This window comes from Salvia hispanica, chromosome 4 (assembly GCF_029641045.1).
Source record: "Salvia hispanica isolate PSC_SH4W2 chromosome 4, Shi_PSC_v1, whole genome shotgun sequence".
NCBI lineage: Eukaryota > Viridiplantae > Streptophyta > Magnoliopsida > Lamiales > Lamiaceae > Salvia > Salvia hispanica.
Window position 1 is genome coordinate 14084447 of NC_142695.1, and position 72089 is coordinate 14156535.

The 72089-nt window shown below is 37.7% G+C and overlaps 3 protein-coding genes and 3 long non-coding RNA genes across 6 annotated transcripts; 3 read left to right on the plus strand and 3 right to left on the minus strand.

The window, feature by feature from the left end:
• Nucleotides 1-27001: 27001 nt before the first annotated feature.
• LOC125196123 (factor of DNA methylation 1-like) lies at nucleotides 27002-31651 on the minus strand. Its single transcript, XM_048094502.2, has 7 exons — nucleotides 31499-31651; nucleotides 29756-30653; nucleotides 29213-29394; nucleotides 28560-28649; nucleotides 28173-28460; nucleotides 27644-27862; nucleotides 27002-27434 (listed from the first exon to the last, which is right to left on the minus strand). The coding sequence occupies exons 2-7, from the start codon at nucleotides 30651-30653 to the stop codon at nucleotides 27207-27209; spliced, it is 1905 nt and encodes a 634-aa protein (XP_047950459.1). The 5' UTR covers nucleotides 31499-31651; the 3' UTR covers nucleotides 27002-27206.
• Nucleotides 31652-32518: 867 nt separating this feature from the next.
• LOC125196893 (putative sulfate transporter 3.4) lies at nucleotides 32519-35973 on the minus strand. The gene is made up of 13 exons (XM_048095553.2): nucleotides 35647-35973; nucleotides 35464-35512; nucleotides 35180-35387; nucleotides 34747-34918; nucleotides 34437-34502; nucleotides 34241-34354; nucleotides 34038-34154; nucleotides 33830-33956; nucleotides 33466-33752; nucleotides 33199-33389; nucleotides 33041-33126; nucleotides 32868-32944; nucleotides 32519-32780 (listed from the first exon to the last, which is right to left on the minus strand). The coding sequence occupies exons 1-13, from the start codon at nucleotides 35947-35949 to the stop codon at nucleotides 32637-32639; spliced, it is 1941 nt and encodes a 646-aa protein (XP_047951510.2). The 5' UTR covers nucleotides 35950-35973; the 3' UTR covers nucleotides 32519-32636.
• Nucleotides 35974-45559: 9586 nt separating this feature from the next.
• Nucleotides 45560-55059, plus strand: LOC125196284 (coatomer subunit beta'-1). Its single transcript, XM_089056370.1, has 26 exons — nucleotides 45560-45712; nucleotides 45992-46012; nucleotides 46115-46176; nucleotides 46552-46606; nucleotides 47114-47150; nucleotides 47253-47578; nucleotides 47674-47805; nucleotides 47891-48039; nucleotides 48210-48278; nucleotides 48617-48767; nucleotides 48835-48900; nucleotides 49253-49441; nucleotides 49778-49918; nucleotides 50016-50090; nucleotides 50158-50334; nucleotides 50435-50526; nucleotides 50705-50821; nucleotides 51696-51810; nucleotides 51989-52060; nucleotides 52297-52493; nucleotides 52570-52663; nucleotides 52839-52945; nucleotides 53173-53299; nucleotides 53869-54025; nucleotides 54578-54643; nucleotides 54771-55059. Exons 1-25 carry the CDS (start codon nucleotides 45710-45712, stop codon nucleotides 54595-54597), a joined length of 2751 nt encoding a protein of 916 aa, XP_088912496.1. The 5' UTR covers nucleotides 45560-45709; the 3' UTR covers nucleotides 54598-54643; nucleotides 54771-55059.
• A 1063-nt stretch (nucleotides 55060-56122) lies between these two features.
• LOC148927298 (uncharacterized) lies at nucleotides 56123-57166 on the plus strand. Its single transcript, XR_016137782.1, has 2 exons — nucleotides 56123-56320; nucleotides 56927-57166. It is a non-coding gene; the product is annotated as an uncharacterized LOC148927298 (long non-coding RNA).
• Nucleotides 57167-57841: 675 nt separating this feature from the next.
• On the minus strand, nucleotides 57842-58706 carry LOC125186000 (uncharacterized). The gene is made up of 2 exons (XR_007170344.2): nucleotides 58132-58706; nucleotides 57842-58015 (listed from the first exon to the last, which is right to left on the minus strand). It is a non-coding gene; the product is annotated as an uncharacterized LOC125186000 (long non-coding RNA).
• On the plus strand, nucleotides 57907-60270 carry LOC148927299 (uncharacterized). Its single transcript, XR_016129119.1, has 3 exons — nucleotides 57907-58027; nucleotides 58098-58165; nucleotides 59691-60270. It is a non-coding gene; the product is annotated as an uncharacterized LOC148927299 (long non-coding RNA).
• The last annotated feature ends 11819 nt before the right edge of the window (nucleotides 60271-72089 follow it).

Below are 72089 nucleotides of genomic sequence, written 5' to 3' on the forward strand. Positions count from 1 at the left end.
GTCATTTTGCATAGATCTCTCTGCTGTTAGCTTATTTCTTCAATTGTTATGTCGATCTCTGTTTATTTTGATGTTGAGGTGTTTGTTGTGGAAGTTGCTGACAGATCTGTGGTTGTTTGAGTATTCGGAGTTTTTTTTTTAAAAAAATCTGACGTGATGGAGAGTTTCTGCTGTTTGGAGTTCATGTCGGACGCTTGGATCCGGAGTGGATTTAGCGTCTGAGGTTGGATTTGGCGTGACAGTAGTTCGATAGATTTGTTATGAATGGGGTTTACTCACAATTAAAACACATATTCTATTAAATAGGCTAAGTGTTATGAATGGGGTTTACTCACAATTAAAACACATATTCTATTTAATAAAAGTACGAAAACATAAACAAAAGAAAAAAAAAACTTAAAAATTAAAAAGAAAACTAACTGGTCATTTGGGGGTGGTCCGATCAGATGTTCCTCCTGCTCCTTCTTGGTGCAGGGTTCTGTGCAGGTGGGTCCGTTGGTTCTTCTTCAGTAGGTCCGGGTTGGTTGTCATCATCCTCCTGTTGTCCATTGCCTTCTTCTTCCTAGGTCCGGTGGGTTCTTCTTCCTGTCCTCCATGTCCGCTTGTTCCAGCTCCAATGCTTGCTTTGCCTCTTGCCAACTCCTTTAGGATGCTCTCCATTAGGGCTGTCAGCTTCGCCATCTCTGCCCGCGATTTTCTATTCTCCTCAGCCAGCTCAGTCGCTGCCCGCTCCAGGTTTTCTTGCCTCAGCCTCTGTGCTTAGTCGAGCTGGATAGCTTGCACCTCCTAGCCTTGTTGTGCCCTTCCTCCAGGGGCTTCTCCCATTTGGTAGAACTGGGGTACTCCTTCTCTGTAGTATACCAAGTTGGTGCGGACGAAGAAGGGTATATCAAACAGGCCAGGAGCGTCGACCATGTACATTGGAGACAGGTCTTCTGCCTCTGTTATGATGATGTTGTTGCGCACGAAGGCTCCTAGTATGTGGCAGAGCGACAAGTTTCTGGCTGGGTAGGTGGCTATCAGGTGGCATTGGTAGGCTGTCCAAAATTCCAAGTGCAGTTTTCTTCCACGCTTAACGCACCATACCAAGTACAATTAGGTCATGGACGTTCTTGCAGCGGAGTTGCTCTGCCCCAGTAAGTTATAGCCTAAGTAGAGTTGCACTAATCTTAGCATGGAGTTGTTGAAGTGGGTGGATCTGGATTTAGTGGAGGCAAACTGGCCAGCATCCGGGTGGGTTAGCTCCTCCCAGGCTTCCTGGGGCTCAAATTCTATATGTCGCCTCGGTACCCCCCTCTCACGGCTTCTCCAGTCTGGTCCTATAGCCTCCTCCAGGCTACACATACCCAGTCGCACAGTCCACTCTATCAGACTCATGGACAGTTCTCCACCGGATATCCTAAAGGAAATTGACACCTCGTCTAGGTCCGTAGTGAGTTGGAACCTTAACGTGGTGAAGAACTCCTTTGCTAATCTCACGGATATCTCTGGGTCCCTATTCTCTAACAGCCATTCAAAACCCAATGCTTCCATACTGGCCAGGAAGGAATCACGAACAGACAACTCATCCAAAGAGGGTATATGGAGTACCTTTCCGCATTTGACTTGCTTGCTACTGTCATCCTTGTCGTCAAATGCATCTTGAAGCTTTTTGGTGTCGTAGTGCTTTATGTCCTCCATAAGCTCATCAGTGAGCGTTACCCTCCACCGCCGGTACACGATCCTCTCTACCGGAGGATGGACTAGTTCAAGGTGGTTGTCGGGGAGCTGCTGCTCATGATATTCTTCTCCTTCCAGAGAGATATCACTCTCCGAGTCAGACTCCTCGCTGGAAGTGTAGTCGGTGTCGCTTGATCTCTCTTTCTCTTCCGGCTCTCTGATCACTATGCTTGCATTGGCAGTGCGCTGTTTCTTCATGACTTGTTTCTTCTTGACAGGGGTCTTCTCCTTTCTCTTCCTTTCTTGAATGTACTTGGTGTCTTCGGTTTCCATTGCCTCTGTGTCTCCGTCGGCTTGTGTTGAAACGTCCTCCTGGGTGGTAGGCTTGGTCACCACGCGGGTACTAGTATCACTTCTTGCTGCCTCCTCCCGACCTACTGACTCTGATGCGAGGTCCAGACCCTCAGCCACCTTGTCAGTATTCTCCTCCTGGTCAGTCGGCGTTGCTGATACTGTCCCTGTTGCCATTTGGGTGTCCTCCTGGCTAGCATTCGAGGGCTCCTCCCCAGGTTTTGTAGGAGTAGTCTTCTCGTCTTCACTCGAAACCTCCACTGCATCTGCTGCAGTGTTTGCTCCTGCCTTGTTGGACGTCCACTTTCCTAAGCATCGCTATGACACTCTTTGGGGTTTCTGCCTTTCTGCCTTGGGGTTATTTTTCAACACTAGCCTCCTCTTTACTGGTTCCGGTTTAGTTACCACTGAGGCTTCCTCTTGATGTGTTTCTGGCTCTTGCCTCTCCTCCTCAAGTTGTTCGGCTGTCTTCTCCTCTACTGATTGGTGGACTACCCCTTCCGACCTTTCTGCTTCCTTAGTTGCTTCCCCCTTCCCTACTGCCTGGGATGCGAGGTCCAGTACCTCAGCCACCCCTTCAGGGTTTACCACGATCCTATCCCACTTGCCCAAAACCGCTTGGAATTCATCTTCTGTCATTAACCCTTACTTCTTGTCCATTTCGTTCAGATCTATCCCCTCCCTCTCTGCTTCATCGATTTTGGCCTCAGTGGCCATTATCCCCTCTGTTTCCTCTTTTTCGCTCGCGCTTGCTCTCTCTCCACTCTCTTTTTCTTTTGTTTCTCCCCAGTTGGGATCTTGATAGGCGGAAAGAGGGCTGACGTCGAGCGGCTCTGTTTGTTGGTGCATGGGAGAAGGGTGGGAGGGTTCTGATTGTGCGGTTACTGTTGTGGAAATCTGTTCGGATGTCGGAATTGAGGTTTTTGGGGTGGCGGTGGGTAGGTTTTCTGTGGTTGCAGTTGGGGTAGGGTTTGATGTCGCCGGCATTCCTCCGGTTACGCTAAATCCGGCTAGGGTTGTTGTCCAGTCTCTGTTGGGGTCTTGTTGCCTTAGAAACGCCGCCAGTGCGTCTAAAGGAACCATCGCCGGAATTTTTGTCGTCGGCGGTGGCTGTGACTTGGCTGTTGCTTGGACTTCTGACGGGGCTTCGCCGGTGGTAGCTGCTGGGTTGTTTGTTGCCTTTCGCTTTGCCATGACTGTACCGGTGGTGGTTTGCGGTAGTTTCTGTAGTGGGTGGTGGTTTTCGGAGTGGGGTGGGTAGTTGAGGGTGAGAGAATGCAGGTAAGGGTTTGTAAAGTGAAGGGGAGTAGGCGGTGGGGTGTTTTATAGAGGGGTAGGTAGTTGAGGGTTTTGACCGGTTATAAACGGTCGCCCGGTCGAGACGCTTCGTGTGGAAGGCGGTTGCGCTTGCTGGCAGTTGATTGGACATTGCTTGTCACGTCCTTGCTTCACACGCCTCCCAGCCTCTGCACTCGCCTGCAAAGCTGCAACACCCCAAAATTTCAAACTTTACTCATCCCCCTTTTACTAAATATTTACAATATTTACATCATTGCTAAGGGTATTTGAAATTTTACCAGGTCAGTAAGTTCAGATCATATGATGTTGACCAAGTGAAACTCCAAACCCCTATTCTACTGGTCATTTAGATGCCATTAGAGTGTAGTGGAATTTCTTCCACTACACACATCTCTTCATTTTCCCTATATATTTTTAATCTATGTCCATTAACGACAAAAGGTTTGGAGTTAGGGATACTCCCTGAAATCTCGACCGCTCCATTAGCACGTAATGCAGTGATAATGTAAGGTCCTGCCCATTTGGATTTGAGCTTCCCAGGCATTAGCTTCAATCTTGACTGGAAGAGTAGTACTTTCTGACCAACTTGGAGATCCTTGGTTCTCAGATTTTTGTCGTGCCACATCTTTGTTTTCTCCTTGTACCACATGGCTGAGTCGAATGATTCCAATCTGAGTTCTTCCAGCTCCTGTAGTTGTAGCTTCCTTTCCTCTTCACAGGCCTTAGCATCCACATTAACCTGTTGTACTGCCCAGTATGCTCGGTGTTCAATTCCTACTGGCAAGTGACACATTTTCCCAAAGACGATGCGATAGGGGGACATCCCGATAGGAGTTTTGTATGCTGTGCGATATGCCCACAGAGCATCTTCTAACCTTGTGCTCCAATCTTTCCTGGAGAGGTTGACCGTCTTCTCTAAAATGCTCTTTATTTCCCTGTTTGAGATCTCTGCTTGCCTGTTGGCTTGAGGGTGGTAAGGACTGGATAGGCGGTGATGAACTCCGTACTTCTTCATCAATGCTTCGACCGTTCGGTTGCAGAAGTGAGTGCCTTGATCGGAGATGATTGCTCTTGGTATTCCAAATCGGCTGAATATATGACTCTTGAGGAACTTGGTGACTTCCTTAGATTCACAAGTGCTTGTGGCTTTGGCTTCTATCCATTTTGATACGTAGTCAACCGCCACCAGGATGTAGGAGTTCCCATAAGATGAGGGAAAAGGACCCATGAAGTCCATACCCCAGATGTCGAACACCTCACAAACTATTACTAGAACTTGCGGCATTTCGTCCCTCGTGGAGATCCCACCGGTCAGTTGGCAACGGTCACAGCCCTTGCAGAACTCGTATGCATCTCTATTCAGGGTCGGCCAGTAGAATCCGTTATCTAGCACTTTCCTGGCAGTCTTTCTTGGCCCGAAATGTCCTCCACATGCCAAGGAGTGGCAGTGCGTCAGTACATCCCGTTGCTCCTAGTCAGGAACACATCTTCTAATGACCTGGTCTGTTCCTGCCTTCCACAAGTATGGGTCGTTCCAGAAATAGTGCTTTGCTTCGCTCTTGATCTTCATCCTCTGAGCCTTTGTCACGTTTGGTACCATTGGTAACTCTCCTGTCACTAGGTAGTTTGCCAAGTCCGCATACCAGGGTTCCTGTCCTACTTTCTCCTTGCCCTTGGTTGTTGCGTCCTGACCAGTAAGTCTCATCACTTCTTCCCAATCGATCTTCCTTGCGGAGAAAATCACTTCACATAAATGCTCTTTCGGGAATCGATCCCTCACATCTTCACTGTTCCCTTCTTGTATTATTCTGCTCAAGTGGTCCGCTACCTTGTTTTCAACTCCCTTTTTGTCTTCTACCTCCCAGTCGAATTCTTGTAAAAGCAGCACCCATCTAATCAGTCGGGGCTTTGACTCCTTCTTCGCAATGAGATACTTGATCGCCGCATGATCAGTATAGACGATGACTCTGGATCCCAGTAGGTACTGCCTGAACTTTTCGAAGGAATAGACAACCGCTAATATCTCCTTTTCGGTGGTGTCATAATTCCGTTGGGCTTGATTCAAGGTCTTGGATGCATAGAATATCACGTACCTTTTCCCTTCAATCTTCTGTCCCAGTACGGCCCCCACTGCATAGTCGCTAGCATCGCACATCACCTCGAAGGGGTGATCCCAGTCAGGAGCCTGAATGATCGGTGCATAAATCAATTTTTCCTTAAGGAGGTTGAAGGCAGCCTTGCAATGCTCATCGAAGACGAACTCCTAAGCCAGGTGTGTGAAGCAGTTTGATAAGGCTAATTTCATGCATCGGTAATGTACGAAAAATGTTATAAATTGCTGGGTCTAACACGTTTCCTAAGCCAGGTGTGTGAAGAAAATCGCTAGATCAAGGAAGTACTGAAAGAAATGGTCTAGCGAAAGAAAAAGCGAAGTGAGTGAGATTTACAAGGGGATTGGCGTGACAAAGGAGTCAAAAGCTGAGGGCATTAAAGTCTTATCTATACCTCACTGGGCCCCACTCAAACGCCTATAAATAGAAGAGCATGCAACGCAGGGATTATCACTTTTTTTTCACTCTTCTTAGCTCACACACTTACACACACTTGGGAATGGATCTGGGGTAGTTGGAAACGGAAGGTTACTTTCTTAGAAATTTCGTGGTTGGCAACACCGTCCGAGTGAGGGCGAAGATACAATTACTTTTAATTTCAGTTGTTCTGCTTGTTTTCACCGTCGAACTTCACTTTTGGGAGTCGACCTTGATGTTGATGATGTTTATTTGTCTTTCCGTTTGTTGATCTGCGTTTAGCAGTTAAATTTCAAGTAAATTTGCATAGATCTATCTGCTGTTAGTTTATTTCTTCAAATGTTATGTCGATCTCTGTTTATTTTGATGTTGTGGTGTTTGATGTGGAATTTGGTGACAGATCTGTGGTTATTTGAGTATTCGGAGTTCCTTGTTTAAATCTGACGAGATGAAGTGTTTCTGTTGGTTGGAGTTTGAGTCGGACGCTTGGATCCGGAGTGGATTTAGCGTCTGAGGTTGGATTCGACGTGTGGAAGGATAGTTGTTAGAAGGATTTTGATTCTCTTTGTTTTTTTTTCTGATTGCTTCGTCTAGAGTATGCAGATCCGTTAGGTTCTTTGTTGTTTATGCATTAATTTGATTTAAAGGTCAGTTCCTCTGTTTTAAATTTCGCTCATGATTGAATTTCTCGAGAAGTTTTACGCAATTTGGTTGTAGAAGACGATGTCGCTGTAGTTAGTACGAGAGTTAGTTATTCTGCCAACTTTTCATTCGTACCTCGCTTTTTCAGACATGGTCCCCACAGTAGGTTTATTTCCTAGGCCTAGTAGTGTAGTGGTTTTCTTAGATCAAGTGTCGGACAGTTAAATTTCCTTTACTACGCTCTTTCATGATTTTTCCTAGGTCTAGCTGTTAGCTAAAGAATTGTAAAGGTTCCCAAGTCAAGTTAATTTTGATTTTTTCCTCAACCCAAGAAAATGTGTGGCAGCAGCCAACACCAAAAACACACCCAAATCCTTGAACATGAGTATTACGCGTCCTTCTCTGTGGGATCGATCCCTACTTCCCTATACTAGGTTTAGTATAGTGGTTGAGGGTTTTTGAAAAGAAGTGCTTTGTGTGTCTGACGACCGGGATTCCTCGCGTTCAACGAGTTCCTAGACCACGTGATCTAGTGGATTTGCTGGATCTAGGGAACCTGTTATTCCCTATTTTTGAATACACGCACACACACAACAAGAGGGCTTTTTTCTCTTTGAATCCTCCTCTTGCTCTTCTTTGAATCCTCCTCTTGCTCTTGTTCAGCATCTGATTTTTCCTCCATACTGGCCGGTACCACGGCCCCTACGGATCCTGCTAGTTCTGACTTCTGACAGAATTCCGTAATTGCTTCTTCGATCTCTTCGTCAGTCAACCCCCGGCTACTGATCAGATCACACCATGCAGCTGCTTCCACATCAACCTGGGCATACACATCCAAGGCTTGGAGCTTTTCCTGCAATAATTCGGTCTCAAGAAATTCTTGGACTAAGGGGTCAATTACATCAACATAACATAGATTTTCAGAATCTATTGGTTTTTTCATGGCTTCATTGATGTCAAAGACAAATTTCTCACCATTAAAGTCAATGCATATTGTCCCCTCGGCCATATCCACAATTGTTTTAGCCGTTCTTAAAAATGGTCTTCCTAACAAAATCCCGCTAGACTCCCTAGCTTCTGGTTCACTCATTTTAATGACATAAAAATCAGCGGGATAAGTAAAGTTCTGTATCCTGACCAACACATTTTCTAACACACCCTCAGAATTGATACATGACCTATCAGCCAGTTGGATCAACACCCTAGTATTCGACAATTTTACCCCTTTTAACCGATTATAAATGGATAACGGCATAACATTCATAGATGCTCCTAAATCACACATTGCATGCTCGATTTTCACATCTCCAATTGTTATGGGTAGGGTAAACATACCTGGGTCGGCTCTCTTGGGTGGTAGCTTCTCCTGTACAATGGCTGACGCTATTCCCTCCACCATGATCTTTCCATCCTCCTGGGCCTTCCCGGCTATGAACTCCTTTATAAACTTCCCCAGAGGGGGCAGTCTCATGGCTTGGAGGAATGGTATGGTGACATCCAGCTTCCCAAAGATCAACATGAAATCCATAGGGTTTTCTTTCTTCCTCTTCGTCACAAACCGATATGGAAACGGTTTTTCTCCCTTAGCCTCTCCAGTCAGTCCTTGTGGAATTTCCTTTGGCTCCTCCTGGGTTTGAGGTTCCGATGTGGGCATTACTCCTCCCGGTTGCTCATTTCCAGGTTGTGTTTCTCCCTCCTTTTCTTCCACGGTAGGCTCCTCGTTTAGAAAAAACGGATCCTCCATATGAGGCAAAGGCCTCTTGAGCTCTTGAGATCACAAGAGCTAGGCGAAGGTTCAATTCAATTAAATCAAAACATATTCAAAGTAATCTTCACCCAAAACTCCACAAATGTATCTAGCTACTCATGTTTAACAAGATTTCAACAAAATAATTGGTAGAAAACATGGAAAACACAAGTCAATTGATACTAAATGTCCCGGAGATGAATTGGGGGTTGAGAATCCTTCGTCTTGATGGTTGAACTCTTCTCAATCGCCCTCCTCTTGTTCTTGGATGAAAATTGGTGTATATGGATGTTTGGAGGCGGAAGAATGGCGTAGGAGGCGGATGGGACTCTCCCCCGTGAACCCTAGGCGTTGCACATATATATAAAGCAAAACACCCGCCCGGGCGCCGTGCCCGGGCGTTTTCTTCTCAAAACCGGGCGTTTAGTCTGTCCCCAGGCGTTTTCTTCTCAAACCGGGCGTTTTCTTCCCAAACCGGGCGTTTTCACTGGACTGGGCAGCGTTCATCTAATGGCCATAACTTCTTCTACGGGACTCCGATTGAGGCGTGCAAGATACCCACGTGAAGCTCTTTCGAAGACAAAGAGAATAGTATGAATTAGAGGCTGATTGGACTTCGAAATCTCCAGAAAAACTGCCTCGAACTAAGGCTATTGCACATCCACTTGTTTTGCACATTTTTCTACACATTCTTCACAAAATAGTCAAATACCAAAATTATAGAGAAGTAATCATAATCATATCCGATAATAGACGAAATGTGATCAAAACCATGCAAGATTACTCTCTAAAACCAAGCAAAATCCGAGTATGTCAACTCCCCCAAACTTATATAATTGCTAGTCCTCGAGCAATGAAGAAAAAGAACTAAAAGAAGACTTGGATTTAAAGGGGTTTAGACATCATCATTGTTTCAAAGAGTATGGAATAAAAGAGCATATCAAATTAATACAAATTATATCAAGTCAAGCCGTCGAGTGCACTTTTACTACTAACTTGTATATCACTTTGGATTCATGCTTCTCTCAAGATATGTGTATGTGTATCTCACTCTCAAAAGTGTATGTATAGAAATAATACTCTCAAATCAAAATACAAGTAGTGTTTACCATAGGCTTGCTCCAAATCAAACATCTCCTCTACTAGAATGTGAACGTGAATCTAAAATCAGAAAGGACTTTATTAAGGTTGTAATGTGGCTCTTTGGATGGTAGGGAATATTTTGGCTAAAGTGGCTGAAAAGTAAGAGATGCCCAAGTACTCGCATATTACAAATCCCAACATAAGACCATTTCCCATAACAAATCTCAGAAAAGTAAGACTTTGTCGAACTTCTTCCTCCCATCCGGTCCCCACTTATTGAAATTCCCAAGCAAAAACTCCTCTAGACTTCGTCTAGCTTATACCTCCAAATTTTTTCTTTTTCTCTCTTTTTATATATGTATTTTTTTCTCTAGACTTTGTCTAGCTTATACCTCCATTTTTTTTTTAAGCAACATCAACTCCCTATATGTGTTTCCAAATTTGTAGATTGACACTTTTGAGAGTGAACTTAACAAATCAATAACATTGGAGAACTTTTTAGGCTAAGAGGGTTAACTAGGGATAGAAATATAGCACTTGTGAAGGGAGGAACAAAGATAGCCTAACGTCATCTCCTAAACTCACATTCACTATGTAGACTTAATATGATCGGGAGCAAGTTCTAGAAACAACAACAAGTAAATGATAAAATCACACTGAAATGAATGTTTGGCTCAAATCTCACTCAGGTAATAGCATGAATCAAGGCAAACAAGCAATTCGTTACTTATGCACCGCACCTATTACTCAAACTCTTAAGTCAAAGACTATGATAGCTTAAAAGATGGATGATGTTTTTATCATTAACAACTAGTCTTTACCCCAAGAAACCAAAATTCAAACAAGTTCAAATTCAATTCCAACTCAAAGCATTTAGTCACAAAACAACTAATCAACTAAAACATCAAACTAAAAACCAAAAGCAAAACGAACTACTCAAAATCCACAACAACCTACTCCCCCAAACTTATTCCGAACAAAGCGAAGAATAAGTTCAGAGAAAAGTTGTGAATTTTTAGGGGTTAAAGAAACAAACAAAAACATAGATAGAAAACCTGGTTGGGTTGCCTCCCAACAAGCGCTTTTATTTAACGTCGTTAGCTCGACGTCTCCAAGCTTTGTCTACAAGAACCACTCGATCTCGGGAGCGAGCGACTCTAATGGTCCTCCGAAAACAATGCGTGTGTACTCCTATTCACAAAGAACACAAACACAAATTAAGCTCGAATTAGAAAACGAAATTAAAATAAAATAAACACAAGTAAATAATGTCTAAACTAGCAAATTCAAAATCTTCAAGATATCAAGCTTAGAACTTAATTAGTCCCCGGCAACGGCGCCAAAAACTTGACTCGAATTATTTTAACACGAGAAATACCCGCAAGTGTACGGGGCTATCGTAGTAAAGGCAAGTCAAGAGTATCGTATCCACAGAGACTAATTAAGGGCTTAAGTACCTCAAATCAAGATCATTCGCTATTTAGACAACCGAAGATTGGGTTTTTGTATCTAAATCCTAGGAACAATGACTCAAAACAAAGTAAATAAAATGAAGATGAGTGAATTGAAGAGAAAGTGGAGAAAGAGTAGAGCTTTGGGATCCAACTAAAATGTTATAGTCTTGATTAATCTCACTAAACCTCTAAATCAATCTTCAAGCTATGCCGACTGGGGTCTCAAGAGTTACTAAGCTATCACGAAGGTAAGATCATGCCTTCTCTCGAATGCACATGACCTGTAGGTTGCATGCTAGGCCCAAAGTCTCCTTATAGTGTAAGCACACAACTCCAAAAGGCTCCTAAGATTTATATCCTCACACAAAACCTCACTCCTCTCGGATGATATTAATTAAGGTGTTGTCCACTCCCAAATCACACATTTGTTAATCAACTCTCGTATATTTTAACAATGTAAAGATGCATTCAAACGGGTAGCTAATCCAATGAATGTAAAGGCGCGGGAATGACAAAATAACTACATGAGCCAAGCATAACATTAAAAGATCGATTCACCTATTTGTGTCTCTAGGATTATTAGGAAAGTCGCGATTCTAGAATAAGCCCTCTCTCGAGTGCACCTACCCTGTAGATTAGATTCTAACTATCAAATTCTCCTTCCAATAGATTAGATTCTAACTCCTTAAGTTCCTAAGACTCAAGCCCTCACATAGGGTCCCCTCTCTCGAGTGTAGATAAACCTATGTGTTGTACTCGTTCCTTTTACCACATAAAACTAGCTATCTCTCGATTAATCTAGTTAAACGGACATAGTTCTAATGTTGGCCAAACAAAAGAACAATAAAAGCACAAGAACAAGCAAAATAATCACAAGAGCTAGGCGAAGGTTCAATTCAATTAAATCAAAACATATTCAAAGTAATCTTCACCCAAAGCTCCACAAATGTATCTAGCTACTCATGTTTAACAAGATTTCAACAAAATAATTGGTAGAAAACATGGAAAACACAAGTCAATTGATACTAAATGTCCCGGAGATGAATTGGGGGTTGAGAATCCTTCGTCTTGATGGTTGAACTCTTCTCAATCGCCCTCCTCTTGTTCTTGGATGAAAATTGGTGTATATGGATGTTTGGAGGCGGAAGAATGGCGTAGGAGGCGGATGGGACTCTCCCCCGTGAACCCTAGGCGTTGCACATATATATAAAGCAAAACACCCGCCCGGGCGCCGTGCCCGGGCGTTTTCATCTCAAAACCGGGCGTTTAGTCTGTCCCCAGGCGTTTTCTTCTCAAACCGGGCGTTTTCTTCCCAAACCGGGCGTTTTCACTGGACTGGACAGTGTTCGTCTAATGGCCATAACTTCTTCTACGGGACTCCGATTGAGGCGTGCAAGATACCCACGTGAAGCTCTTTCGAAGACGAAGAGAATGGTATGAATTAGAGGCTGATTGGACTTCGAAATCTCCAGAAAAACTGCCTCGAACTAAGGCTATTGCACATCCACTTGTTTTGCACATTTTTCTACACATTCTTCACAAAATGGTCAAATACCAAAATTATAGAGAAGTAATCATAATCATATCTGATAATAGACGAAATGTGATCAAAACCATGCAAGATTACTCTCTAAAACCAAGCAAAATCCGAGTATGTCATTTCCCCGGAATCCAATTGCCGTTGGAATTGTAGTATCCTGCGGCATTTGCTTGCTCTACATCCAGCGAGTTGTCCGGCTGATCATATGGTAGTGCTGGGTCTTCTTGGCCTCCAGTTGGAGAAGGTGGTGGAGTGTTCTGCTTGATTGCAGTCAGCAACTCCTTCTTTAATTCCTCCATCTTCAAATCCATTCGTTCCTCCTGGTCAGTAGCCAAAGCACTTGCTACCCTTTCTCTGTTGTACCCATCTCTAGCGTTGTCGTACGTCTTCTTTGCATTCAACAGCTTGCGTAATACCTTCTTGGCTTCACTTACTCTCAACTGGGTGAAATCGCCTCCAGATGATGAATTCGCCAAATCCTTGGTTTCCTTGTTCATTCCTTCATAGAAGGTGTGGTGCACCTCTATCTCCTTCATGCGATGGTTGGGGCATGACTCCAAAAGGCTCATGTACTTCTCCCAGTACTCGCTCAGAGTTTCATCATTCTTGCCTTATGCACGATATTTTCCTCTTCAATGCACTTGTCTTTGAAGACGGGAAAAACTCGGCTAGGAAAACTGACTTGAAATCAGCCCATGTATTGATAGAGTCGGCTGGCAGGCGCATGAACCAAGTGTTGGCCTATCCCTTCAGGACAAAAGGTAGGGCTTTCAGTCTGTAATCATCCTCGCTCGCTCCTGCTGCCGCCTCTGTGCCTTACAGATTTTGCAGAACTCATTTAAGAATTCGTATGGTCCCTCGTAGCTCTTCCCACAGTACGTCGGTAAGATTGCGATAACGTAGGGTTTCACATCACAGGCGGTTTGGCCTGGGGTAACCACTATGGCTTGTGAAGGATCTCCGTCGGCGTGCGCGGTAAGTGTTGCGAGCTCGGGATCGTCCTCACCCTGGTCAGCCATTCTCATTATTGTTCTTACTGGTTGGGGTGGAAGCTTCGGAAGTTGGTACTCTAGCTCCTCCTTTTCTTCGTCGCTACTCGTGCCTAGGTCGGACAGTGCTGTCGACAGGCCAGAACGAGTGGTAACGAGTATTGTTCCTCGGGGGAGTATCCTTGGTCTCCATTGGCCAGGAGCCGAGCCACTTCTCATAAACTGAAAACAAAAAGAAAAGAAAAAGTATAAACAGTATGTACACCAAAAAGATCACACACAATAACAGGTATGAACGCCATCCATCCCCAGCAACGGCGCCGTTTTGACAGTCCAGGTTTTCCCACTCTTTCGAGTGTTGTGATGGTTTTCGTATGTAATTTGGAGTGTATCCAACTGATCTGGAAGAGATTCCCGACCCAACTGAGTCGTTGGTACGATAACCGGGACCTGGCTTCAAACAAGTTTCCTCAACCCACTTCTACTGATTAGTATAATGGAGGTAAGGGTCAATTCCCACGAGGATGGACACGTTTTGATAACTGCAGTGACTTTCCTGGGTGTTTTGGTTAGCTACCACGCTTGGGTTGAGATTTTACCTAGACAGGATATAAAGGTGGTACTCTACTGACTAGTAGGCGTGAAAATAACAAACATGTGGGAGTGTTCGTGAAAATAGGGGACAATGTGTCTCAGATGCATATGAAAAGTAGACAGTTACTAAAAGGGGAAATTTAGACTACAAGGCATAATTGGTGGCTGGGTGGTTCTCTGACAGGCCCGGGGAGTACATCTGAAAAGTAGGGAACAAAAGCAAAAGTAACTTAAAAGTAAAGTGGTTCAAACTAAAGTTGATTTTGAGGTTTTCTTCTTCACCAAGTATTAACAGAATTCAGATAAACACAAACACCATGACTGAACTTCAGATTCACAAATTCAAACTCAAGATCTATCGATTTAAATGCTCAAACTTAAATTAAACGGTGAAACTGCAACTTTACTTCTACTGACTGACATGCAAGGTGGTAATCACGGCGCAGAAAAGAAACTCATGCACGAAACTTGACTAAACATAGCTACAACTTTGAATCAACAACTCCCGATAAGAAAACACTTAGAAATTGAAAGCAATAACTAAATCTAACTTTCCTAGGCAGAATGAAGCAAACTCGAACCAAAGTGACATTCGAAATAGAAACTTCATAATGTAAATGTTGGAAATAACAAAGTACTTCAAAAGAGCAACAGCGATGAGTGTTTGCAAATAACTAACGATGAAAACAAGTAAACTTTAAACTAAGAAAGCGATTAAGATTGTTTGTGCCACTCCGGGCGATGATACTACTACACTGCTACGATAATTGGCTGGAACGGCGGATTGATGACTTATCCGGCAAACTCTTGGACGTCAAGTGACCATGGCTGTGGCGAGGAACGAGAGGTAGGATAATGCTGAAGGACTGATCTTCTAGAGAGAATTCTACTAAGTGTGTTGAGAACCGAGAACTTCTAACCGAACTCTAAGGAACCAACTCTAAGTGCGATCATCGAACTCTTCTCTCTCTCCAAGTGGCTTCATTTATAGGGAGGCTTGTCCTTGCTTTTAGGGTAGACTTCTCCCGCGTTTTGACCTTTTTGCCCTTGTCAATGATCATCCCAGCTATCCTCCTTCTCCATCTCGTGCCTTTTCTCTGGCATGCATCCTGGTCAGTATCGCACCCTTCTGGCGCCCTTTTCACTTGCGTCACCTGAATCGTCTCCTACTGACTTGGATCCTTTAATCCTGCACACTTAAGCAACTGTTTTGCAAATAATACATGCATTTCACGACATACTGACCAGTAACCAAGGCTTAGAATACGACTTATCAATGATTATATATTATGTTAAAATATAACTGTAGATATTAATAATAAATTTATATAATTAAACTGAAATTATATAATAAAATAAGAATTACACTATATAATCAGTCATTCATATAGTAAATTTAATTTAAATTTGACAAAATTGAAGTTATGATCAGATTTTTTTTTCATTATATATTAAGGCCATCCGCATCGCTGACTCGATGCTGGCCCGGTCTCGTCTCGACGAGACAAGACAGCATCGAGACAACGTTGCGACGCTCGTCTCGTCTCGACGAGACGAGGCATCTCATCGCGCGACGCGTGCCGGCAAGGCCGGCCTCGAGCAGGCGTATGGCGTGACGCCCACTCGCCTGCCCGCGAGTGGGCGTCAGAATTATGACGTAATTTTTTTTAATTATTAAATTTGAATTTTTGAATTTAATAAAAAAAAATTTAACGGTCAGAAGACCGTTAAAGCCAACGGTCGATTTTTTAATTTTTTTTTTCTTTTATTATTCTATAAATATATTCCATACTCCATTCACCATTTTACACAGAAACACTACTCTCATTCCTCTTCCATTCACTACACTCATCTATTCCTTTCTCTCAAATTGTTGGAAAAATGTCCGGTGATGGAAACTCCAGCGGCGGCGGTGGCAGGCGGCGCTCCGGCTGGTTCGACTTGAACTCGTTCGACGATTGGGCGAGCATGTACAACTTTTTGGGTACTCCCGGTTCGTCGTCGGGCACCCAAGCCTCGACCACTCCACCGACGTACCAAACACCACATTTTGATGTGGATGCATACTATCGTCCCTCCCCTCCCCAGAGGTACGGGCAATCGCCAGGATTATCCCAAATTCTGGAGAATTTTTTGGCGCCTGAACGCACTTCGCCCGACTGGCCAATAGGTGGAGGCTCCGGCTCCGGCAGGATCGGCCTCAGGATCGGCGTCAATGCCGAGGAGGAAGAGGGCGACCACGAGGTTGTAGGGGATGGCAGCCGTCATCCATACAGCCAAGCAGAGACGTTGGTTTTGTACGACGCTTGGATCAGCGTCTCGTACGATCCTGTCGTCGGGAATCAACAAACCAACAAGAATTTTTGGAAAAAAATCACCGAAGTTTACAACGCACGAAGGCCGAAGAACACCTTTGCCCGCAACTTGAAGATGCTCCGCGGTCATTGGGACCGATGCGACAAAGATGTCAAAAAAATTTCTATATAGGGCAGAGGTGGCGAATTATCAAAGCGGAGCCAGTGGAGCCCACATTCTGAGAACGGCGCTGCGGGTCTTCAAAGACGACGTCGGTAAAGATTTCAAGTATGTCGATGTTTGGTCGCAAGTCCACCACCTTGAAAGGTGGGCAGGCGGTGTCGAGTCGGGCTCGAAAGGCACGAAGCACACGGCGCGTGGCCACTACTCGTCTAGTGATGGCGAGGAAGGCAACAACTCACGTGAGGGCACGCCAACCGATGATGCAGGGGGGTCTTCTTCCGGTTCACGGCGTCGGCCGCAAGGGACCAAGGCGGCGAAGGCGGCGAGAGCGAGGAGGAGAGGGAGAGGGAGAGGGAGGGGCCGCGGCGAATCAAGCCAGGCGGGCGAGGGCTCGAGCTCCGACACAGGCACGGGCTCGAACACCCTAACGTCCATGTACCTGGTCGCCACGATGGCTGACCTTTCAAAAATGACTCCTGCCCAAGTTTCAGCCCATATGGCCGGAATTGAGTTTATGCAAGCTTAACTTGGTATAGGGAATCAATCTAACTTGGGTGCACTGCCGACTTCGGGGGATGATGATTCGCCGACGGAGTAGTTTTTATAGTTTAATTTAGAGTATTTTAATTATGTATTTTTTTTATTTTTTTGGATTTTAAATTATGTATTCTTTTTATTTTTTTAGGTTTTTAAATTGTACTCCCTCCGTCCCGGATAATTCGGGTCACTTTGACCGGGCACGGGTTTTAAGAATTGTAATGAAAAGTGGGTTGAAAAAGTTAGTGGAATGTGGGTCCTACCTTTATATATTAGTTTTATAATAAAATGTGAGTAGGAATGAGTTAATGGAGTATGAGGTCCACTACCAAAAATGGTAAAAGTGAAATGAGACAAATTATGTGGGACGTCCTGAAATGGAAAATTGGGACGAATTATCTGGGACGGAGGGAGTAATTTTTATTTTATTTAATGAAGTGTGTTTTTATTAAATGAATTTGTTGGAATTAAAAATAAAAAATGAAATCGAATGAATAGTTAAGAGATGGTTAAGAGATGGAGGGATGCAGGTGTTGTCTCTTAGTTAAGAGATGAGCTGAAAAGTACAGTGGGACCCATGAATAGTTAAGAGATGAGACGGTTAAGAGACGGATAAGAGACAGGGATGCGGATGGCCTAAGAAAAAGGAATAGCAACCCTAATAAATTTGAAATGTGTAACATAATATGAAAACTTTATTTATTACACGTGCATATATATTTTACTCCATGTATATGTGTAATTTCCAATATTTTGATATAGTTTCCGTATTTGGCTATAATGCTTCTTTTAGAAAATTTAACTACGTTTCTATAATTAATATATCTAGTTGTAAGTGCAACTCTATTTATTTTCACTTGTCAATAATGCATTGGTAGGACATACCAAATTACATTTACACTTGGTATGTTATGACCATTGAATATTTTCTTCAATTTTTTGGCATAGAGGTTAAAAAATGAGTGTTAGTGTTTTAAGTGAGTTGCTAATAAAGTGGATAGTGGATAAAGTAATTTGACAAGTACTAGTACTATTTTAATACTTTCTTTTAATCTTTATTTTTATGTGAAATTTGAGTTCGTTGTTATATTTAATTAGTTTGTGAATTGAGTTTAACTTTCTAATTTTAATGTAATTTTTAATTTTATTTTATATTAAATTATTGATTCAATCCAATTTATGTTTTTATATTCCTCATTGACCCGTCTTGAAATGAAAATAGTAAACAAATTTTAAAATAAAGTAACATTTCATTAAAATAGTGTAGCATGCAGTACATTTATCTAAATTGAGATTGGCGCCAATGGGAAAATGAAAATTTAGAAATGGTGCGTGCAATTTTTTCAGACTTCTATATATATTCTCCATCTCTAGTTGCCTTAATCTCTTTCGATCCTCTTTGTATTGTGACCGAGAATAATCAAAATGATGATGGTTGAGTTCAACCTCGATGCCCCCTTCACCGCGATGTCACCCCCACCTGAATCTGAGCTTTTTGGCGGCTGGATCGACAAATGTAACATGGATTTAGCTATGGCGGATCCAGGAATTAATAATCGTGGGGTCGAATTAAACAAGATAATAAATACTACTTCCTCCATCCGCGAATAGGAGTTCAGGTTCATTTTTACCATAAATGGTAATAAGATCTCACATTTAACTAACTCATTTCACTCATATTCATTTAAAATTAATATATACAAGTGTGACCCACATTCCACTGACTTTTTTCCACCAACTTTTCTTAACATTTTTTAAAACTTGTGCCATCAAAAAATGAGACTTCTAATGGCCGACGAGAGAGTAATATTAAATATATTTCTGGAAAAATACATAAAATATAAATATCACAATCTTATGTTATGCGGTATAGTTTACTTTTGCGAATAACGATTCAACTTTTTTTCATTGGGAATAATTGCAAACACCCCCTTCTCATTCTATTCCATCAAAATACCATTCAACTAGTCATCTTTTATCTTATTTCACAACTCTAACTTCACAAATTTTATTATGGAAAACACTCTTTTAGCATATATTTTGTGTTGTCTAGTGTTATAAAGTAAGACCAATTTAATTAATTAAAAACCAAATAGAAATTACTAAAAATAAGACAACACGATCAATCCTCTAAAAAAATTTATAATTTATATTCTATCTTGAATAATTTATCACATGCTATAACATTTTGAATTTAGTCTCATTAAGGACCAGGCAAACAAAACAATTAAATCAATAAATAAATCAGAATAAATGCTTTATGAATACTCCTTATTAGGCGTTAAAGAATAGGTGTTATGCCACATAAATAGGGAGTAGTATTTTGTATTCTCGTGTATTAGCAGTAATCTAAAAGTTGTTGGAACTTGTGCCAGCTTAGTTAATAGATGAGGTAGGCCCATTTTGTGAAGCCCAATTAGTAGATAAGAATTCAATTCTCTATCATCTTCTTCGCAGCGAACCAGAGACTTGGGGCAGGAGAGTTGGCGCCGTGGGTCGGCAGTTGAGTGACGGTAATATCCGGCGATTCTACGGCGACGGTGGTGGGGTCGGCCGACCCCACCTGGATCTGCCGCAGAATATTGGGCATTTATGATGATTCGGCCAATAAAGAGGGAGAGCACGGATCAGAGAGCATGAATAATTCTGGCTGCATAAATTAATTTGATGTCATTTGTTTAATTTGTTGTCATTTGTTGTGGTTATTTGGCTTGTGTGTGCATTGTTTTATATGGTGTGTATGCAAAAATGAATTCATTTACAAAAACACATAATGCATCAAACTTCTATCCTACGAATCGACAAAAACTGATCATGCATTAGAAAATCCATTTACAAACACACATTCTACATCATCTTCTGCACTACAAAATCATTGACAAAAACTCATAATGCAGTATTTTATGCATTACAAAATACATTTACAAAAATTCATCATACCTAAACAAAGATGCATCAATCTTCATTATCAGCAACCTTTGTCTTCACAAACCTTTATCCTGGATAATTGCATCCAATCCTTCGTTGCAACCCTCTGCGCTTGTAAATAAGAAATACATTCATTGACCAACTATAGTGGAACTTGTAAGTTATCTGGAAGTTGTGTACTTCTCCTTAATGAAAACATGTTTTCCTGTGTTGGGAATTTTGTAGCAATATTGGCCCTTCACCTTCATTATCTCTAGTATACAACCTTGTCTAGAGTCACGGGACATAAGTCATGGAAAGACTTCTCCACTGACTCAACTAAAACATTTATGGTGTTACATGTAGTCTGCAACTGTCTTGACTGTATTGCTCTAAATCAACTCAAATCATTCACATTAGTATCGGGTGAGTTTTTGGGGTTGCTGCACTATTTGTATATTAAAATAAGTTTGAGTGGTAGTGATACGCTCGGATTTTGCACTATTTTAAGACCATTATTTGGTCCCTTTTTTATGTCAGAATCACTCTACATGTCCAATAATTGCATATTTTATACATTTTGGTATTTTGACGTGTTTTGTGAGAAATGTGCATATTTGAGCAGAAAAAGGGAGTCAAAATGCAAAGTCTGGAAATCTGGAGTTCAGACGGCGACTAGCGACTGGCGACCGCTGGCGCCCAGCGGTCAGTGTTATGTAGCGGCCCGCCTCAGAAATTTACGCTTGGAAACGAGTCTCGCCCGATGACCGCTGGAGGTCATGCGGCGGCCCGCCGCCGAAGGTACCGAGACTTTGGACTGCAACGCGGCGACCGCCGGCCAAGGTGCGGCGGCCCGCCGGAGAAAGACGGTGAATCCAAATTGCCCTAGATCTGCTCCAAGATTTACCATATTTTGAAGATCTTTTCCTTCTACAATGAGAATTGACTTTCCCCTATAAATAGGACCTTAAGCTTCATCAAATGAGAGCTTCTTTTTGCAACATAAATTCCCATAGATTACAAGCTAGAGTACGTCATTGTGCAAGGAGTTGAAGAAGGATTTAAAGAACATCAAGAACGACAAGGATTCAACCTACGAGTTCTATTTGCTTTAGTTTTATGTTCAAATTGTCTTCCCTTCAATCTATGTGTTTAGCTTATTCCATTATGTGTAACTAAACTCATATAATTCTAGGGATGTGTTAGTAACGACTTTGGTTATACAATTCCAGTTTTCTATTTAATATCCGTTTTGTTTTTATTTTGATTCTCCCCTAAGTATTCGTGATGCTGCATGATTGAGTGACGCAATTATGTACTCCCTCCGTCCCGCTTAAGATGACACGTTTTCCTTTTTAGTTTGTCCCAACTAAGATGACACATTTCCTTTTTTGGTAACTTTCTCTCTCCAATTAATACACTCAACCACTTTTTCTCACTCCTATTAAAATATTCATCTTTCTTTATCCCTCTACTTTATACTTACATCAACCTTATCTCTCTCCAATTAAACACTTTAACCAATAACTCCTAAAACCCCGTGTCGGCTAAGCAATGTGTCATCTTAGCCGGGACGGAGGAAGTATGATTTATTATAACTTGTGAAAGTGCAGGTTTTCGGTGTTGTGTTAAAGTAAGGGTGCGTCCAACTGATCAGGATGGAAATCCCAACCTAGTTGAGTCGTTGGCACGACGACCGGAACCTGGTATCAAATAAATTCCTCAACCGACTTCTACTGGCTAGTATAGTGGAGGTAAGGGTCGAATCCCACTGAGATGGACACGTTCGGATAATTGTGGTGATAATCTGGGAAGGTTTGGTTAGCTACCACGCTTTTGGATTGAGATTCTACCTAGACAGAAATTAAAGATGGTACTCTACTGACTAGTGGGCGTGAAAGTGACCGACATGTGGTTGTGTACGTGAAAATAGGGGACAAGATATCTCAGGGACATGTGAAAAGTAGACAGTTACTAAATAAACAAATATAGAACAACAGGGAATATGTGGTGGCTGTGTAGCAACTCTGACAGGTCTGGAGGGTACAAACTTAAAGTAAAGGACAAAAGTAAAAAGTAAAAGTGGTCCTAGAAAAAGTGGATTGTGATGTTTTCTTTTTCAACAAGTATTAACAGAAATTATATGAACACAAACTCCATGGATAAACTCAGATTCTCAACTTCAAACACAAGATCCATCAATTAAAAGGCTTAAACTTGAAGATTAACGGCTAATAACTCCAGATTACTCCTACTGACTAACATGCAAGGTGGTAACGGCAACGCAAAATAAGAAACTCATGCACGAAAACTTAAACTGAGATATGAACTCGAAATTCCAATTAACAAACTCCATATCTAGGCTACTCAAACGAAGACATGCGTAAACACTTAGAAAATAAATGCGATAACTAGATCTAACTTTCCTTGGCAGAATGAAGCAGATTCAAACCAAAGAGAGATGCGTAAAACAAACTTCATAACTAAAACGTTTGGATCTTAACGACATACTTCAAAAGGCAACAAGACTTAAGTTTGCAACAGTTCCAACGAAGAAAGCAAACAAAGATTAAACTAGGAAAGCGATTAAAGATTGTTTATGCCACTCCGGGCGATGAAACTACTACTGCTACGAGACAAACTGGCTGGAACGGTGGATGATGACTCTCCGGTGGACGTCTGGATTTTCAGGTGACCATGGTTGTGGCGAGGAACGAGAAGAATGTGGACAATGCTGAAGGAACTGATCTTCGAGAGAGAATTCTAACTAAGTGTAGTGGTTGGACTCCGAACTAAGAACTCTTTCTCTCTCTCTCCAAGTGGCTTCTTTTATAGGGAGGCTTGCCCTTGCTTTTAGGGTATCCTTCACGAAATGACTCTCTTGCCCTTGTTTATGGTTGATCGTCCCAGCAATCCTTCTTCTCCATCTCGAGTCTTTTCTCTGGCATGCATCATGTTCAGTATTGCACCCTTCTAGCGCTCTTTTCACCCGAGTTGTCCGAACCGTCTCCTACTGACTTGGACTCCTTTATCCTGCACACTTAAGCAACTTCTTTGCGGATAATACATGCAATTCACGACATACTGACCAGTAACCAAGACTTAGAATACGATTTATCAACTTGCTTCATAACTGTGATAGAGTTCTAGCGAATTAGGTCCACTTAGTAGACGCTACAGTTAGCTTCCCTTAAAACAGCACTGTTAGTTGAGAGTGAGGACTTTTCAAAGGTCTTAGGAGCTTTTTGGAGTTACGTGTTAGGATGGACAACCCTAATATTGTAACCAACGTTTGTATCGCATGAGCATAAGCTAGGTGACTCGTCCTATCAAAGTAATAACTGTGCTAGGGTATTGTAGTTTAGAATATGTATAACCATAACAGTGAATGCACATCCCTGGAATTCCCCTTATCTCTATCTTTTATCTTTGTGTTTTATTTAGATCTAGTTGTTATTTGCTTTCAAATATTTTCAGTTTTCAAAATCTCTCGGTTCTCCAGATAGTAATTGAGTTTTAGTAGAGGATAGACACTTTGTGTTTGTTTTCCTCTTGTTCGATATCTGGTACTGACCTTTAGCTAAACTATATATATTCTGTATACTTGTAGGTTTATTTAGTGCTAAAAAATAGTGAATCAGGTAGCAGCCTGGAAATCTGAGTCATGATTTGCAATGTGTTGTTTTGGGTTGTCTTGTTGAATAGTGATAAACTTACTTTTGCCTCCAGGCTCTTTTTTCCATTATGGTTGGGATTATATGAATCCATAATGCATGCATCAAAACCGCAATTGCACAATTATATAGAATGCATATATTGAAGGGGTTGGCAACGGAAGCGCGTATCAAATAAATCAGATAATAATTTCGATCTATTTAGCGGATTATTTAGACAAAATCTATTCGCGTAATTATCGCATGTATCATACACATAACTTGAATCAAAACATGCTTTAAGTATAATCTAAACCTAAAACATGCTTTTATACGGAGTAGGAATATAATACATTGATGATTCTCCAAAGAATCGAAGATAGCTCGCTACTTCCCCACGTGAAGATCTTGAGTACCAGACCACAAATCTTCTGACAGATTCTCGAACTGTATTCCGATATCAGTGTGGGCTGATCTCACCGAGATACTAGGACTTGAATAAAAGAGCAGGGAGTATATCTTTTTTATTCACCCTATAGAATTAGTTCATATCCATTTATTAAAAAAAATTCATTACCCCTATACATAAATGTAGAGCCTACCATCCACTAATACTATTTTGATTATTTATTCACATCCACTCTTACTCTACTAAGTACTGATTTAAATTCGTGTCATCTTTGCGCTGTTCGGTTTGCAAGATTATATCCAGGATTATATATTTGTTAGTGTTAGGTTTATGAGATTGAATCTTACAACTCAATCCTAGATAGATAATTAGTCGTAGTCTACCATCTTCAAACTGAATAATCACTTTTGGGGTGTCCGGTTTGCAAGATTGTATCCGAGATGAAATTTGTAGTGTGTTTGGTTCATGAGATTCAACCCCACAACTCAATTCTAGATAGATAATCATATGATAATTAGTCATAGCCAGATGTGAAGCCAAGATTTCGACATTGAGGGGCCCAAACTACTATTAATAGTTGTGTGATAATTTTCGATGTTAGCGTTGCTGGAAGCAAATTCGACATCGACAATGGAAGTAGCGAGAGAGAGGATAATGTTAATAATATGATTTTTGTGTTAGCAACAGTATAAAGTAAAGATATACGATGTTGTTGAAAAATGCATTGATGTGGAAAGATCGTGCCTTATCATAAGATCATGCCTTGGCCCATATAACTAACATAATTTCACAACTCAATCCTAGATTGTATCTTAGTATTCCCTCCGTCCCATTGAAGATGACCCACTTTCCTTTTTGGTTTATCCCAATCCAGATGACCCATTGCTTAAATTAGAAACTCATTTATCTCTACTTTATTCCCTCTCTCTTACTTTACTCTCTCCACTTAACACACAAAATAAAGTTGCATAAAATCCCGTGCCGTCCAAGAAAGGGGTTATCTTCCTTGGGACGGAGGGAGTATTATTTTAACTTGAAAACCTAACGCCATCTTAATTGTCTATTTTTATGCTTTGGAAGATAATAATACAAGTGATATTCCGAGGATACTATGGCAAGATGCATCTCTCACTTCACCATACGTAGAAGTCCATAGAAATAACATATGGCGCTCACTATATAGACGCTTGAATAGATTTATTTAATTTACATTGTATCGTACAAATGCTACTTTAAATAAAAATGATGACTCAAGTTGGTTTAATGTGTAAAACCTGTCCGGTTGAGATTAATTAAATTTTCATATAGGAATATTAATGATGTCCTAGTTTAATGCCCCGTACTAACAAATCTTTTCTCGACATCGTCTTTTTACAACCGCTCAAATTTTATATGGTATTGTACTCCCTTCGTTCATAAATTGAAGTCCCATTTTTTTTCTTTACTATAGTTCATTCATTTGTATTATACTTCCTTCGTATATATGCTACTAAGGTTCTCAGTTCGTTATTTTAATTCATTCGCTAATAAGGGTTTCGGTTCATTTATATTATAAAATATACTTCATTTTCAACTCACATTCTATTACAAAATTAATATAAATATCACGTTCCATTATTTTTTCTCACTCACTTTTCTTTATACTCATCCATCCCATAAAAATATATATACTTTCCATTTTTATCCGTCCCACAAAAAATATGTGCATTTCATTTTTAGAAAGTTATATCAATTTAATAATTTAGGTCCCACTATCCACCAACAAAAATATGTGCATCATTATCCCCCATCTCTCTTACTTTGCCATATCATTGTCCTTATCTCTTACTTTACCAATTTTGTTTTAATTCCCGTTACATATCCATTGCCCATATTTTTATGGGATGGAATATCTTAAGACTCGTGCGGAACTCTAATGAGACTCATAATAACGGGCGGAAGGAGTAATGATAATAGGGTTTCGTATTTTAATAGGGTAGTGATAAAATGTAAACTTATATATTGTACAAACTCAAAACTCCTCAACACAGCTTCAACAAAGTTTCAATGCAATATCAACACAACGTAAAATTTCAAGATTTTAATGTCAACACAGTATCAACACAACATCAATCATTGACTACAGAATTTTATTCTGTTGACATTTTCCCGTTGATGCTCTTTTGTGATATGTTGACATTTTTCAATGGTCCAATTCATAGTTTTGAGTTTGTACAATATTTAGAGTTTTCATTTGATCACATCCATATTTCAATCTCATTTCACTCATATTTCATTCAAAATTATACAAGTGAAACTCGTACTATTTCACAAACTTTTTTTTATTTATATTTTTTAATAATGAGTAAGATCCAAAATATAAATAAGCGGAAATAATTCAGTCGCACGCGCCAATTCAAAATAATTCCCGCTCTTAAAATGTCACCTCTTAGAGATAAAAGAATTTCTAAAATTGAAAAATGCATATTCTTGTGGGACGGACTTAAAAGGAAAGAGTGTATATTTTTATGAGATGGAAGGGGTATATAATTGTATTTAATTAGTATTCTGATTTGGTTGGTTTACTTTGAATTGAAAAAATATACTCCCTCCGTCCCAGATAATTTATCCCATTTTTCCATTTCGGCCCGTCCCACATAGTTCGTCTCATTTCACTTTTTACCATTTTAGTAGTGGACCTCATATTCCATTAATGCATTCTTGCTCACATTTTATTATAAAAATAATATATAAAAGTAGGATCCACGTTCCATTAACTTTTTTAACTCATTTTTATTATATTTTCTTAAAACCTGCTCCCGGTCAAACTGAGACGAGTTATCTAGGAAGAAGGGAGTATTAATTTTATTTAAGTTAAGATTAAACTAATTTATGTATATTTGTTAATATCGAGATCGGATCATTAAAGTATGGAATAATGAATAAGTTAAGTAGCTAATGATGGATATGGTGGATTGTGTGTGTCGATAATGCTCGAGTTCAAAAGTCAACCAATATTTTATAGGTCGAATTTATCAAAATTTTAAAAAATGAATTACTATAAAAAAAATGCATAATGAATGAATAGAAATATTGTAACCTGCGTTGCTCCAAAAGATGGCACACAAAACAATCAAAATAAGGCTGGCGGCTGGCGCAACAACATAATCTGATTCTCAAACGAATTGTATTAGTAATTCTAGCTGCGATGTTAAAGAGATTAGACAATGCCTAACAGCTGAAACAGCTTCATGGTCTTTCAGCATAATAAACAATGCAGTTAGATTTAAGATCTTAATAATCATTTTGACTGCATAGTACAAATGAGCATCTAAATTTATTTCCCAGCGTTTCAAATCATCTCTTCCGCTTGAGCGACTTCAGTTGATTCAGAATGTACGCAATGACTTCCTTTAGGGTCGCCTTCCTGTTTTCTTTAAAGTTCCATAGCTCCGGAACCACATAGCACCCACTCGGGTTGTATTCCTGGATTTCCTTCAAGGCTGTAGCAACTGCATTATAAATTTCTTCTCCCCATTCTTCTTTAAGGTCTACTAGCAACTCGTCGTCTTCTTTCAGCACACGCTGCATAAAGAACATGACTATTATGGAATGAATTTTGAAGAATTTGGGGAAGTTCAAAAGATGGTAAGGTCAATCGATATGAGGCATGCTAAACTAGAGACATTTCAAGTGTTTCTTATCGTTGGCTCTACAGATCCTTAATTGCTGAATGTAAATTGAAGAAAATGTCAGCTGTGTTAGGCAAACGGAGTAAAGTCATTTTAAGCTACCTGAGCATTCCCCTTGCTATCTTCAACAACTCGGAATGGTTGCCATTCAGCATTTTTTAGCTTTTCTTGCCACAAGGAGCAAAGTTCGAGAGCCTTGATATCTGCTTCTTCGGGTGGGTATCTTTGCCTGCATGCATTTTTGAAGCCTTTCTCATCAAGTTCACCCATTCTTTTTATCCCTATATTAACACGGTTGCTGCTCAGCATATCGGTTAAACCCTGAAAATCAATAAGAGAAAGATGTGATAAATATTACTAGTTACTAGAATAAAAAGGCAGTGCATGCCCTCAAACGGAAGGGAAAAGAGATTATTTTTGCTGTGCATCAGCAGATCTTCAAAAGAAAAAAATAATAAGAACAAAAATGCAATGCATGAAACTGTATCTGTGACAATCTTCTTTTACTGCTATAGCATTCATGGAAGTTCTACTCTTCTGGATGATTATAAATTAACCAGCTTGGAGCAGCATATTAGTTACTAGATGTAGGAAACTGAAAATATCGAATCAGATATTACAAATTTCATACCGCAATTAATTCCTTGCGAGCCTCTTGCAGCTCGTCATTGCTTTGGCGCTCTTTCGCAAGTAATTGCTGGTTTAGATCTTCTAGACTATCCAAATTCTCTTTCTTCTCCTGCAGCTGCTCATTCATCTGATTTATCTTCTGCTGAACAGCTGCATCATCATCACCTCCCATGTGTTTCATTACCTCTAACTTCCCTTTGAGTTCTTCAATTTCCATTTCAAGCTTTTGTTTCTCATCCAAATTTCTTTCTAGCTCAAGAACTTTTTTCAGCGCCTCTTCCTTCTCTCTCTGCACATTGAAATAGATGTTATGATATGAGATGCGATCAAAACATTTAACTGAATAATAGTATACAAGGAGGAAGAACAGTGGTATCAAAGGTCATACTTTTTGTTCTTCAACCAGCCTCAGCACATTCTCGTCAGCTTTCCTTTGCTCCTCAGAAGCCAATTGAAGCGCACTGTTTCTCATGTCATTCTGCCATAAAATAAAAAATCAGTACACCACCAATTTAGTTTCACTATAACATTGTAATCAATGATGAGAAGTATACATTACCACCAATATAGTTTCTCATATCATTCTGAAAGAAACTATTCAAAAGCAGTACACATACCAGCAATTTAATTACTCTCCAACATTATAACCAAAGATGAGTACTAGTACTACTATAAGCAGAAGATGAAGAAGAAGAAAATGAATTTGAGTTACAATGTATTCATCGGGAAAAGAAACAAACACACAAACACAAAGTCCAGATAAGTGGCAAATGTTAGAAGCAGAAAATTCAACTGTAACGTGAAGGCAATAATGCATAAATCATGACAACAAATTCATATACCAGCCTGCATAGCAAGTCATATAGAACATGCCAAAAATAATAAATTTGCATCAGCATGTGAAATGACACAAAAGACGTTCAAATTAGTATCAGAAGAGACACCAACAAAGCTCATGCTTAGATCTAAGAAGTCAACAAAAAACTGCAGCTTCATATTTGGATATGCATATATATAGACATAGTATGGAAAAAGACTTGCCTTTTTCTTCTCTTCTTCAAGTTTTTGTCTCTCACGCTCAGTTAATGCCTCACGGCTTTTCAGCTCTTTGCTCCAGGAATCAAGCCTCTTCTTTTTATTCTCCAATTCTATGTTCAGCATTTCTTGTTCATCCAAAACCCTCTTTATGTGTTCACGAGCAATGCGTTGAAGTTTTCTAGTTTCTGAAAACAAACAAGAATCAGCAAAATCAAGCGTATGTTACAAAAAAAGGTTTTTCTAATGAACCAACAGAATATAATTATGTTTGATTACGAACTGCCACAATATATTGTAATCTAAGCTCAGAGATATCCAACTGAAGTTGTGAAGGCAAGGCAGATCACATTACAGAGTAGGATATCATAACAAGCGTATGAGTAAGTTTGGCAGGAAACCAAAGTTTTGGAGCAGTGATAGGTTTTAACACAAGATTAAAACAAGTTCGCAAGATTCGCTGATAAGAGACATGCATAAAGACACCAATTTAGCAATCAGAAACCAATACGAACATGTAGAAAAACGAAACAATCCAAGATAGCGTACCTTCATAGAAGGATCGGTGAAGCTCATCTTTTTCTTCAAGCAACCTACTCAATGACAATGTCTTCTCATTGTACTTGGTCTGCAACTGATCCAAATTTTCATTCTTTAAATCGATTTCATTGACCAGATTGTCAACAATTTGGTTCCTATCCTTAGTAGCTTCTTGCACTAGGTCAGCGATTGTTTTCAGATCCCCTTTTTTTCGAAGATAGTCTCCCACAGGACCTCCTGAATTATAATCTTCTTCCCGCGCAAACCAGCCATACAGATTATTCCCTGGAGAAGTTCTTCGATCATCCCATCCTTTCTTGCTTCGCCCATTAGCTACAAAGGACTTCTCAAATTCCATTGCGTTCTTGAATCCAAACCAATCATGATCAAATCTTAGAACGGCTTGTGCATTGCGTTGATGGTCATCCCAGAACATCTCAATTTGGAGAGGCTTGTATCTGGAGAATTTCTTTAACCAGTAAGCGCCGCGATCAGCAGAACCACTACTCTTTGGCTCGTCTTGTATGTTGGCAACAATCCCCACCCATGGCCAACAATACAACTCGTTCTTCTCAGGTTGAGGAGCGGGTATAGAAATGGAGGGTTGAGGCATGGGCTCGGCCTCACTAGCCATGTCTTTTTCGAGGAAAGTTGCCAGCGCTAGATGGTTAGCCTTCTGTTTTGCACTTCGGCTCGCGCCTTTACCTACTCCAATAGCATGTTGAAGAAGATGATTATACTGATAATCTTGTTTCTTCTTACCAGCACAGAAAGGACATCTAAGAAAACCGTTTGGGCCTTTTACTTTGTATGTACCCGCCTTAAGTAGCTCATAAGGTTTCTCTTTATACTCATTTATTTCCGAGTCACTCAAATCTGACTCTTCATCTGAGCTGCTGCTTCCCATCTGAATGACAATCATTCAACATATAATAAATACTAAAAAGACAACAAAACAAAACAAATTGAAAAAATGACGAACAAGTAAACCAGACCATAAAAGAAGACCAAATATTAAGAAGTGGGCAATAACAACATTAATCATCATTGTATTTGGGAAAAGAATGCAAGTTTGCAAGCTTGCATGCTGCAGTTTTGTAATGTAGAGGTTAATGGAAATTTATTAATGATCTGGTCATTTAATAAAAAGAAATGGAGCAAGAGACAAGCCTAATATTGCCGAGTCGAGTGTACATAACCAAATGAAACATTAGACAGATCCTAAATTTCAATGTGTATTCAGGAATTGACCAAAAAAACAGAGAGAGCATAACTTGTCACTTATGACTTATGTAGAACAAAAACACGATTCACAAAATCAGCACTCAAATAAACTGCTTCTGATTCTTCATTACTGCGATACACAATTTTCTAAACCAAAGCGTTTTACTAGTAGATCATGGCTTCTCAAGTGTAAAACCTTAGGAGGATAAGAAATTGAATAAGGTATAAATTGATGATACAAAACCCAAGGATGAAGTAAAGGCCTACGAAATATGAGACCTCTAGCACATGAGATTAGAACTAGGTTAACCAGATACTAACGCGGTTCCAACAACACCTCAGGACAAGAACATACTCGAGCAACATTACTCAATACATACACATTTACAGTATATTTCGACGGAAAATTCATAAATGTCATTTATTTCCATGGGATCTAGGAAGTTTCGTGAGATTATTTCTGAAGTAAAACATGCAGTCGAATCAGCTCAGACAAAATAACAAACATCACACAGAAAGAATTATCACCTTGTGAGAGTGCTCCGGTGGATCGGGTGACGTTTAAGGTGGAGAATTCCGACGCAAAAGGAGAATAGCCGGAAATCCCACCCTAGAGTGAGAGAAATCGAATTGGGCGGAATTGGGAAACTATGAGTGCCAACTTTAGTTTTTAGGTTCAGGAAAAATGGAAATAGCAAGCAAGGTAATATGAAGTGGGACCCTCTGCTCCTTTATTTTTTTATTTTTTAGTTTTTGATTCGGTTAGAGTATCTCCAACAAGGAGAGGTAAACGAAAGAGGTATATTATACATTTACCTTCTCAAAAAGTGAAATATATCTTTTCAAAAAATAACACATTCCAAAGAAAAAAAGGTATATAGGAAGGTATATCATTTTTTTAAAAATAAAATAAAAGTACAAATGCATTAAAAAATATAAAATGTAATACCTTCTCAAATACCTTCCCCTTGGAGAATGATTTTTCATCAAAAGAAGGTAAATATGGCAGTTATGAGATTTTACCTCTTCATTGATGGAGAGGTAAAGATACCTCTTCAAAATAGGATAAAGGTATAATAACTTCTCAAATACCTCTCCCCTTGGAGAATAATTTTTTCATAGAAAAAGGTAAATATGGTAGTTATATGAGTTTACCTCTTCATTTGCCTCTTCCCTTGGAGATGCTCTTACAACATCAAATTTCTGCCAACGCCGTGACCATTTCATAGACGTCTGGTGCTCAAGGACTACGGACTACCCATCATAACATTAATTATCACTACAATTCCTAATTTACTTGATATCGTAGTAATTTTTAATTTTTAGTATTCCTTCCGTTCCAAGATATTAGACTCATATGAATTTAGGAGGTGTTGTTTAGTAGTGTAAGTGGAGTTGGTAGTAAAGTAAATTTTTACCATAAATAGAAATAGCTCAAATATATTAGGACAGTTCAAAGTGGTATATGAGTCTAATATCTTGGGACGGATAATTTTTAATTTCCGCAGTTTATGAAGTTAATCCAACGCTCTTTTCAAATAGGTCCATTTCATCATGTTTCGTAGTAGTTTACACTGAGCTCAGCATTTCATTTCAAAATTGCACTACATGTAAAATTTGAAATAATAAGATGCAAACACAAGTTTAATTTACAATGTAATCTATTTCAAGGTTCAGTTTTCAACGAAGAAGAAATCTCCGCAACTGCTTCCCCAACCGTTAAATACAGGCCTTCCGACCCGAACGACTCCAATATATTGGAAAATTGTAGTTTCTCCATCACACCACCGACCAGGTTTACCAGCACCAGCTGCACGGCCGTAACAGGATCACTAACAACGTTGGGAAACTACATGACTTGTAAAATACAAGTGCAACGTATGAACCGAATGCTTACCTTGATTGATCGTAGATTGAGCATCCTCCGGAGCTCGGTGATCAGATCAATCCCACTTGTGTCTATTCCTGTCACGGCTGCTCATGAAACGAACACAAGGGCCGGTTGAGAAAAGGTTCGTGATTTTTTTAACCAAACACCACAAATATAGCTATATAAACACATGAAGTTACCGGTCATATCCAGAATCACACATAATATGTTGCTGCTGTTGTGTAATTCCAACCATTCTTCCTCCTCACGAATCCATCTCAAAATCCTGCAGGTTTTTGGAACATGTTTCAGTTCTACCAAGTTAAACACATAGGCATGCGACGGGTTATATACTGACCGTTCTTGCAAGTAAAGTGAGTTCGCAAAGAAGATAGGCGCCTCGACTGCAATGATGAAAAAAGACGGGATCCTCACGGCCTCTTTGTATCTGGTGAGGCTCTGATACACTTTAGTTCCTGGAATGTTGCCTAAAGGCACCGTGTTAGGCCTACTGACATGCAGCAGAATCTTCAACACCGATACCCCAACCTATAATTCATGTCAATCGTGTATGAGATCCGTAGCTTTCTTTCCACAAGAGTGTGTAGTTTGATGGAGATCTTACTGCTATAGCAAGGCCAATAGGCACTGAGATGAACAGAACTCCCAAAAATGAGCACAATGCAGCCAAGAAATCGAGTTTGTCCACTTTCCAAATCTCGTAGGCGCCTTTGTAGTCGATTAGGCCAACCACAGCAGTTATGATGATTGCTGAAAGGATCAGGTTTGGGGTGTAACGAAACAGTGGCATCAGAAACAGCAGGACTATCAGAACAGCTATGGCCATCACAATATTCGACACCACTGTCTGTGCTCCTGCGTTGTAGTTCACTGCTGAACGTGAAAATGATCCTGAAAAACACAAAACCCCCAACATTATCTTGTTTGTGTTGTGTTCGTGTCAAAAAACCTGCGAAGAAAAATGCTACCTGTAGTGACATAACACGAAGTGCAAGAACCAGACATGTTCATTAGGCCAATGGCCATCATTTCTTTGTTACCATCAACTTGGTAGTTTTTCAGCGCTGCAAATGTCCTTCCAACTGCAATTCCTTCCTACACGAGAAGACCAAATCATTACTTTCACCATGCTACATGTTTGAAGGAGAAACACTGGCTGGAAAGTAGAGACCTTACTGTTAGAGAAAGTATTCCGGTGATGAGACCAGTTTTTATTGCTAAGCCTATATAATGCCCGCTGAAGAACAGCATGTTGACCGATGGTGGATTTATGCCCTCAGGCAACTTCCCTATCTGTAGATATAGATATTTTTTACATAAAATGGCCTAAAAGTTCACACACCTCATCATTTATTTGGGAAGCTGACTCATTTTCTTACAGTTTGGACGCCGTGAAGCTTTGATTTGAGACCGGCTACTAGAGCAGTAGACAGAATAACTAATGTTAATGGCGTAGCTGCTGAAATCCAAAACAATTTTGGATATATTATGCTCTGCAATCGATGTTAACATCATCAACGAAACAAGTGACACGACTCACAAATTACACTCGTAATAAGATATTAGAAAACTTACAATTTGCCTTGTGACAAGTAATATAATCAGAAAACACACTCCCATGACTATTGTCTCCAATGACCACTGCAGAGGTGAAGTATCTCTAGAGTTTAGGCATTTGCTGAAAATTGATGTATAATTAATTAATTATGTGGTTTTAAGTTTTAGCCAAGATCATTCGCTATATTAATTTCTTTTTGGTGTGATGTCTAGCAAGATTGATTACTTTTGAGCATGGTTATAAGGCATCCAACAAAGCCGACATTGAAAACCTCAAAACATGAAAAAACAACATAGTTTAATTTGTCTCGTTCTTGAAAGTCTCTACCTCTTTTTCCTCATGAATGACAGAAGATAACACCGGGATTAGTTGCATCTTGTTAGTGAAATGAGTTATCCCAAGTAGGCCTTTTAGCTGTTGCAACGCAACAATGACTGCAGCACCAGCCATGAATCCGACTAGAGTTGCCTTGGACAGAAAGTCAATGATGAATCCTAATCTGCATATCACACAGTTGATCAAACTCTCAGCACACAATTTCAAAAATTTGATATAGAAACACACTCTTGAGTTTGATCAATGCACATTATCTCCATGCTTGCTAGAAAACCTCCTAAACTATTGAAACCATTGAAACTATATCAAGACTTTTGCAGCTGCCAGCTATTTAAGCCTTAGAAATCACAGTTGATCAACATCATCATTTTTGCAAAAAAAACTCTCAACATTTTGAAACTAATGCTCGAATGAATTATCCAACCTTAGAAAGCCTAGAGAAGCCTGGAACACCCCTGCGAAGAATGTTGCTGTAAGAGCTAGTTTAAGGTAAAGAGCCGGCTGCTCTTCGTCGGAGACAGTTTCGCGGAGCATTGTTCCCATCACAAGAGATGCAATGGAGACAGGGCCCACCGCAAGATGTCTAGAACTCCCAAGAACAGAGTATATCAATGGCGGTACAAAACTTGAATCTGCATGCTTCAACAAATTATGGATCAGCTGTTTACAGTCAAAAATTCACAACATTAAATTACTTTTGACACTCACAGAGTCCGACAATTGGTGGAAGATTCGCCAACTTTGCATAGCTAATCCCCTGCATCGATACACAGCAAACTATTTACCAATTAATCTGTTAAAAGTAAAATTCTCTCAATTTTTAGTCAGTACATTTATTTTCTAAATTATAACGAAATAGAACAAAAGCAATTCGCGGAACTTTAACGCTACCTGTGGAATTGCGAGGCTGGCAATCGTGAGGCCGGAGATGATATCAGATTTGAGAAGCGTGAGAGTATAATGTGGCGCCCACTGAAGAATGGGCAGGAAATACTGAAGGCCTAAAACGAACTTTCTAGACAATGTTTGATCCTTAAACTTGTGGAGTGGATCGTCGGGGAAGAAAATCTCCGAGAGGCGGAGCTGGAATTTCTTCGCGGTGCTCATCGGCGGCGGCATGCGCACGTCGAGCACTCCCGTCCCTGACATTGGCATCGCGTACGATGTCGACGCATTTTCTGCGTTTATTGCCATTTTTTTCTATTTTTCTACAAACCATGAAATTTGAGGTAGATGATTTTCAGGGATTGATTGAGAGAATTATTTTTTTTATTCTTTTTGCAGGTTTGAGGCAGTTTTGAGATGAAAACTCGCCTTTTTTTAGTAGATTTTACGTGGACTCTTGTTTTTCCCCATGAATTAAGGAGATAAACAGTATTTTTAAATACAGTTTAAGATTACGAAAATAAAATTATGATGATTTTATAGATAAATCATGTAAATAAATTTCATATGATATGGGCCTTCTTCACATTGCTGATTATCTCATGTTTTTATGTTCGTAGGTTTTTCTAGATTCGCATTTTTATATGTTAAGAGCATCTCCAATGGACGGACTTCCCCGACCCCCTTCCAATCGCCCTTCCCAAATACACCCCCTGCCACGTCATAAAGACTTTTCACCCTCTTGCCACGTCATAAGGACTTTCCACTGCACAATCCACCCTTTCCATCGTCCTTTCCGCGCGGACTTTCCGCAATTAAAAAAATTCATAAATTCACAAATATTCAATTTACGTTACGGAAGTCAAAAAAATTCACACATTCACAAATATTCAATTTAGAGTTTTTTCTTAAAAAAAAATAAAAATTAAAATATCGGACGTCCGCACATCGCCACAATGGCGGACGTCAGCCCGCCCTTCCCGTGCCCTCAAGGGACGTCGGCGTCCTCCTCTCCATGCCACAATGGCGCCCTTCCCCGACGGACTTCCCGGAAGCCTCTCCGAAGGGAGACGAGAAGTCAGCCATTGGAGATGCTCTAAGTTGGAGAAATTAGTAGTACATGTACAGGTACTACATAGTTATCTCAAAATCAACTCAAAATTCAAAGTAATTTACTAATTTGCAGGCATGTAGTGGTGCAAGAAAACCATAATATCAGAGTTATAATCTTATACTACTAGACTACAAATTAATTAATTCTATAATATGGCACATATGCACTAATATTACATTGCAGGAAACTTCTCAAGATAATAATAAAAAAATCATTTATGACTTGTGTGGACTTGAAACTGGACCGTTTATCGCCGATTGTTCGCAGATTCCGGACCGTAACCACGATTCTGTGCCAAACATAATCACTGGAACATGTAGTATAAGTGACTATGTTGCAAGTGGAACAATTTTTCTGGAGTGTGATTTTGTCACTAAATTGGATCAGTAAAAAATGGCTACGGTGCCATAAATATTGATATTTACACTTCACACCCTAAATTGGCAGTATCTACCAATCAACCCCTTAGATTTCTTGAGTTTTCAAACAGATCAAATCACGCAAAATTAATGTATTGATATTCGGCAACAATCTACGCCTATAATAAATGCTTTTACTTCGCATGAGGAATATAATTGATATATTTGTCTCTTCACATTTCATTTTAGGTATTTAGGTTATTTTTCAATCACTTTCTTTACTGACAATATATTTTTTATTATTAATAATACTAATATTTTATGATGAGACTCTATTTGTTAGCATATTGACGCCTATTGATATGTTTTGTTATATGAATGGAGGGATATAATTTAGGTCCATAACAAATTTTCACATCTACTTTTATGTGTTGAGGTCTCATTTGTCTTCTTAGCCCAAAGATATGCTTCATAAATTAGTCGGATGCTCTAGTTTGATCAAAAGTTGTGAGTCTCTAATCTCTATGTTCCATTTAGGATATTTGCAATAAGACAACATTCGAAGCAACATTAGAAATTTGGATTGGATCAAGGACTTTAAAAAGATGAGATACGGTGATATCATGAATATTGGTATGTAACACAAGTTTAAAGTTTGTTTAAATGGTTTAATTGTTGGGTATCAAGCTCTACCTTGTCAATTTTATGGAGTAAAATGGAAATACTTTCTATTTTGACTTTTCTATTTTGACTAGTCCGGACTTGAATTTATTAAGAAGTTTTAAATTGAAAGGTTGATCATTCAGAGAACTCAAGTTACTAGAGAGTAAACAAATTAAGGTCAATTTAAATATCTAAAGTGAGGATATTATTATTTGTTAGTAACGCCTAATGTAGTGAAATACTAGGCCAAAAACGTACTACTATCATTTAGCAATCAATTTGGTTGGAGTCATAAATTAATCATAACTTTCTTACTTTAGTGGCTGAAAAAATAAACTAATTCCCATGATAACAAGGGGTGCACTATGGTGACTCCTTAACTAAAATGACAACCTAACACCATTTATATCCATTAGATCTAGTAATTGAGCGGATTGGATTAATTTATAGAAATAGAGTTCATCTTGCTTGATAGTGAAGTAAACATTGCTTGAAAGGGTATTATTGGCATTTTACCTAACTTGAAACTGATATGGAATTTGGAAAATCACGGTAATTTGGGAAACGGATTCAGAATAGATATCTCTCTCTCGCACTTCTACATTGAAAATGCATAGTCGTTTCTCTCCCCCATTCTGCAATTAAGAGCACCGATTTTGGAAAAAAAATTAACCTAGGGCGGCGGCGCTGTAATCCTTAATCAAACGGTTTCTGCAAGTCATCGATTGCCTTTTTTTCGTTTGAACTACCATCGCTGAATAGCAGTCCCAGTCGTCCGTCGATATAATTGACCTTCGTCGCCTAAATTTGCTTGTGAGTAGGATTCCGTCACCAGAAGTCATCGCTTGGCATTGCTGATCATCGTAGAAAAAAGCTTCTGATGTCGCTGTTACTGATTCCGATTGCTTGGTTATTTATTCCAATTGCTTGTGATTGTTTTAGTTTTGCTTACAATCCAATTCAATTAATTCGATTAATAAGTGCTTGTTAAGTGTGTTAGAAATGCTTGCTAAGTGTGTTGGAATTGCTTGTTAAACAAATTGCTTGTTAAACAAATTGCTTGTTCAGTGAGTTAGAATTGCTTGATAAGCATTGAAAATGTGGGTCAAAAGACATGTGTTTAAGTTGCTTACCAATAGCTTGAAATGCGCTTGTTAATACATTATTATTAAGCTATTTCGAATTGTCCGCCCGTTGAAATTGCTTGATAAACGTATTGCTTTTTTAGCGTGTTAGAATTGCTTGTTTAGAGTGTTAGAATTGCTTGTCGATATAATTGACCTTCATAGCATAAATTTGGTTTTGAGTAGGATTCTATCCCCAGATTTCATCGTTTGGCATCGCTGGTCGTCGATGATAGAAGTTGTTGCCGTCGCTGAACAGAACAAGTACGTGCTTCTGTTCGGTGGTTACTGATTCCAATTTAATTGTGATACGTTTAGTTTTGCTTACAATTCAATTCAATTAATTCGTTTGATAATTGCTTATTCAGTGTGTTAAAAATGCTTGTTAAGTGTGTTAGAATTGCTTTTCAGTGAGTTAGAATTGCTTGATAAGCATTGAAAATGTGGCTCAAAAGGCATGTGTTTAAGTTGCTTTCCAATCTTGGAATGTGCTTTTAATACATTACTACTATTTAGCTATTTCAAATTGTCTGCCCATTGGAATTGCTTGATAAACGTATTGCTTTTTCAGCATAGTAGAATTGCTTGTTCGAAGTGTTAGAATTGCTTGATAAACGTGTTGCTTGTTTAGAGTGTTAGAATTGCTTGTTCGGTATGTTAGAATTGCATGTTCAGTTTGTTAGAATTGCTTGTTCAAGCTTATTAATTGTTCCTTTAATTTTTGCTTTAATAAAGTATTGGAAATGTGTGTCAAAAGGCATGCATGTGTATATAATTTGCTTATTAATGGTTGGGAATGTGCTTGTTAATACATAATAAGTGTAATGGTTTTCGTCATGCAACACAGAACACGATTAAACAATGGTTAGAGAGAGGAAGGTAACCGCAAAAGCTGCAGAAGATGACTCGAAGGAAATCTGTAGAAGCTCAAAATAAGTTATTGGATGATGTATTGAGTACGACAACACGCCACTTTGAAGAGGCACAATAGAAGGGACCCGTTGATGCTGAAAAGATAGTTGTAGAGTACTCCGGACCTTAAATGGTGAATGATATTGTTTTAGGAGAATGAACGTCCCTGTGTTTTGTCTAAATTTTTTTTAGGAAACTAACTCTTGATGGTAAATGACTTTTGGTTTCTTTTGATGTATACATAGATAGTTTTTGGTTACTTTTTGTTTGGTGTAGACATTGAATGTTAAACACACAGAAGACATGATTTACAATAGGAAGCAAATTATGACACATTGGCAAGAAAAACAAACTCTTGTAACATATTCTGACACATTGCTAGCAAATTGCGATACAAATTTTGAGTTGAGTACAAACAACTTCAAGCACTAATATGTTAAAATCCTTGGTAATACAAAGCACTAAATGATAAATTGACATGCAATATGTGATGCAATTAAATTATAAAGAAGAATATGGAATTAATGACAAGATATGATATTTCATATAATGAAGCAAGCAATCCAACACATGCAACCAAGCAATTACATATTCTGAGGCAAGCACTATCGAATTTTTATGATAGTATGTGAAAACGCTTGTTACAGATTTCAATGCCGAGGAGTTTATCTCAACTCTTTAAGTATCTGAACTTCAATTACATATGGTCATCCGATGAAATAAAATCTTCTTCCACTCTTTTTCTCTTTTCGATACCAGGTAAGGTCGGGGAGTAGCTCTCAACTCTTTCCCAAAATCTTGCATTACAGCTGAAAACTGACATGGAATTTAATACCCATTAGCAAGCAATATCACATATATAAACAAGCAAACAAACGTACAAAATTTGTATAAAACAATCAATCAATAAATTACATCAGTCTTGGAATCTGAACTCCATGAAATTTAATTACGAATACATAAATTTCATTTGCAAACTCTTGAAATCAGAGAATTTCTTCAATGGGTCATTAAATAACGCTAACATGCAATTTAGTAAACATAAGCAAGCAACATAACATATTCCGTCAAGTTATATGCCAGACGAATTTGTAAGAATTTGTAAGGCGTAATACAAACACTCAATCACTAAATTGCACTAAGATATGAAATATAACCAAAAGAAATTCAATTCCTAATACCTAAATTTCATTTACAAGAGAAGACACAAATCCGTGAGTTCAATTACCTATCAAATTCATGAAATTCAATCGCATATCAAAATCCATGAAATGTAATAAGCAATTTAACAATCACACGATGATAAGTAATACTTACCGTCAGCGAAATCGGTGAATTGTTTCAATGAAGGTTGAAGATTTAATGATGAATTAGAGAGGTTGAATATTTGTGAGAACAAAAAAGATTGAACATCTGCAAAATTGAAAAATGAGATTGAAAATAGCAATCCATGATCTTTGGAAGAATTTACACAGATTTAAAATAGCGCTGCGAATTTTGGTGATTATTGATGAAGATTTGAAATAATATTTGCCAGAATTGAAGAAAGAGAGAAGAGGAAATGACGTAATTGAGGTTAGAGATAAAACTTAAAGGAAGATTTTCCATTTTAGCCTTTAGCATTTTTTTAATATTTTTTTATTTAAAATTGAGCCTGCCACATGGCAAGCTAAGGGTGAATCAGATCCAAAATCTAACTGCTCAGATTGGTGGTACAGTGTCACTCAAAATAGCGTTGTCATTTTAGCATCTCCCCATGATAATATCCTCTTTCTAGTACTGATGTCGAGTGCATGCAGTACTCCTAAAACAAAATACCTATAAATTGGAAAATATCATTCCTAAAGCAAAATACCGAAAAATTAGAAAATATAATTGGTACTGGTATATGGATTGAGCGTGTACGATATTACGTATAGTTATTTTCTTAGGGTGTCTCCGGTGGCGCCCCTCCACTAGCCCTTCCCATGCCACGTCAGCACCAGCCCTTCCAATTCCACTGCCACATCACTAGTCCTTCCCACTGCACTAGCCCTTCCACTATCCCTTCCCATAATTAAATTAATTCACAATTAAAATTTAAATTCACGGAATTAAAATTCGACACGAATACGAACGGGAAATACGAAAATTACAATTAAAAAATTACATAATTTTTAAAAAAACATAGTTTAAAAATATTACATAATACCCTCGGCTCTCACTCCTCCTCGTCCTCGTCCCCGTCGCCCGTGCCGCTGCCACCTCCGACGTCCCCGCCCCCGATCTCGACGCCATCATCATCAATGGGTGGCATCCTTAAATCGCGCCGACATCGGTCGACCATCTCCTTGCACAGCCTTCTCAAGACTGGATCGTGCGTGTTATACCACTTCAAAGTGATCTGCATCAGGGTCTTCGTTTGCTGTGCGCGGGCGAGGCTGTCGTCCTCTTCTCCTCCTGGGACCTTCGATTCGACCTCGTAGGACCCGCTGCAGCTGCCACTTCCCCTCGCCATCCGCTGCGCAGCCTGTTGCCCCATCGGGCAACGACGACGGCGAGAGTCTGTTCGTGGTAGCGGGGCCACTTCCTCAGCTTCGGGGAGCTCGTGCGAACCAGCACTGCTGCTGTACTCACCGGAAGAGTTGATCTTCGTCCGCTTCCAGCCCGATTCGACACCAATCACAAACTTTTGCGATTCCTTGACCACGAGAAAGGCCTCCCACTGGTCAAACTCTTTGATCCCCAACTCTTTGCTGGGGTACTGGGAGAAGGTTTGTCTCCGCACATCATCCTCAGACATGCCGCTGCTTACCATGCGCATGTTGTTTTGGTAGAGGGCGGAAAAACGACTGAGCTTAGGCCTCAACCGGAGCCACTGTTTCCGGCATTGCTCGGGGATGCGAGGCTTCGCCCCAGGTAGTTTGATGGCGCAGTAGGCGGCACTGATGCGATGCCACATTCGGTCAACATACTGGTTCGCTCCGACGTAGGGATCCTCTACAACACCGATCCATGCCTTCGCAAGCGCGGCATTTTCCCACACGGTTCAGATCGTCCTCCTCTCAGTCTCATCCTCACCCTCCTCCTCCTCTGCCCCCGTGTGTGAGGAAGAGCTCGGGACTTTGCCCTTGCCCCTACCCCCGCTCCTGGCCGTGGCCTTGCCTTTTCTCCTGCCCCTTGCATGCCCCGCCTCCTGGGGAGTCTCACGGATCGGCGATAGCCCCAGATCCTCAAAAGAGAAAGTCTCGATGCCGGCGTACTGAGTCTCCGGAACAGAAGAAGGGGAGTCATCGGCCAACAAATCTATATATGGTCGATAGACAGATTCCCTAGGCGTCCTCGGGCTCCTGTGCTGCATCGACCCACTCACCGACATATTTGGCGGCGTACCGCCCATCCCCACTGCCCCGGGCATCATCCCTCCCACCCCCGCCATATTTGGCGGCATACCGCCCATCCCCGCTGCCCCTGGCATAGTCCCACCCATCCCCGCCATATTTGGCGGCATACCGCCCATCCCCGCAGTCCCACCCATCCCCGACATATTTGCCGGCATACCCGCTGCCCCCGGCATCATCTGACCCATTTGACTCATCCAAGTGTACATATTGTAGAACATTTGGGGAGTCATCGTCGGCATACCGCCCATCCCCGCCATCTGGGGATTCATCCCCGCAAAATTTCCCTCCGATCCGATGGGAATCGAGGGTGTGTTCCCTCCGCTCGTGGTGGGGGAGTATCTATTGTACTCCATTGTAGTAGAAATGAAATTTGTAGAGAAAGAGAAACTTGTCAACACAAGTGGTGTGAATGAAATGAAGTTGGGGGAGCCCTATTTATAGAGTTTATTTAAAAAAAAAATAAAAAAAATTAAAAATGTCGGACGTCCGACCTTCGTCACAGTGGCGGACGTCCGGTCGGACGTCGACGGGAGGGGCGAGGCCATCGCAGGGGCACACGGAACGGGCGTGGGCGGCCGTCCGGCCCACTATGGCGCCCGTCAGATCGCCCGTCCGCGACGGGTGAGTGGGAAGGACACCGGTGGAGACACCCTTAGATTTTGTATGTGTGGAAACTTAAACTTCTTTTAGCAATCTTGATAATATGTTAATATTCTGTTATATAAATAGTTGAATTTGAAGACAAAAAGAAAAATGATAATTAACCATTTTGAGCTGGTAATAACCCTATCCACCTTATTGACACGTACAATTTTCTTAGATTTCTTATATGTACGTTCAAGTATGTGCGTTTATCACTACCCATTTAATTTAATTAACACGAGTCTATAATTTGCTTTCTTATATTTCGTTTTACCTACCATTGATACACGCATCTAATGTGACTCCAACCTTATTCCTATAATCATATTGGCAGACTCTTTATAAAATTTTAGACATAGTAGACATTTTTATTTCAGGAATATACTCATTTTGGGCCCATATAAAATTGTGAGGGATACTCAGACGTCAAAACGTGTAGTACGTGTTTGGTTGCATGTGAGATGATTTTCAGTATTGGGCATAGGATGGAATGAATTGTAGCATTAGTCTTGTAATCTAACGATCTAAGTTAGAAATAAGGTGTGTAATGTGGCAATTGACCATTGTAACGGGTAAAAAGAGAACAAAAAAAAAAGAAACTTTAAAAACTAATGTTGTCTATTTTATTTAAAAAATCAGCTAAATATTAGGAAAAACGCACGTCATAATTGATTGAGAATGACCGGTGCTTTGCTCGCACATACAAGGGACGAAATGGCTTTGCAGGGGACTAACTTACCAAAACGCTGACCCACAATGTTGGTCACGACTGCCGCATTTTGACAAAACAGGTCGAACATCGTGTTGCGGGTGCTATTAGCTCACAAAATAAAAAATTGAGTGTTTCTTACGGCCTAAATAATGTTCATGAAATAATTCTTTACCAAATTTCTTTATTACAGTATGATATTAAAAATGTATTTCACGTATCGACGAAAGTTAAAAGAAACATAATATTTTCTTAACGTGGCCGTGTGATATCCTTTCTCTTAGAAAAAAATGGTAATCTAAAGGAAAATGGTCTATATAATTTGGTAATTATTTCATTTGTTTTTTTTTTTTTTTTTTTTAAAGTTGAGTCTATATTTACTTTACAAACTAATCTTCACTAAAAAATTAGTTATGGTTATGGTGTTTGTGAGAATTGATAAGGCCATCAATGCCTATCTATACATTCTCAAAAAGACAAATCGGTTGCTCTCTTTGACTTAATTAAGCTAAGATCTTATTTATTGACTTTGTTTTTTTAAAAAAAATATATGAAAATATTATAAATACAATAACAATTGCTACTACTATTATCAGATAAAGAGTCGACTCTCGTCACTTTCCGAAAAGAAAAGAAAAAAGAGAGAAAATGAAAATTGTATCTTGAAACCACAAATCTCACACAACTTATGCAAATCCTTTATCAAAATAATGATACACACCTAACACGTGAATTTTAATAGTGTATCAAAATTTCACATATATATTTTCTACCAAAAGAATAACGTACTATCTTTATAAACATAATAGTATGATCTTGAAGTTGAATTTCGAATTTCGAATTTTATCAAAATTTTACTTAAGACATTTAAAACTAGATTTGACTTGGACAATCAAAATTTTCAATAAATCATTTTCAAATGTAGTACTGAAATCATATAGCACCAACGATTGTCTATAAAAGTAATTTATCATGAGAAGATATAGTAAATAAAGAATTTCATTTATCTTCATCACTGTCGTAAAAATTTACACAAACATAGCCTCATATACTACTACGCGCACTTTCTCTCTCTTGATCTCAGTATTCAAGTGCGTGTTTCTCGACTCACGCACACTTCGCAGATCTTACATTCCGATCTCCAGGACTTCCCAATTGTGAAAATGGTGATTCTCTCTGCTTCTATCTGAATTCAATTGTTATTCTCAAAAGGCGCTTGTCTGCTAGATCTACCATCCTTTTTCGAATTGATCTTAGTTAACTTGTGTTCCGATTGATCTTGCTTGTAATTCTCGTAATGAGACTCGACGTGTCGATTGCTTTGAATTTGAGCAGTAGATTGGCAATTTGTTGGGATTTAATTTCTGTTTTGTAAAGATCTGAGGTAATGTTGTTGTTTACTGACTCATATTTTGTTGTTTGCTTTCTTCTGGAATTTGGTGCAGCCGCTCAGATTAGAAATCAAGGTACCAAAAGCGTTCAATTTAGATTAAGCGGGTGAATTTCCTTTTCTGCATCGGATAAGGGTGTTTAGCTGACTTTCTATATATTTCCTTGTAATTCATCAGAGGAAACTTGCTCAACGATCAGAAAGAGTAAAGTCAGTGGATCTACATCCAACAGAGCCATGGTATGTTCCTGCGCAATCAACTAATGCGTTCTAGTTGTTGCGTTTGCATTTGAATTTGCAATGTGGAAATAATTTCTGTTGAAAGATTCGGTTATTTAGTTGCTATTATTGATTGGGACACAGCAACTGAATCAGTTGTACACTTCACCAGATCTGTTCTAGTTATAAATTTAAGAGATCAACACGTAAACATCATATTCATTGCGGTTACTTTGTTAGTCAGCTTCTGGGTATTGTTATACTTGTCAGTGCTGCATCAAGGCAATAGTGGTTACGTTGTTTGTGTTCCGGATGAAATACATTGATCTATTTCTTCAGTTCTCCACGTTGGCCATCCCTAAATTTTATTTATTCATGTTTCCTGTGCATTTACAGGATATTGGCAAGTTTGTATTCAGGGATTGTTTGTATTTGGAACTACCAGACTCAGGTAGGGGAATGCACATCCGATATCATGATATATGATTCAATCGTTGGTCTTCTTTGTAACTTCATAATAAAAAGGTTTTAGAGTTTAAACAACCTACAGATTGTGTGATATCTCATCCATTAGAGTAATTAGTTTTACAGATATCTGCTAGAAATGAAGTTAACTCTATTTCTGTTGTTTAAATTTACAATTTGTTAATCATCTTCATCCAGTGTATCCAGAAGAAAAAAAAAAGCTACTCAGTGTTGTGTCATATCATATGAGACCTAACTCCCAGGCCTGTACTTTCCTGGGCCATGTGGGGTGGATTTTGTCTACAACTTCCCTTAGCATAGCTATAGAATTCAACTTCAAGAGGCTAGTTTCTCTAAGAACAGTTAATATTGTTGTAGAATAATAAGTTTGCCACATTGGTTATGTGTCAGATAGTCTGTAACTAGCTTACAAATATACTTTCTGATTCGCACTCTAAACTAATGTTCTGAAACTGAATTTCTGCTGCTACAGACAATGGTTAAATCTTTTGAGGTTACTGAATTACCAGGTACATGATTAAAATCAAAATTGAATTCCTTGGATACTAGAAAATCTTTAATGTGATGAAAAATATGTTTATATTAATTCCTACTACCACATCATCTTGCAGTTAGATCAGCAAAATTTATTGCACGAAAGCAGTGGGTTGTCGCTGGTGCTGACGATATGTTCATTCGTGTGTACAATTATAATACAATGGATAAGGTAAAAGTGTTTGAGGCCCATACAGATTATATCAGGTGTGTGGCTGTTCATCCCTCTCTTCCCTATGTGCTGTCATCCTCCGATGATATGCTAATAAAGCTATGGGACTGGGAGAAGGGGTGGTTGTGCACTCAAATATTTGAGGGTCATTCTCACTATGTTATGCAAGTGACTTTTAATCCGAAAGATACCAATACTTTTGCCAGTGCTTCACTTGACCGCACTATAAAGGTATGGATGGAATTGCCCACTGATAAACCGTTTTCCAGTTTTTTTTTTCTGTACACTTGACATTGTATTATAAGCTTGCAACATTGCTTTCATAGATCTGGAATCTTGGCTCTCCTGATCCAAACTTTACCTTGGATGCTCATCTGAAAGGAGTCAATTGTGTAGATTATTTTACTGGTGGTGATAAGCCATATCTAATTACTGGTTCTGATGATCACACTGCTAAGGTTTGTCTCTTGTTCTACCTCTAGCCTTATGGAGTGTGAAGCTCTGATACAATAATCTAAAATATCTCGTAAAACTTGAAAATAGGTGTGGGATTACCAGACAAAGAGCTGCGTGCAGACATTAGAAGGCCACACACACAATGTATCTGCAGTTTGCTTCCATCCCGAACTTCCCATTATCATAACCGGTTCTGAGGATGGTACTGTCCGCATTTGGCATGCAACCACTTACAGGTGACCTGTATTCTACAGAGAGTTTTATACTTACACCCACTCAGCACTGTATTCGTTTGTTTCGTATTGATTTCATGGTTCGGAACTATCATGCCTTACTGTTTGCATAACATTAATTTCTCTTTCCATGTTCTCTGCATGAGATGTCTCACCTTTGTATCATTTCACAGACTTGAAAACACACTGAATTATGGTCTTGAAAGAGTTTGGGCAGTTGGCTACAGTAAAGGTTCGAGAAGGTAAGTCCCATTGCATATTGACTGAATTTAGTGGTTTGGGTTTCTATAATCTATTAATGAATATTTTTAATGCATATTTCCGTAAGTCCCAAATTTCTATATTGTTCAACAATCTTGAATTTAAATTTTATAGTCTTTTCTGCAAAAAGTACTTTGAGTAACTGTATACTTCATTTTTTAATCTCAATGCTGAATAAACTTATGACATTAAGTTAATTCTTTTTACTCTAGATATCTTACCAGTTTTTGAACGATAGAGAATTATCTGTAGAACAAAATTGTTTATATGTGTGTGCCTTCTCTATTTGGATTGTACATCTGAATCACTCGATGTTCAGGGTAGTAATCGGTTATGATGAAGGTACGATCATGGTAAAGCTTGGTCGTGAGGTACCTGTTGCTAGTATGGACAACGGAGGGAAAATAATTTGGGCCAAGCATAATGAAATTCAGACTGTCAACATCAAGACTGTTGGGGCAGATTATGAGGTATGGTTTCTCTTGAAATTAACAACACAATTAAAAGCTGAATGCAGTTCTGAGTAAGTCATCTCAGGTTGCTGATGGAGAGAGACTACCCTTGGCAGTTAAGGAACTGGGAAATTGCGATCTTTATCCACAGGTATTTTTTAACTTATATGAACACTGAACATGTTTTAGCATTCTGAAGTGTTATTGTGTATCAGAAAATGGATGGTTATCTTTTCAGCCTCCTCTGTTTCTATCATTTTTGCCTTACTTTTAAAAAATTAATGCCTCGCATGCAATTAGAATAAAATAATTTTCAGTAATTCAAAAGATTTTGCATACTTCTTAAGGATAATCAGTGTACAAAAATCAGACATTTTTAATTCTTTGCTATTGTATTCTTGTTTCATAAAGGCATAAAGCTCAAGTAAGCTAGCTCAGCTGTTTATTTTCTAGGTTGTCATATTGTTAACTTGTCCTTTTTCTCCTTGTTTCTTATCTGGCAGAGCTTAAAGCACAATCCCAATGGTAGGTTTGTTGTTGTATGTGGAGATGGTGAATACATAATATACACAGCTTTGGCATGGAGAAACAGATCATTTGGCTCGGCTCTGGAATTTGTTTGGTCAACCGAAGGAGAATACGCTGTTAGAGAAAGCACATCAAAGATTAAGATTTTCTCCAAAAATTTCCAGGTTCATTTCTTATTAACATTTCTGTTATGGTAATATATAGAATTAAAAGTAGTCAGCGTTCCAACTTTCTTGCTTTGCTCGAGCTGCTCAGTGCTCTTTCTCAAGTACTGCATTTAGTTTATTCCAGTTTTGGTTCCAGCGTTGCTAAAGTGCATTTTAACAGTCGTACAGTAGTACTGTTTCGTTACTTATTTAATGTGCATGTGTGGTTCTTCTTAATAAAGAAAATGATTAATGTTCATGTAGAGTCCATAATAAAACCTTCTCAGTAGTCTATATTGAGTTTTTAGCTCATCTATTGACTATTAGTCTTGACGATTCAGTGTTTTGTTTCAGGAGAAGAAAAGTATCAGACCCACCTTTTCTGCTGAGCGTATATATGGTGGCAATTTGTTGGCAATGTGTTCAAATGATTTTATTTGCTTCTATGATTGGGCTGATTGTAGGCTGATACGCCGAATTGATGTCACTGTTAAAGTAAGAAAATTTCAGATTAAGATATTTGGTATGTATCTTACTGTCTCGGCCATATCAGTTATGTTTTATATGTGTTTCTTGGTGATATATATTCCAGAATCTCTACTGGGCTGACAGCGGTGATTTGGTGACCATTTCCAGTGATACATCATTCTACATACTTAAATACAACGTAAGGCCTGTATTCATAGTGTATCCATTTTGGGAAGTGTAACTGAATAGGCATGTGCATGTTGCAGCGTGATGTTGTTTCTGCTCATCTGGATAGTGGGAGATCAGTAGATGAACAAGGTGTGGAAGATGCTTTTGAGCTTCTCTATGAGATTAACGAACGAGTACGGACTGGACTTTGGGTTGGGGATTGTTTCATTTACAATAACTCTTCCTGGAGGCTCAATTACTGTGTGGGTGGTGAGGTAGGACTAATGTCACCATATGTACTTATATCATAAATCTTTTTTTAAAATGTTATTTCCAGATTGTATGATAAAAATGTTGTGTTATGTGATGTTTTAGGTGACAACAATGTTTCATTTAGACCGACCCATGTACCTGCTTGGGTATCTTGCTAATCAAAGTCGTGTTTATCTCCTTGACAAAGAATTTAAGTGAGTGATTCATGATACCTATTGGAAACAGCCTGTGTTGTTTTATTTTGACTATCAGATTTGAATAGTTTGTACAATCGTTATCCAGTAAAGAAATTATTTGTGACCTCCTTCTTGATGTGAGGGGAATAGACTGTTCTTGTTCAATTTTAAAAATGACCTTTATTGTATCTTGCAGTGTTGTCGGATATACATTGCTGCTCAGCTTGATTGAATACAAGACTCTTGTAATGCGTGGTGACTTCGAAAGGGCAAATGAGGTCTTACCATCAATTCCAAAGGAACATCTCAACAGGTTTGTTAACATCTAAACATCTTAGTTATTTACTTTAATTTCTCTGAATAATATATTCCTGAATCATGATAAACTAAGTCAACTTGTTGTTTTCATGTGCAGCATCATCGAAAACTTTTCAGTTTTCTTTCAAATTTGAGCAGTTGAATATCAACTTATTGTCTTATTCACTAAACTAATTAGGCACATCAATCTGGTTTTCTTTGTTCTAGCTTGCTCTGTGGTCCTGCATTTATGATACAATTACTCGTGTACTTTTATTCTTTATAGACATAAAAAGAACACCTTGTATTTTTTGGGGATTGTGGGAGTATATGTTAGATTTAACATTCTCATATTGTCTTTCCTTGGCTGCCAACTGACTGATTCTAGTTCATTACTTCTCCTTCCTTCCCATGAATAATGTCTCAATCTCCACTTTGGGCTGCTCCATTTATAATGTCTCAGTTGAAAAAAATGATAAATTAGGGTCCTAATTGTACTAGATGAATCATGTGGGTCCCTCTTAATTTTTGGTTAAAGTGTTTTTTATTTTCTCTCTCCCACTTTTCATTGACTCAATTGAGTTTAAGCAAGTCGGCTACCACCATTTTATAGTCTAAACACTCCCTTCTTAATCTCAATGCCCAGTTTTTTTGAGACGTTATTAATGGACAGAGTGAGTATTTACTAAATAGTGATTCTTGAAGATTCTAATGCAAGAAAGAGTAACTTTCTTAACTCCCTGTTCTTACCCCCCTCTCCTCTCTCTATCTCTCTCTTGTTGGCTCAATTGATAGCTCTTAGTATCACTACACATTCAACCTGCTTCTGACTCATTTTCCTGCACCCAATTATTAAATTTGATAAACATAGAAAATCATACTGCATGCAGTGTCGCTCGTTTCTTGGAATCACGCGGTATGATAGAAGATGCACTCGAAATTGCTACAGATCCTGATTACAGATTTGAGTTAGCCATACAGCTAGGCAAACTAGCAATTGCTAAGGTAAATGGAGTTGACCTTTCTTATTTATTCGGAGTTCTATATATATTCAAAATTCTTTGGTCAAATTTGTTTTGATGCTGCAGACCTTGGAAGAATATCTTTCATGTTATATGCTCAATTGATGTAATCTGGATTGAGTATGTAGTTCTTATTGTGCAACATGTGGTTTTTACTGCAGGAAATTGCAACAGTAGCACAGAGTGAGTCTAAGTGGAAGCAATTGGGTGAATTAGCCTTGTCTACTGGAATGGTATTCTCTTGACTATTATATAAGCTAAAACATGGTGGTTATTGTTAAAAGACTTTAATGTTTAACTGCTAAATTCCTTTTGCCCTGAATTCCTTTTAGTTTTTTCTAATCTGGGTGCTAGACGGCACATTTATCCTCATCCAGGCTTCAACTAACTGATTTGATTACATGCATGCTTAAATTGGTCCAGATGCGGCTTCCTTTCTAACAGTTTATGCTTCTTTATTGTGGTCCAGCTGGAGATGGCAGAAGAGTGCTTGAAGCAAGCAAATGACATGAGTGGTTTGTTGCTACTCTACTCTTCTTTAGGCAATGCTGAGGGGATTTCTGAACTTGCTTCTCTTGCCAAAGAACATGGGAAAAATAATGTTGCATTCCTTTGTTTATTTATGTTGGGTAAATTGGAGGACTGCCTTCAGCTGTTGATTGACAGGTATTTTTTCCTTACTTTGGATGCTTAATACACTGTTTGCTTATAATAACTCTAATGTATCGCGAGTCCTTTGAAGCAATCGGATTCCTGAGGCTGCATTGATGGCACGGTCATACCTCCCAAGCAAAGTGTCGGAGATTGTTTCTCTTTGGAGAAAGGACCTCAGCAAGGTCCGCATCTTGCTACTATTCACTTTCTTAATAGTAGGAGTCCTGCTTTAGGATAGTTTGCAGATGCATTCCATAGAAACCACAAAAAAAATAAAAAAAAAATAAATAACTATGGTTGGATGCCTTTATGATATTCTTTTTTTGTTGTTAATTTTGGCTCCACTACTATTGGCAGATCAATCAGAAAGCTGCTGAGTCTCTTGCTGATCCAGAAGAATATCCTAATATGTTTGATGATTGGCAAATTGCCTTTTCTGTTGAAGCCAATGCTGCAGAGACAAGGTCTTCTATTTTGATAATTTCTACATCACTATTTTGTATGTAAATCACCTATCAGTTGTAGGTTTATCTTTTGCCCAGCCCTGCTTTCTGCGATGAATGTTGCAGAGGCGTATTAATATATAGTTCAAATTAGTTAGCTATGGAACTAAAGCATATAATTTCCTTCTGTTGCCTTGATTCATGGACATATTGAAAAAAGTAAGATATTTGTTTCCATATCTTTGTAGGGGCAAATATCCTCCAGCATCTGAATATGTGCGGCATGCTGATAGATCAACAGCAAGTCTTGTAGAAACTTTTAGAAGCATGCAACTGGAAGAAGAACTACAAGAAAATGGTGACTTGGATTATGAGGTATCGGTGAACTATTTTCCTATTAAAGCCAATCTGCTTCAGCCAATATGAAGTTATTCTCCTTCACTATTTACTTCACAATTTGTCAAGAGGGTGAGCTAGCTTGTAAGATCTTTAAACAACTTACAAGTATTTTTAGAGTTTATAAGTACCTTCAATTTGTTTTTACATTGATTTTAAAAAGAACATAAAGATCTTATTTGCTTCAAAAATAAAGATGTTTAGGGAACCAAAATTTCTTTGAGAAAGAGATGAAAACTTATATTTTGGCCACTTCAATGACCTTTGCCATTACCTAATCTGGTCATCATCCAAACACTGCAACAATGTATATTAATTAAGATTTAACATCTGAACCTTTCAAAAAAGATATAACATCCAAAAAGGTTTATGAGATAGTTAGCTTAGCCAAACACTCTCATATGTGGAATTGAACTCGTAAAAATTATGTCATGTATTTGTCACATCCTGCTAATAGCGCAGATACTAACATTCTGGAACTTATGTTTGTATTATCTCGTTCATGCCAAGTTCATTCCCCTTTCTTACCTTTTATCACTTTTGTCCAGGATACTGAGCAGAACGGACATGATGCACAAGAAACACAACTTGACGAGCAAGCTGTAGAAGGGCATGAGGATGGCCAGGAAGAGCCTGTTGTGGTGGATGCTGACTCAACTGATAGTGCTGTACTTGTTAATGGCAGTGAGGCTGAGGAAGAGTGGGGTACGAATAATGAAGGAAAACCGTCAGCCTAAAAGCAATTGGTTGGGCCGGTGTGATATTCCTAGTTTTGTTGCTGGTGATTAATTGATTTTCTTCTAGCTGCTGCGTTGCCCAGTTTCTGTAGTCTCTCTATTATATTTTATTAGCTGTACATAATTCATTATGTGCCTTCTGTGCATTTTCTCATAGTCTATACATAGATTTCTATAGTTTAGCTGATATTGGTTCCTATTTTGAAACAATTTTTTATCCAAGTTTTCTTGGATTAAACCTTTGCCATATTTTTAGAAATAAAGCTTTCTTGAAGATTCTCTCTTTTTTTTAGAAAAATATGTAATTTCAAATCAATTCGCATATTAAAGTTTCATTTCAAAAGGCATCTTTAGATGCTTCTTCCAATCTGTACATGATGATCCTTAGCCTTGTCAAAACTTATATGAAGTCCTGTTTCTAGTGATTGTCCATCACATTTACTTGTCATGCTATCAAATTATGCACCAGTTCTTTTCATGGCCGTTCCTTATTTTCGTTTTTCTTTTGCTCATATTCCAGTGCTTACGCCAAGTCACTGAGGCCAGAGAAGACAGACGGTTCCAGCTGCATACGGTTTCTTTCGTGGTAAGACTCTTTAACTTCCTTAAATAATTCAGTTATTTTTAAATTTTTCAAGATCTGTACAGTTTGTCCGGATCTCTGTGCTGAAAGGGTATTTGCTCGTCTCTAAATTTTGTTCTCGTATGCCCAGCATCTATATTGGCTGCCCGGAAGAGTTATCAGGGGCCGGTTGTCTTTCAGCAAGTGGTAGACAAGCACAATTATTTTAGTTATTGGGGCATACATATTATACTGCTGTAGACTTTGGAAGTTCCTATTTTTTCTAAATTTGTTTCTTTTTAATTTTGTTTTCCCATTATCCCCTCAGACTATCTTGCGGCGTTGTGAATTGTAGATACATAGTAGTGATAGTAGAATTTACCCATCATATATAGTATGCAGAATTTTGTACACTTATATATGAATTGATATCCTGACCACATTATTGTACACTTAAATCCTGCCACCTTCATTTGACTTGATAGCTGAAATTCAATTTTTCAATCAATCCTAACATTTCAGACCACAATGTGCGTAAACGTTTTCTTCTTTTTATTTTTTGACATATTTTTTCCAAACACAACTAAAGATATACCCCACGTCTTTTGTCAATAAAAAATAATCTTATTATTGGATGACATGTGTTTTAATACTAAAAATTGATAGAGTATGAGAAAGAAAGAGACAAAGTGAAAGTTGAAATGTTGATAAATTAAAAGAGAGAATAATAAAAGTGAGTATTAAATTGTGACTAATTTTATTGGATGAACGTAAATGGAAAGTTGAGGCCATTTTTTATGAATGGGTGGAGTACCTTTTGTCAACTTGGAGAATGATTTTGGGGAGGATAGAAAAATGGAACACTGAGTCTATTTGTTGTGGATGGAGAGAGTAACTTTTTATCAACTTCGTTGTATTTCTGGTGTATATATTTTTTCATTTTTGTTAATCAACTTGTGTTATTTAGTGTGTTAAATGAAAAGAAAAAAATATAATTGAATGTATTAACGGAGAGGAATAAATGGTAACTGAATAAATAAATATTAGAGAAAGTGTGCTTGGATGTATTAATAATGATTTACTTTTTTCAAAGGAGAGAATGTGATATTAAAAAATAAAAACGTGATATCTACCTTATAGTAATAGAGAAAATATAAAAAAAAAATACACAAAAACATATAAGCATTCACTGTTTAATTAACTGCAAATATGACAATATTGCACATTTATGATATAATTAGCTTAATACCAAATTAACAGTTATGAGGAAATTTAATCAATTATAAAAATGATATAATTATATTTATGTTATTACCAATGGGCAATGGCATCTTTCTTTTCATTAAAGAAACAGATCAGCACACAATTACAACACCCAATAGTTTATTTCATCTCATAACCTTAAATACAATTTGCCCAAATTAAATGTTAATCCTCTATATATAGCTATGTATTCATCATCAAATAAATATCATCCTTTATCATCATATATAAAATATTTGAAAGGATTTCTAGGAATAATATTCAACATGAAATTCTCACATTTGATTATTTTTGTTATGCTAATTCTTTTGGTTAACAACAATGCAGTTATTGGCGATGATTTCCAAAAGTGCTACGACGAATGCATAGCCAAATATTGCCCAAGCGAGGGTTGTGAAAGAGGCTGCCGATCCTTGTGCGCTCGAGGTGGCCCACCAGGTACCGCCATGTTCATATATAGATTCAAATTAAAAAAAAAAAAAAAATTTGATAGAGGGAATTGCATAATACTCGGTAAAAAAAAAATGTCCACGATCTTGAATAACACAAGGTATTAGATGGAGTAGTTGAGTATATAATAAAGTAGAGTGATAAAAGTAATTAAATATTTTAATGAGGAGAGAGAATAGATGTATTTGTTTCTAAATAAGAAAAATAGACATCTTGAGTAAGAAAAATTAAAAATGAAATGTAGACATCTTGAATGAGATAGAGGGAGTAAATCATTAATTTATACTCCCTCCGTCCCGCTTTAGCAGTCCCATTGACTTTTCTGTCATCTTTTTGTAAAAATGATAAAAAATAGTTAAAGAGGAGAAATGGTAAATTAAGAGAGAGAATAATATAGAGAAGAGTCTTATCTACATTATTGTCTCTTACTTTACCATTTCTCCACTTTAACTATTTTTTTATTATTTTTACAAAAAGAGGGCAGAAAAGTCAATGAAATTGCTAAAGTGGGACGAAGGAAGTATATAATTTGTGATTGCACATTTGAGTCATTTGATTGTGCTATACTAAACATTTTGGTTAACAATGATGCAGTGGTTAATGCAGTAGGATGAATGCGCAGCTTATTGCAAAAAGGATTGTGAAAGAGTGTGTCGATCCAAGTGCATTCGTTCATAGACCCAAATACAAATCAAGAAAATAATTCTTAATATATTCAATTACTTATTTTATTAAGTTTCTATGCAATAACCAAGTTTGTATCTAGCACATGTCGTTTGTGCAAATTTATAAATGAAGATTGGTTGTGTTTGCTAAAGTCACTATACCGATTAATTGTTCTTATATGAGAACTCTAATGAATATTTTAGTGTGAAGAATTTTATGTTTTAGTTAGTTTGAACCATATCAAATATCTTATATCCATGATCTTAGTCGAATTAGTTTGAGTAATGCATAATCAATAATGTATGTATTTGCTTAATGCTGCATTATAGTATATATCTTGACATTCCGATATTGTTATTGTTCATTGACGCCTTAAAGATAAAAACTTCTGTTGTACTATAGTTTTGCTCACAAATTTTAAAAGTTGTGATTCAAACATCCGTCAAAATTGAATCTAACTGTAACACCCGCCTTTATTATTACCTTTTTATGTTAAGATTTTGTTTTGATAACGAGAGAGTGATAGACCGTGAATAAAAATACCGTCTTTGTTTTAATTGGTTGCGAAGGGAAGTAGTGAATGCTTGAATTGTTGTCGAATTGTTGGTTAATTTTGTGGTGTAAATAGTCGACGATAATGACGTGTGATTCGTTGATGGGAAATATTGGGCGGTTGTTTATAATTACTTGGAATAACACCAAGGTGCTAAAAATAAAACACCACAATTTAATCAATGCTTTAAATCAAATATTTAGGTCTATCACTTTTATCTATCTTATACCAGCCCATTTATCCTATTTCAATTGGGCTACTTTTATCAATCCATATTTAAAAACCCGCAGTCAAATCAATATCAATCCATATTTAAAAACCCACAGTCAAATCAAATTTCTACTCCTAATTTCAAAATACATGGTTTTTCCCATATCTCCACCCTCCTTAAAAATCTCCAACTAAAAATCCCTTCTTCTCGTATAATTCCCACACCGCAACTTCATGCGGTTATTTTTCTTCTTCTGCATCAAAAGGTAAATTCTCCTCATTCCATTGAATATAAAAAATCTCCATACTTATTGATTCCATAATTCGACATCACAGTGTGAAGGAGAAACTGAGAGCGCGCTGTGATTACCTTCTGTTTGTGCAAAGTTTGTTTCGTTCCAAAGGTATATCCATTTTTTCTGAATCCCCTGCATTCCATACCCACGTACATACACCTTATAGTACACTGTGAATCTGGAACAATTTATCTTAGAAATTTCTGAAACTTGTTGAATGACACTCCCTCCTAAGCCTTCGATCTTTAAGGCTTAGGAGCTGCCTCTTGTTTGTTCTTCAATTTTAAATTCTTAAAGTTCCAATGTTTGCCCAAAATGTTTGAATCGAACATGTTAGAAAAATTTTAATAAAATATTTAGATTGTGGATGTGGAAAGGGAGAGAGATAGTACTTAACTGTGTGAGACGGCTGCTGCCTGGCCGGAGTACGCTGGCTGGACGGCGCTAAGGGCCGATTGACGGTAGTGGCGGTGAGCTTTTACTGACGGTGAGGAGAGACCGAGAGAGGCAGAGAGAGAGCGAGCTATGACTGGGGTAGAAATTGGTGCTTCTGTGAAGAAATTTTTGAGAGATGAGTTGTGAATTTTTTAGAAGAGAGTTGTGAGAAGAGGCCGAGAAAGAGAGACTGATTTGTTTGTTGGAACACTTTTTAATTTTTCCTATTTTCTTTTTGCAAATGTGTTGATTTGGAAATACGCGTCATGGGGTATAATCAAATACAAATCCATATCTATTATACAAATTACAAACTTTAATCTCATCCACTACTTATGCTAGATCTACGAGTAAATAATGGGCTGAATTTCGATGTCAACAGATAGCCACAATTCTGTCAACAGGGGTATATATGGATTGAGATTGTGTCATCAGTTACAAACGTCCCTAATTTCACTCCCAAACTATCATACCACTAACAATAATATTCTGTAACAACTTACTCCATGAAAAGTCAATGATCGTCCCTAATTTATCTCTAATCTCCCAAAATACAAATATTCACATGTTTGGAAAGAGATTACATTCAATAAATCAATATTCTACATTTTCTCTCCGGATTAATCTTCTTCGGCGTAAACTCCACGGATCTATTAACTAATGTCAACGAATGTCAAAAAATTGATGCAATTTTGTTATTTTTTCAAATGTTTAAACAACAAATGTCAAAATATTTTTTATTTATGCAGTTTCAATGAATTTTTCGCAGCAAGGATTTTCTTTCATAATCAAACCCTCTACAAAGAATCCACCTGAATAACAACACTTTATCATAACGAAACAAATCAACACCATTTCATAAGGAAACCTGTTCAAAATGAAATGCATTTAAAATGTAAACCGAGAGAATGGCAAAACCATGTTTCATAACTTGAAACAAATTCCTAATGTTTATAATTCATTTTAACAAAAGTGATTGCTTCTCAAGCCAAAAAATTCCAATATCAATATCCAAAAACTACCATTAACATTTAAAAAACATATTGTCAATTCCAAATCAACTCAATTCAACTTGCTTTTCTTCCTCGCGGGCTCATTGTGTTGCTCGTTGTTGGGAGCCTTGTTCAACATGCTATTCACTTGCCTCGCATAATCTGTTCCAAAATTAGGAGTCACGTTGATGTAATTACTCATGTAGGACGTGAACCTTTCTCTGGCAATGTTGAACGGTCCAAGGAGCATGGTCTTGCATTACCTCCCTCTCAAAATCTGCAGAGTCCTCACACTAACTCCTTGAAGACCAATAGTCATTAAATTGGCAGGGTTAGCAATGTAAGTCTCCTTATGTCTCATCAAGAATACTGCCGAGTCATTAGTGAGCTTGGTTGTCTTCCAGGGCAAGTCCAGCAAGCGCGTTCTACGCTCCTTGATTATTACTTCAGACGGTGCGTGCAGTCCCTTGGACTTGAGATAAAAACCGAGAAAACCCCTCTGCAAAAAAGATCGGTTGTAATGTAAGCTCTTTCATATCAGCCTTGATCCATATATGTAAATAATGTCAAGAAATATTTCCATCAGCAAGCTGGAATGTCAACCAAATTTCAAAGGGAATGATCACACAACAGGGCTTGACTGTAAACTGGATGAAGTGGAAGCACTCTAGCCAGATGTTCAGAAACAACAACCAAAGCAGCTTTTGCAGGCTTTCTGTGCAACATATAACAATTTAGCTTTGTGTGCTTTACTTGAACAGTGGATAATGTCAACAATAAATGTGTAGTGTTTTTACTTTGCTTAAATGAAATCACACTAAGATTACATTCCAAAAACACATAAGCATCATATCAGTAAAGGAATTAGTCCTTATACAATGAAAAACATACCGATTTGACCAACAACAAATCAGTGAAGGACTCAGTCCCTATACACAATCTCAACAGCCAATATCAACAAAAATAGTACGACGTCAACAACAAATATTACCAAACAAAGTGCAACAAATGTTAATGAGAGCAACAAATGAGAGCAAAAGTTGCAAAAGATGATGTTTACTGAAACACCAAAATGTCAACAACTCGTATTAAAATGTCACCATTCTGTGGTGACAATGTGTAGGCCACGTTAAGCAATGTCAATGAGAGCAACAAATGTCCACATATATGTCAACACTGAATGTCAATAAAAAATCCTAACAAATTAAGCAAAAAAATCATGTGGGTTTAACAAAAAATGTCAACAATATCAACAAAAACATCCAACCATACCCTTTGTATATGTCAACTACATATTTCAACGACAAGAGATTAGTAGATAATGTCAACCACTCAGAGATCAACAACAACATAAAGTCACTATTGTTTCCACAGTCAGTGTTATGTACCAATGTTGCTACACAAAATAAGCCAACCAAGATTTTTCATTTTAGCACAACTCTAGTTTCTAATCTACAAACGTTATTCATCAGCACACCATCTATTACCATATCACTATAGAACCTAATTGCTTACCAGCTGCTCCAGATTGCTTTGCCCTCACCATGTGTTGCTGCTTTACCTTTGGATTGACGTGTTGCTGATCCAGCTAAAACACCAATCATTGCAAAATGTCAATGAATAATGTCCATTACAGCACCAAATGAAAAATTTAATTCATATTATTTCATTGTCAACACCATCTTATTTCAATATCAACACCATCTCATTTCAATGTCTAACACCATCTTATTTCCACATCTATCATAAAATTTCAAAAAAATATGAAAGAATTTCACAACAATTGGATTCAAAGTCTAACCCAAGAACAACAGAAAAAAAAGTGGGGGGGGGGGGACTGGTTAATTCGTGTAGAATTCTCAACAAAACAAACCAAAAAACGAACTAGAAAGCGAAAATCCGTGTGGGCTTTATGGTTTCTCAATAGAACGAACTTAAAATCGAATCATGTCAATGAAAGGAGGAAAAGTAGTTAATTGGACCAAAATAAAACAAAATTACAGGTCTAAAATTAGAGGAATGAAAATTGCAGGACTAAAAAATGTCACCACAGTTTTAAACTAGGGTTTTTTCACTGGATATCTCACCTTCGACCGACTCAATAGACTACTTTAGCAACAAAATTACAAGAATAAAAAATGTCACCACAGTTTTAATCTAGGGTTCTCGCCGGATAACTCACCTTCGGTTGACTCAGCACGTCATCAAACACAACTCATGTTGCCGCCGCCGCCAAGAACTCGCTTCAACACCGCCGATGAATTGATCACGCCGCTACACACGATTCGGTTCAATGAAGACGATTAAGTTCAAAGGAGAGTCGAAAAGGTGGAATGGGGGGAAAGAAGAGAGAGGAGACGTGAATAGTAGGCGGAGCGTCGAAATGACGGAATTAACGGGATTTCATAATCTCAACAAAATTAATTATTTCACCTTATTTTTTTTTACCCTAAATTACCCTCTGTTGACTGATTTAATAGGAAACGTTGACATTTGAAGAGCCCATATATTAAGACCGTAGATTAATTATAATGAGTGGCTAAGATTTAAGTTTGTAGTTTGTACACTAAAGGGGTTAGTAGATTATCATGACCCTAGGGGTCATATTCTAATGCTTATAGCACCCTAATCCAAAATCAAGACCAAATCTTCACCCTTAGATTTTAAAATGAGTGGATGAGATTAAATCTTACGAATCTCAATAAATAGTAGACAAAATATCAACAAAAGGGTAATATCGTCATTATGTTATCATATGATAATTTTCGTGAATGTTTTTTTATATCAACATAGTGTATATTACAAATATCAACAATATGACATAAGAATATCAACACTAGTACAAGAAAATATCAACACATATTTATTGAGATTTTTACATGGTTTTATTGAGATTTTTTGATGTATTTGTTGATAAAAATCTGGTTATCAACATTTACGAAAACTAAAATAAAAAATATCAAATTTCATTATCCGAACGTCGTCGGAACATATGCAATTGAGGTCTCGTTGGAATCCTTATGAAATTATCTTTAATTTGATATATTTTTTGCGAAAAAATAATTTAAATTGAGAGAGTTACGTAAATTTAAAGTTTTAAGATGATTTTAATGAGAGGGGATTGACATTAATATCCTCTAATTTTATGTATTAATTTTCTTAATTAAATATATAATCCATGTGACATTATTTCAACCACTAGATCTTCTAATATAATGGCTAAGATTTAGTCTTAGTTTGGGATTGCTAATTAGTTAGCAATTGATCACTCCCCTGTACTAATATGTTTATATATATGTGTTGTGAAATGAGTATTTACGTGTTGATGGTTGGGAGTATATCATTTGAGGAGTGATCAATTGCTAACTCATCATTTAATGCTAACTACAACTAATTTAAGGCCATAAGATTTTTGAAAACGTGTGGTCTATAATTTGCCAAGTATAATTTTTATTTTTATTAATTAAATAAAAAAGATTAAAAAAAACTCCAAATTAGGGTTTTGGATGAAAATGTCAATATAGTGTTTCGAAAATAATAACTCAATACTTTAAGAATGTTAACCCATTATTTATATTAACATTCTACGTGTATTATATTGACATATTTTATATAGTATGTTGACATTTCTGCTTGTATGAAAAAATTAAAAAAATTCGAATTGTTTTTCAAAGTTTGACGTCGGAACATATGCATGTATGATATCGTTGGAATCCTTATGAAATTATCTTTAATTTGATATATGTTATATGAATTTAAAGTTTTGAGATTTCTTCTAAAAGTTAGTTATAACTAAACATGTACTCCCTCCGTCCCAAGGTATTAGACCAACTTTTCCTTTTGGGATGTCCCAACATATTAGATTCATTTCCTTTTTTAGCAAAAAGCATCTATCTTATTTTATTCTCCACCTACTTTTTTCTCTCTTCTTTCCCCTACTTTTTCCCTCTCTCATACTTTACTCTATCCACTTTAACTATTTAAATATCAATTCCTTAAATCATGTGCCCAAAAGAAGTGAGTCTAATACTCTGGGACGGAGGGAGTAGTTAATTGACATTAATACCTCTATTGATATTTTTTGGAATTAATCCTATGGCCTTATTGACGTTTTTCATTGATCGTATTGACATTTAGAAATTAATGATCTAAGCTTTTAATTTGAATATCTAATGACAATTATTTAATTACAATTAACAATTAAGTTATGAGTTAGCAATATAACAGTATATATGTACTGATTTCCTTTTTTTTCTTTACTTTTGTTTAATAGTTTGGGCCTCAGTAAATAAATAAATGTGGGAAGGAGAGTAGTAGACGTGTACTGTTGGGAGTATTTTTTATTAAGCTTGGTTTTGTTCTTTTGTGAAAGAGAAATAGGCGTAGTTGCTGGGCCTGGGAGTATAGGTTCGACCTTTTTAATTTCTTTGGTTGAGTAATTTATTAGTTTTGCTTTGATGTGCTGAAAGTAAATAAAAATAAACGAGAGAGACGGATGCGTTGGAGACGGAAGGGAATATGCATGGTTTATCGTATTTTGCTTGTTTCTTTTACATACATGCGTGTGTTGATCTGGGAATATAATATGTATTTTTCTTTATTTTGCTTGCATATGATTATTTGGGCCAGAGAATTGTTGCTATGGGATCTCTGCGTTGGCTACGTGATTTAAATTCATGAGTGTGCCGCCAAGATGGAAGTATAATTTTGTTGATGTTGTTATGCTTAATTGATGAGTTGAGATATGAGGTCTGCTAAGAAAAGAGTAAAGGATAAATTGAGCACACACACTTAGGATGCATGCATTGTTAAATTTATTTTGCAAAGTCTAATTTTGCATATCATGTTATTTCGAAAAGAGTGAAATTGTGCACGGTGTTGAGGTTGGGACATGAAGTTTGTGGAGGAGCTAAGCTTGTAAGGTAGGCTTTCGTTTTAAATAAGGACTATGTCCTAAATACTTTTATGTGAAAGGAGGTGAAAAATGTTTGTCTTGCCATATTTTGTGTTTGAATGAACCTATCTGAAGTGGCTATGCCATGTATGTTAATCGAATTCGGGTCCCAGTAGGGCCGCAAACCCTGCTCGGACTGGTGTACACCCAGTAGATCGTGCGCTATCTCATTGGAGTTGGCCGGTCTAGTGACTTGGTTCGTGGCCACGTTCCTTGTCATGTAGTTCAGGTAATGGTGGATGTTGATGGAAAATGGCTGCAACCGAAATTTTGTGAAATGCTTTTAGTGACTTGAGTTCTTTTAAATTAAAACCCCCAAGATCACTTGCTATGGCTTGACAAACTATATTTTGGCATGTGTCTACTGAGTGCATCATGCACTCAGCCCTGCATATTATTTTTCTTAATGTGCAGATTGAGCGGCGATGGATGTGGAAGATGTTGAGCAGAGTCGTTCGAAAATTTTGTCTTGTTTAGTTGTTGGATTTGTCGGGTCTTCATACTCGGCATTTTTTTTCCATGTCTTGACATTTCAGCTAAAATTCTAAAGAGGGAACATTTTTTTAAGTCCACGAACTTTGCCAAAGTATCATTTTTAGGTCCGTAAACTTTGAAAATATCATTTTAGGTCCATCAACTACGGATTAATATCATTTGGGGTATTTTGAATTTTTTTTGGACGAAAATGTCCTTAAGACATTCAAAGGTCAATTTGGACAATTCTTTCGCCAATCATGTTGCGTCAGAGATATAGAATCCGACAATTTTTAACAGCAAATTTTTATATTTAAATTCAATTTAGATGTTAATTGATCTCCATTTTGAAATTCATCTTCGAATGACAATCCAAATTAATAGCTATCTAATTTCAAAACAAATAAACTAAATAGAATTCACGCATCACCTATAGTAAGTTATTAAAATGCAGTTTAGATTGAAAAAATAAAATAAAGTATCAAGTCCCAATTCACTATCATTAAATAATTAGTCATCTAATAATTGAAAAACTAACACATATTTTTTACGGAAAATTTTAATAATATTTAAATTTAATTTGGATGGTAACTAAATTAAATAGTAGTAAAAAAATTGGTGGACTCTAGGTCTTTGACGCAAGATGAGTAGCGAAAGAATTGTCCAAATTGCCCTTTGAAGGCCTTAAGGGCATTTTCGTCCAGAAAAAGTTCAAAATACCTCAAATGATATTAACTTGTAGTTCACGGACCTAAAATGATATTTTTAAAGTCCACGGACCTAAAATGATACTTTGGCAAAGTTCGTGGACCTAAAAAGATGTTCCCTCAATTCTAAATTTCTTTGGACTCTTTTATAGTTGAGTCTTATTATTCGAAGTTAGTTTGTTGAGACGGTATTCGACGTTTGCTTTAAGTTTTCTTAATTAATCTTTTGATTCGGTCATGTATATTGTGTTCTTCCTCTTTTTTTCCCCGCTTCTTTAATTCACCCCTAATCGCGATCAACCGTGTTTTCTATCCTTAGAAAATGCAGGCATGACGCTAACCCAACATAGACATATGTAATCTACATTGTATAAAAGTGATTATTAACATTTAAATATAGTATAAAATAAATATTGATTAAAATTACATACGAGAAGGTAGTATGCACCACTTTATTATAATTGACCCATTGAATCTCCACCAAGCTAATAAAATATGTGACAACCACCTAAACTTTATCTCTATGATGCCACCAAAATCAGAAAGGAAAACTTTATTAACTCAAACTTCATTAGCTTTATCTGAAAACAACATTTTTAATGCATTCTTATCTACATTTTATATTCTTGTATGAAGCACTCATTGATTCAAAGGAAAAGACAAACATCTTCCCAATGTCAACATTTGTATAATTGTATTCTTGTATGAAGCACTCATTGATTCAAAGGAAAAGACAAATCTTCCCAATGTCAACCATTTGAATTGTAACTGCATTGCTTACACATAATTATTGCGACATTATTATTATTATGATTAAAATTATTATAAGTGTGAAGGATTTGAAAATATTTATGTTATTTGTACCCTCCCTCCATCTAAAAAAAATAGTCTAATTCCAATTTGGAATGTCCACAGAAAAAGTCTCATTTCTAAAAATGGAGAGTTTCTCTTTCATATTTTACCTATCTTTTCTCCATATCTACTTACTTTATTCACTTTTTCTCCTTATCTCTATTACTTTACATATTTTTTCTCATTTTCTCTTACTTTACCAATTTTCTCGTTAAAATCTGTATCGTCCACAAATGTGACTATTTTTTATGGACGAAGGGAGGAAGTAACTTCAGAGTTATACAGTAGGAGTATTAATTATATATTATATATTAATAATTGTGGATTCTTCACAATCATATTAGGAACTGGTAGTTAATATTTATATTTTCTTTAAATAATTTGTCATGTTAGCCAAGTCCAACAAATAAAATTAAGTGCCATTTTCTTAACTACAGTTTACCCAAATTAAAGGGCGAATATATATATGTCCAATATAAATATAGTATGTAACAATCATCCTATTGAATTAGTAAATAGTTATAATTAAGCATGGAATTCCAAAGAACTAGATATGTGTTTGTTGTGCTGTTTATGCTAAGTCTTTGGGTTAATTGTACAGTTGCAGATGAAGATTTTCCCATTTGCAACTACAAAGATTGCATGACTGGTTGCGATGCAAAGGTGTATTCATGTGATACAGTTTGTCGATTGCAGTGCTCATGCTCGCGGGGCAGAAAGTATGTAAATCGAAATACTATTAATTAGATTATATATTCAGCAATTTATTCTGCAAAAAATACTATGAAATTGTAACACCCAACCCTCTGTGAAAGTACAATAAATCAATTTTACATTTCTTAAGTGTATCATCTTTTCATTTTTCATTACTTACTCACCCCTCCCCCCAAAGGACATTGAGACGACACATAATTAATGCATAATTGGTAAAATAAGAGAGATAAAGAGAAAAATAGTTAAAATAGTGTTAGTGGATAGTGAGACCCACATTATTTATTACTAGTATTTAATGGTGGGCTCCAGTGATATAAGTTGTAAACGAATGAATGTATATAAGTAATGAGTTTGAGAGAATTTTTCATAAATGAAAATGAGAGATTTTTATGTAAAGATGAAAAAAGAAAAATGACCTTATTTTATGGGACGAGGGGAGTATTATAATCGAGAATAATTTTGAGAAACAAATGGTAATGTGATATCACTAGAAATTAGAATTGAACCATTTTATTTATGTCCAAATTTTGTATTTTACGTTTCTTAAGTGTATCATCTTTTAATTTTTCATTATTAAAAACGAGAATAATTTCGAGAAACACTTGATAATGTGATATCACTTGGAACTAGATTTGAACCAATTCATTTATATCCAAATTTTACTAAATAAAAATTTTGTTAAATTTTATTTTTGATGGAGATAATTGCACTTAAATAAAACAGGAAAACTTTAATAAATTTGATACTCCATAATCTATCCTATTGCCTTTATTTATTGTGCTGATTTGTAGATAACGTGAATATAATTTTAAAAATCGAAATTCACATAATTAAGAGCTCTCGGCATGCTATAAAAGAGCCTCCATAGATGGTCACATACTCATAAAAACATCAATAGATATCAAAATGAAGGTTTCAAAAATGGGATTCCTTGTGTTGATGGCGATGGTGGTGATAATGATATCTTCCGCGGCTTCTAGCAGCGAGACTCCGTACGAGGAGTGCTACAGGGAATGCTTGATATCATGCGGCAGCACCGAACCCGCTTGTTTCAACACTTGCAGCAAGTTTTGCAAGTCGCCATCTTCAACCACTCGCATCAAAACAACTCTAGACTAGTATTTATGTTACTACAAATTATGAATATGCCAACCTATATATGGTTGTGAATCTTGTGATCATCAATAATCAAATAATTCTGATCCATCTGCTTTTCATGTTTTATTTTTTTCTGGTGTTATTTTTAACAATTATACTACTATTGCCTACAATTCCCCTAGGAAGATACTACCTCCGTCCCCCAAAATTTGCTACACTTTGACCCGACACGGGTTTTAAGAAATGTAATGGAAAGTGAGTTGAAAAAGTTGGTGGGATGTGGGTCCTACTTTTAAAGTATTAGTTTTATAATAAAATGTGAGTAGGAATGAGTTAGTGGAATATGGGGTCCACTACTAAAAATGGTAAAAGTGAAGTGTATCAAATTTTCAGGGACGGACCGAAATGATAATATGTATCAAATTTTCAGGGATAGAGGTAGTAGTTGAGCTTAAGAGAATTAACCTAATTTAATTTTATATAGATTTTATACGTATAATTTTTTGTAGTCAAGGGAGTATCAAATTGAACAAATATCAATAATTTTGATTTCTTTTTGCTGTACAAAATCATGTGATCACCTCTCATACGATGGGAAATAATATCAATAATTGTACAAATTACACATAATTAACATTGTTAGAAAATGGATATTTGTACAAGTTACACATAACATTGTTAGAAAATGGATGTTAGAAAATGGATATTTTCTGTACAAAATCATGTGACCTCTCACACGATGGGAAATAATATCAATAATTGTACAAATTACACATAACGTCATATTGGTGCTTGTTTGTACATTGAAATTCATGCTTTGAGTTAGTTTTGTTTTATTTATTTCCCAATTTATGAGAAGAAGTTGTGCATTTATTTTATTGTGGTTTAATTTTAAGCATACAATCTTAATTGAATCAACAAATCATGTTTCTTCTTTGTAAACTAAATGAAAGAAACTTAATTACAGAAGATCTTTTAGTTGGTTACATAAATAAGAAAATTAAGATTTACACCCTACGTCCCCCAATAATTGTTAACTTTTAATTGAAAAAGTTAATGAAATATGAGTCTCACTTTTATGTATTAAGATTTACACCCTACGTCCCCAATAATTGTTAACTTTTAATTGAAAAAGTTAATGAAATATGAGTCTCACATTAAAAAGAAAATTAAGATTTACACCCTACGTCCCCAATAATTGTTAACTTTTAATTGAAAAAGTTAATAAAGTATGAGTCTCACTTTTAATTGAAAAAGTTAATGAAATATGAGTCTCACTTCTATAATATTTGAGTGAAATGAGTTAGTGACAAACTTTTAGTCTTGTTTTATGGGTGATTAGAGAGTGCTTTTGATGGTTTAAGATGTTTAATATATGTTTTTCACCACATATACACTAATTAGGTGAGTTAATGGGTTTGTCGTAGTTTTGTGATGAAAACAGGTTGAAACGAGCCGAAGCTGAATTTTGAGGAGTTCTCCAGAAGAAAAACCCGACCGGGTGTTTCCCATTTCTTGGAAAACCCGGTCGGGTGTTTTGCGGAAGCTGTGCGGGCTCCAGAAGAAAAACCCGACCGGGTGTTTCCCATTTCTCGAAAAATCCGGTCGGGTGTTTTGAAGAAATCGAGCTTCGGGAAGAAAACCCGGTCGGGTGTTTCGCCACTTACAAATCACCCGACCGGGTGTTTTGTATGCGTGCTCACTTAATCCTGATTTTCACTCCGAGTATAAAAGGGTTCTCACTCATTTTCGAACCCTAACTTCCCGCAGTGCAAAATTGAGAGATAAATCGAGAGATTCAAGAGGATTGAAGGCAAGGAGGCTTCCATCTTCAAGAGATTGAAGAAGAAGATTCTCCCCAACATCAAGTCCACCTTCGGGAGTTCTATTTTCCATTACTACTATGTTTTCCTTTGTTGCTATTGTATTTTCTTTTGTTTTAGCTTCCACTATGAGTAGCTAAGTCTTTATTAGGGATATTGGTGAAGTTTGTATGGAATCCATGGGTTAAACCTTGATTTATGCTTATCTAACTCTTTTGTGGTGGTTTTGTTGGTTATTGGGATTTTTCATTGTCTAATTGCTTAGCTAACAATGGGATGTCTTGTTCTAGTCATTGTCATTGAGAGATGCTTGGTTAGATTGTTAAATAATCAACAACTCCGTGCGTTTTATGTTATCGAGAGATGCATAGCTAGAGAGAGGGCTTGGGTCCGTAGGTTTTAGGAGTCGGTCTTGAAGTGTAGGGAGGAGACTCCGACATTAGAGGCCGATCAACGCGTTAGATGCACCCGAGAGGGGGTCTAACCAATTAACCCGACCTTCCTAGCCACGCATGAGACCTGATAGATGAGCATGATCCCTAGGTGAACACCCGTGATCCATATCCCTACCTTCCCATTTGGAGTGAAAACTACCCTTTATTTGCTTTAGTTTCCTAATTTGCTCTTATTTGCATATTTGTTCTTCGATCTTAGTTAAGAAAAACCAAAAACCCCTTCTATTAGTCTAGATAGTGTTCAAAGTTGCATCGTAGTACTTGATGCACTTTTTATTTGCACTATAAATACCTGCAAGTATACAGAGTAGGTATAGTATAGCAAAAGGTTAGTACCGGGTATCGAACACGGGGAAGATGTACACAAAGTGTCTATCTTCTACTAGAACTCAATTACTATCTGGAGAAACAAGAATTTTTGGAAACTTTTGAAAACAGTAAATATTAAAAACAGTAAACAACTAAATGCAAGCAAATCACGGAGAGAAAAGTATAGAGATAAGGGGAATTCCAGGGATGTGCTTTCACTTTTATGGTTATACAAATTCCAAACTACAATACCCTAGCACAGTTAATACTTTGAAAGGACGAGTCACCTAGCTTATGCTCATGCGATACAAACGTTGATTACTAACATTAGGGTTGTCAATCCTAACACGTAACTCCAAAAAGCTCCTAAGACCCTTGAAAAGTCCCCACTCTCAATTAACAGTGCCGTTTTAAAGGAAGCTAACTGTAGTGTCTACTAAGTGGATCTAACTCGCTAGAACTCTGTCACAGTTATGAAGCAAGTTGTATTGAATCATACATAATTGTGTCACTCAATTATGAAGCATCATGATTAACTTAGGGAAGAAACAAAGTAAAAACAAAACGGATATTAAATAGAAAACGGAATTGTATAACCAAAGTTGCTACTAACACATCCCTAGAATCCTATGAGTTTAGTTACACATGACTGAATAAACTAAAAACATAGATTGAAGGGAAAACAATTTGAACATAAAACTAAAGCAAATAAAACCCGTAGGTTGAATCCTTGTCGTTCTTGATGTTCTTGAAATCCTTCTCCAACTCCTTGCACAATTGAAGTACTCTAGCTTTTGATCTCTATGAATGTTGCAAGTAGTCACTCTCTTTCTCTATGAATGTGTTCTTGTTGTGTGAAAACTCTCTTTTTGATGAAGCTTGAGGTCCTATTTATAGGGGAAGATTATTCCTCATCATAGAAGGAAAAGATCTTCAAAATTTGGTAAATCTTGGAGCAAATCTAGGGCTGGTCGGATTCGCCGCCTTTCTCCGGCGGGCCGCCGCACCTTGGCCGGCGGTCGCCGCGTTGGAGTCCAGAGACTCTGACCCTTCGGTGGCGGACCGCCACATGTCCTCCGGCGGTCGCCGGGCGAGACTCTTCTCCTAGCGTAAATTTCCGAGGCGGGCCGCCACATAGCTCTGACCGCCGGGCGCCGGCGGTCGCCGTACAACTTCGCGGCGGTCGCTGGTCGCCGTCTGACTCTAGATTTTCAGGCTA

Bases quoted from the DNA above. Each gene is read 5' to 3' on its own strand.
- LOC125196123 (XM_048094502.2), bottom strand. From the start codon at position 30,653: ATGGGAAGCAGCAGCTCAGATGAAGAGTCAGATTTGAGTGACTCGGAA. The intron at 28,650-29,212 runs GCAAGTCTTTTT...ATTTTATGGCAG, and splicing joins TTGAAGAAGAGAAGAAAAAG to AATGACATGAGAAACAGTGC. The intron at 27,863-28,172 runs GTATGAAATTTG...ATTGATTTTCAG, and splicing joins CTCGCAAGGAATTAATTGCG to GGTTTAACCGATATGCTGAG.
- LOC125196284 (XM_089056370.1), top strand. The intron at 48,901-49,252 runs GTATTTTTTAAC...CTTATCTGGCAG, and splicing joins ATTGCGATCTTTATCCACAG to AGCTTAAAGCACAATCCCAA. The intron at 49,442-49,777 runs GTTCATTTCTTA...GTTTTGTTTCAG, and splicing joins TTTTCTCCAAAAATTTCCAG to GAGAAGAAAAGTATCAGACC.
- LOC125196893 (XM_048095553.2), bottom strand. From the start codon at position 35,949: ATGGCAATAAACGCAGAAAATGCGTCGACATCGTACGCGATGCCAATG. The intron at 35,513-35,646 runs GTAGCGTTAAAG...GTATCGATGCAG, and splicing joins CCAGCCTCGCAATTCCACAG to GGGATTAGCTATGCAAAGTT. The intron at 34,503-34,746 runs GTAGAGACTTTC...TCACCTCTGCAG, and splicing joins TCATTCATGAGGAAAAAGAG to TGGTCATTGGAGACAATAGT.